This window comes from Zingiber officinale, chromosome 3B (assembly GCF_018446385.1).
Source record: "Zingiber officinale cultivar Zhangliang chromosome 3B, Zo_v1.1, whole genome shotgun sequence".
Taxonomy (NCBI): Eukaryota; Viridiplantae; Streptophyta; class Magnoliopsida; order Zingiberales; family Zingiberaceae; genus Zingiber; species Zingiber officinale.
The window spans coordinates 4,419,666-4,480,613 of NC_055991.1; the positions used below are offsets into that span (position 1 = coordinate 4,419,666).

Consider the following 60,948-nt stretch of genomic DNA (forward strand, 5'->3'; position numbering starts at 1 on the left):
CTACTGCTCGCTTCTTCCGGGCAGTAGCGCGTTTGGCATCCGCTTCGCGCTTCTTGACTTGGCCCTCTAGCCGAGCCACCTCCATAGCCAGGTCGGCAGCCTTCTTTTGTTCGGCCTCGAAGGCTTGTTTCTCTCGCTCAGCCGACGGACCCCCCGACACTTGAAGTTTTTCCAGGAGCTCCTCCAGCTCGGCTAGCCGATGGCTAGTGGCGATTTGCTCAGCCCAACGCTGTGAGGGGAATAATAACATCATAAGTCAAACGGTAGCATGGTACAGGAAGAAAAATGAACGTACCTGAGTGGCCTGCTGCATGTTGTTATCGCCGAGCTGCTTGGGCGTCATGAGGGCCACTTGAATCTGCGCGTCCTCAAAAAGCTTGGCGAGCGGACCCGTCAAGGTTATTTCGTGAACGGGGCTCGATGGCCGATCGGCGAACAGTAAATATTCCTCCGATGGGAATCGGAGGGTGGTCTTGATGGTCGGATGGCCGGACGGCGCTTCTTCAGTCGCGGCCGCCTGATGCGAGGACTCCCCTATGGTGGGAGGAGAGCCGGAGGGCTGTGCGGTAGGCGAAGCCACAGGGGTCCCGATCTATGAGGGCGTGCGAGCAGGCGAAGTTACGCCGATCGGCGCCTGTGGTTCCCCCTCTTGGGTCGGCGGAAGGCTGGAGTCTCTTCGACGTTTCCGCCGAACCTCCAATGGTGGATCTCCAACCTGGGGGACTCCCAGCTCGGCTGGAGCAGAGGAAACAGGATCCGCCTCAACCTCCGTTGAAGCGGATTGGGGAGCTTCTGTTTCCGGGGCGGACTGTGTCCCCCCCTCTCCTACATCCGCCGGGCGGCTAGGGATAAGACCCCGCTCGGCGAGTTCCTTTTTTGTGGCGGCCTCAATCTCCACGGCCTTCAACTTCAGATGATCAGTAGCCTTGGAGCGCCACATGACTTCAGCTGCAGTAAACGAAATTAAAATCAATTAGGCAAAAAAGACTAAGAGAGTAAAGAATCCTTACTCATGCGGAAGGGGAGATTTGCCCGAACGGGAGACAATCTGAAAATATACAACACCCCCTTGAGCAGCAACTGGTCGATCTTGTATCGCTGACCGGACAACCAGTTCGCCGCATGGAGATAGGCTGGATTGCTTCTGAACTTGCCAAGCTCCGGCTGAGTCGGCACAGCGGTCTGCCATTTGGTTCGGAATGCTGGCCGCTCGGGAAGTCGGATATAGAAGAAAAACTCCTTCCAGTATTTGTTGGAGGTCGACATATTATCAAAAAATTTAAAGCCTATTCTACTTTGGAAAATAAAAGTGCCCGGTTCGGATTGTTTGGGGTAGAAGAAGAAGTGGAATATTTTGGGGTCAAGAGGGATACTGTGCAGCTTGAAGAGGACGACCACCCCGCTCAGCAGCCTAAAGGAATTCGGCACAAGTTGGCCGAGCGGGATGCGAAAATAGTTACAAACCTCTAAAATAAAGGGATGGGTAGGAAATCTAAGGCCGCCCTGGAATTGGTCTAGAAAGAAATAAATGGTGCCGATCGGCGGGTCATGTGGCCGGTCAGTCGGGTCGGCTATAACTATTTCATGGTTATCGGGAATCCCATACGTCCGAACCAGGCGCCGAGCACCCTCCTCATCAAATCGGCTCTCCATGGTTAGGTACCAAGGGCCCTGAACGCCAACAGCGGGTTCGGAGGAGCTTGCCATCTCGGAGAGGCGAAAGAATAGCAAGAAATCGAAGGAAGGAAAACGAAAGGGGCGAAATGAGCAGAGAAGACCTAGTAAGTGAAGGAAGAAGACTCACTGGGAAGGAAACGGGTGGAAAGAATCACCGAGGAGATGATCGCCGCCTAAAAACAGACACTAGATCGTCGGAGGTCGCAGCAGAGGAAGAAGCAGAAGGCAATGCGCAAGCGAGTATGCGGCCAAAAAAGGGGATGGAGGCTTTATACGGCCGAGGCCGGTCAGCCTCCGCCGTCCGATCTAGGTCACGAGAAACGAGGACGCCATCGGGCCGTCCATTTCAAACGGGGGCGTCCCATCGTAAGTGACGCCGCCGCCACACAATGGTCGACACGTGGCGCCCTGTCACCGAGCGCAATTAATGCGCCCATACCGCGCACGCTTCGCCTTAATGAAAAAGATTGCACGATTTCCGAGAAGAATTAGACAAGCGAACATCCAGGTTGAACGCTAAGGCATCCAAAACTAAGAGCCGAGCGGCTGAATTTGGCAGAAGGGCCGGACGGCCCCAGGGATATTATAAGTTACGGAAAGGCGGCGACCGCCCGCTCGGACGCATATAGTCCAGTCAGTCGGACTCACTGCCTCCTTCGACTAGACTTGAAGGGAAGGCAAGTGATCCGGCGGTAAGAATGGGGGACCCACTTCCTGAAGGGTCTCAGCTTGAGGACCGATGAAGGGCTGACTAAGCGGTTAATGGCCGCGCCAAGCAGCTGGGTAGGTCCGAGTGGAGCTAGAGATAACTCATCCATGGGCTTGGATTTCTGACGCCAAGGCAGGAGGATCGAAGGGCCGAGCGGGAGTCCGCTCGGCTGGGGCCAAAGGGCCGAGCGGGTTGTCCGTTCTGCCAAAATAAGGGCGAGGGTACAAAGGTGGCCGAGCGACCTATGCGCTCGGATCGGAATATGGGATATCAGCAGAAGCATGTCTGATGATTAGGCCGTACACAAGATCGCACGATGGAGGATCTTGACGTCACATCATGGGAAGGTTGATACAGTAGCAGTATGGCCTCATGGACGTCTTCCTGATAGATCCATATCTGGGCATGACCCTTCTGACAGGCCCATACCTGGGCATGGTCAAAGGTAGGTGGTTGCTTTGACTGGCGCGCCCAGACTTCTTCGAGAGGTCTATATAAGGCCTCCATTTCTTCACCGGAGGTATGCAAAGTCTTCATCTTGAGGACACCTTTTTGTTATCCCCTGCCTGACTTGAGCGTCGGAGGGTCGTCGCCGGGACACCCCTCCCGGCTCGGTTTTGCTGCAGGTTCGCCGGAGCACTCGAGGATCCAGCAGGGAGCGCCACGTGCCCAGTGTCCGTTGACTCCTGGTTCGGACAGGATCACCCTTCTTCTTCCTCCTTGCAAGTTTCGGCCAAGCTCCTCTCCTTGAGATGAAGAGTTTCGGCCACCACCACCAAGCTTCAAGGTGTTGGGACCAAATATGGAGCTAGAGGGGGGGGTGAATAGCTCAGTGCGATTTTCGTGCTTGACGTTGCTTGTTTCTTCAAAGATGTGCAGCGAAAATACAAGAAACAACTACAACAATGTTAACAAATGGATTTTACTTGGTATCCACCTCACAAGAGGTGACTAATCCAAGGATCCACACACTCACGCACCCTCCACTATGAATAACACTCCTTTATGGTAACTACCAAAGGCGGAGAAGCCCTACAATCTCTCAATACAAGAAGAAAGCAAAGGGAAAAACAAATACAAGAAATCTTACAGGTTTTACAACCGAAAACCCTAACCCTAGCTTCTCCTTCTTGTTGTGTTCTCGCCCCTTGACTTGGATGTCTCTCCAAGATCCTTCAAGAACTGGCGATCTAAACCTCAAGAGATGCTGTGGAGTTGCTGGTGAAGATCTAAGATGAATCGGTGAAGTTCTGCCGAAGTTTTACCGATGGAATCGAACGCCTGCAGCTATAAACGACGCCAACGGTCGAATCCCGATCGATTGGATTGCTCCCAATCGATCGGGGAGGCTTTGGATCGATCGGATGATCGATCCAGAGTGCCTCTGTGCTCTGGAAAAAATGTCTGGATCGATCGGCTGATCGATCTAGGGCTTATCGCGCGAAGTCGCACATCCCAATCGATCCACTGATCGATTGGGGGCTCTGGATCGATCGGTCGATCGATCCAGAGGTATTCTGTTCGCGCGATGCTTCTCCCTAATCGATCCACTGATCGATTGGGAGGAGCTTTATCGCGGGGACTCACCCGATCGATCGGCCGATCGATTGGACATGATCCAATCGATCGTCTGATCGATCCAGATCTTGGTTTTTGCCCAAACCAAGTCCAAAGCCCCCTAAACCAACATCCAGTCAACCATGACTTGTTGGTACATAAAACCTAGCATCTGGTCACCCTTGACCAGCTAGGATTCTCTCACCAAGTGTCTGGTCAATCCCTTTGACCCACTTGGACTTTTCTCCTCTTACTAAGTATCCAGTCAATTCCTTTGACCTACTTGGACTTTCACCAGATGTCTGGTCAACCTTGATCCATCTGGATTTCCCTTGCCTGGCTTCACTTACTAGGACTTTCACCTAGCTTCACTCACTAGGACTTTCCAACTGTCTGACTTCACTCACCAAGACTTTCACCTAGCTTCACTCACTAGGATTTTCACCTGGCTTCACTCACAAGGATTTTTCAACTGTCTGACTTCACTCACCAGGACTTTCACCTAGCTTTACTCACTAGGATTTTCACCTGGCTTCACTCACCAGGATTTCCTTCTGCCTGACTTCACTCATCAGGACTTCCCTTCTGCCTAGCTTCACTCACTAGGACTTTCTTCTGCCTGGCTTCACTCACCATGACTTTCCAGTCAAATATCCGGTCAACCTTGACCTACTTGACTTTCCTTCACATCTCAACTGGTCAACCTTGACCAAGCGGGAATTGTATCAACAATCTCCCCAAATGAACAACTGCACCTGCATTGTCCATATCATCTAAGCCCAATATATTGTCAAACATCGAAACTCAAACCAAGACTCAAGCTTGGTCAACCAGGTCAACCTTGACCTAAAGGATATTGCACCAACACAAGGGATGCTAGAAACAAAGCCTCCTTTCTCTCTTTCTCCTCCAAGCAAGTTCTAGCCACCACCACAAAGCTCCAAGGGATGATGTCGCCGGCCACCAAAGAAGAAGAGAAGAGGAGAAGAGCAAGGACTAGGGCCGGCCACCACCAAGGAAGAGAGGGAGGAAAATAGAATAGAGTTGTTTCTCATGAAGGCACCCCTACCCCCTCTTTTATATTCCTTGGTCTTGGCAAATAAGGAAAAATTAAATAAAACCTTCCTTATTTTCTTTTCCCTGAAAAGAAAAATTTTAATTGATTAAAACCAATTTCTTTTTCCTAAATATCATGGCCGGCCACCTCATTGCTCCAAGCAAGGAAAGTTTTAACACAAAATTAAAACTTCCTAATTTGTTTCCGGAAATTTTAAAATAAAAATTTCTCTAATGATTTTTGAAGGTTGGTTATAAAAGGAATTATATAAATTAAAATTTCTCTATTAAAACATGTGGATGATTTCCAAAAAGGAAAGTTATCTTTTAAAATTAAAATCTTTCTCTCAATATACAAATAAGGAAAGATATCAAATCTTTTCTTAATCTTTTGTAGAAACTTATAAAAGGAAAAATTTATAATTTTAAAACTCTCTTTTAAATCATGATTATGGTTACAAAAAAGGAAAGTTTTCTCAAAATTAAAATCTTCCTTTCAATCTACAACTAAGGAAAGATATCAAATCTTTTCTTAATCTTTTGTAGAAAGCTATAAAAGGAAAGATTTATAATTTTAAAACTCTCTTTTAAAACCATAGAACCCATATAAAAAATTTTTAAAAAAATTAAGATCCTTTTAATTTGATGTGGCTAGCCACACCAAACTTGGGTTCAAGATAGGGCCGATCACACAACTTGGCTCATCCTATTTGCTTGGCCGGCCCAAGCTTGGATTCCAAGCTTGCTTGGCCGGCCACCTTAGGATGTGTATAAAGGTGGGTATAGGTGGGTATAATTCTCTATATACAAGAGGCTACGATAGGGACCGAGAGGAGGAATTGGTTTTGGTCTCCCGATGAAATTAAGCTTCCCGTGTTCGCCCCGAACACCCAACTTAATTTCATCAATAATAATTCATACCACTAAAGAATTATTATTGAACTACCGCACCAATCCCAAATTACATTTTGGGATCCTTCTTATCATGAGTGTATTAGTCTCCCTGTGTTTAAGATGTCGAATGCCCACTAATTAAATGAGTTACTGACAAATCTCTTTAATTAATATCTTAGTTCAAGAGTGTTGGTGCAATATCCCTTAGGTCAAGGTTGACTGAGTTGACCAAGCTTGAGTCTTGGTCATAGTTTCGATGTTTGACAATACATGTAGACACATGGACAATGCAGGTGCAGTTGTTCATGTGGGGAGATTATGATCAGGGACTTATCAGTGTGGATGAAGAATAGTCAAGTAGGTCAAGGGTGACCGGATACCTGATTGGGAAGTCCTAGTGAGTGAAGCTAGGCAGAAGGAAAGTCCTGGTGAGTGAAGCCAGGCAGAAGGAAAGTCCTGGTGAGTGAAGCCAGGCAGAAGAGAAGTCCTAGTGAGTGAAGCTAGGCAGATTGGAAGTCCTAGTGAGTGAAGCCAGGCACGAGGGAAAATCCAGATGGGTCAAGGTTGACCAGACATCAGGTGAAAGTCCAAGTAGGTCAAGAGAGTGACCGGATACTTGGTGAGGAGTCCTGGCAGGTCAAGGGAGTGACCAGATGCTAGGCATGATGTACCAACAGGTCAAGGTTGACTGGATGTTGGTTTGAGAGGCTTGGGACTTGGTTTTGGGTAAAAACCAAGAGCTGGATCGATCAGTGGATCGATCCAGAAGTGGATCGATCAGTGGATCGATCCAGGCTTTTCCCAGCGCACAAAAAGCCTCTGGATCGATCAGTGGATCGATCCAGAGGTACCAATCGATCAGTGGATCGATTGGGACGCTGCTGCTTCGCGCGATAAGTGCTGGATCGATCCGTGGATCGATCCAAGCGTTTTTCCAGAGCACAGAGGCGCTCTGGATCGATCCGTGGATCGATCCAAAGCCTCCCCGATCGATTGGGAGTTTTCGAATCGATTGGGATCCGACCGTTGCGTCGTATTTGAGCTGCAGGCGGGCGTCTCCTTCAGCAGTTCTTCACCGATTCATCTCAGCTCTCTCACCAGCTCCTCCACAGCGCTCTCAAAGCTCAGATCGCCAGTTCTTGAAGGATCTTGGAAGCTTTCCAAGTCAAGAGGCGGATCAAAGGCAAGGAGAAAAGTTAGGGTTAGGGTTTTCTACGCTTATTGTAAGCTTGTGCTTGTATTCTTGTATCCCTTCCCTTTCTTCTTGTATTGAGAGTCTTGTAGGGCTTCTCCGCCTTTGGTAGTTACCATAAAGGAGGTTTTTATTAGTGGAGGGTGCGTGAGTAGGTGTGGATCCTTGGACTAGTCATCTCTTGTGAGGTGGATACTAAGTAAACCAACCTTGTTAGCGTTGTGTGATTTGTTTCTGTATTTTCCGCTGCACATCTTCGAAGAAACAAGCAACGACGGGTATCTAGCACGCGACGAGCTATTCACCCCCCTCTAGCTACTTTTCGGTCCCAACAAGTGGTATCAGAGCAAGGTTGCTCTTCACCGGAATCATCGCCGGAAGGGTCAAGCATAATAAGAAAAGCTAGAGGGTGAAGAAGTTGAAGCAAAATTGTCAAAGTCAAAGAAATTCAAAAGTTCAACTTCTACAATGCAATTCCAAGATGGACTTGGATTTGACACGAGGGTGGCTCCACCATACACTTCCACGAGCTTCGATTCTTGGAAATCAAGAATCGAAAATTTCCTTATGATGGAGATAGAGCAATGGTTTGCTCTTATGGAAGGCTTCAAGACTCCAACAAACTCAAATGGCAAAGTTCTCAAGAGGAGCAAGTGGAGCCAAGAGCAAGTCCAAAGGTGCGAGGCCAATGACAAAGTGACCAAGCTTTTGGTCAATTTATTGCCAAGCATCATCCTTTGCAAAATTGGAGAATTTGAAGATACAAAGAAATTATGGAGTAAATTGGCCAAGCTTCATGAAGAGATCCCCTCCACTGTACAAGAGCAAGAAGAATCCAGAGAGGGTGACTCTTTGGAGCAAGACCAAGAGGAGGACTCCGAGGTTGAGAGATGCTCAACCTCCGAAGAAGAAGTCCAAGAAGAAGCTTCATCTTCAAGGGAGTGCAATGAAGAGAACAAGGAGGGAGCATACTCCTTGTTCCATGTACAAGATGATGAAGCCTCCACCTCTAGAATTGAGGGGGGGGAGCAATCCTTGGTGACGCCGGATAAAGAAGAAGGAGAAGCTTCCACATCCGGGTCAAGTGAAGAAGAAGAAGAAGATGGTGTCACCTCCAAAATTCAAGAAATATCAAATGGAGGAGGAAGTGTCATCCCTACACAAGAAGGTATAAATGTTTCAATTAAAAATAAAAATCATATAATATGTTTTGAGTGTAGGGAAAGTGGGCACTACAAGAGCAAGTGTCCCAACTTGGCCAAGAAGAAGGGTCAAGTGACACAAAAGGGCAAGGAGAAGCCCAAGGAGACCACCTCCGGGACAAAGAAGAGCAAGGAGCACATTGTGTGCTTCTTGTGTCAACAAAAAGGACATTACCGAAGTCAATGCTCCAAGGGGAAGAAGATGGTCAAGGCTCAAGGAGGCACCAGTCAAGGGGGAGCCTCCAAGGTAAAGAAGAAGGTAACTTTTATTGAGCCTATTTCCTTGCATAATGGTAAAAAGCATGCTAATTCAAGTTTATATCATTTTAATGCTATTTATCATGAAAATAGGAGACATGATAAAATTAAAGAAAATCATGTAGCTTATCATGCTAAGACTACCACACCTAGGATTAAGAAGATAGATAAAAATCTAGGCAATCACACTAAGGACCATAGTTATAAGCCTAGAAACAAAAATGCTCGTGGGTGTAATGAAAAATCAAAATCTAAGGATTTAATGATAGAAAATCAAGTCTTGAGGTCAAAGCTTGATAAAATGGAAAAGACCCTAAAAAGGATGGAAAATATCCTAAAAGGGCAAATGAGCATAGCCTAGGTCTAGGAGCACAAAGGTCATCCAATTGCCATAGAGGTTTGGGATACAAACCAAATGTCAAGAAGGATGTAATCTCCTATCATAGGGTTCCATATAGTTATGGAACCAATCCTAGGTCTAGTGGGCAAGCCAAAAATACTAGGGAGGTCATCCCTAAGAGTATTTTTGCAATAAATGTGACTAAGACTTCTAAGAAGTCTAAGAAAGTCACTAACAAGGTCACAAGGGAGGTTATCCCTAGAGTTGACCTAGAAAAAGTGACCAAGGCTTCCAAGAAGCCAAACAAGGTCACTAGGAAGGTATCTAGGGAAGTTATCCCTAGTGAATACCTAGAGCATCCAAGGAGCACCAATAGGTGTTGGGTTCCTAGGAGCATCTTCTCTACCCCATAGATGGGTTAGAGAGTGTCAACTCTGATTAGAAGGGTAGTTAACCCAACTTTGAGGAAATTGACACTCAAGGAGCATTTTCAAGGTTTTTGTCAACCTTTGAAAATGAAATGGAATTATCATTTACTCTTTGAAAGAGTAAAATGTGCCAAAATTTGAGAAGTCTTGATCTTATTTTAAAATGGCATAATTTAGAAAAGGCATAAAAAATACCAAGTTGGGATTTTGGTATTTGCTTAGTAATTTAAGGCAAATCTAAGCCTTAATTTAAAATGCTACTCTTGTAAAAAATGGAATACGCCAACATTTGAGGATATGCTGAATTTTTAAGTGGCATAAACAAATCAAGAGAAATAAAAATGTCAATTTAGGTTTTGGCATTTCTTTGAAGCATTTAGGGCAATTTAGGTTTAACATTTTAAGTTAAAACAAGTGGTGTATTTTGAGTTAGCTAAGTGATTAAGGATACTTAGATAAGTAATCTAGGTATATTTTAATTTATGCTAAACCTTGTCATGTTATGTTTGCCCATCACATGCCATGACACCATATTTAGTTTTATATTTTTCATTCATGACTTATTATGAAAAATACAAAAATACCATGTCATGTCATACATACATCATGTAATTATAGGATATTTTCTTTTGAAAATTATTTCCTTTTGATGTATGCCATAACATAATCATGCATTAAGTTTAATTCCTAGTAATTAAGGACAAATGGCATTTAACAACACTTATTAACAAGTAACATCCTAAGTGGATGTTCAATATCCACAAAATGCCTAGATAGATATGCATGATCCCTAGATTAGGGCAAAACCAAACTTTACATCTCACAAAGACCAATAAGATGACTTGTATGTGTTTTAGTGCACATTAGATACAAGTGAGATGTTAGGTAGATGAACAAAACTCAAGATGTTGATTTAGTGCATTCTTTTGAGTGTTAAGTTCATCAAAACACATAGTTATGTGTATTCCCATCATTGGGAAAGCTAATGTACAAGTCATGTGCATTGATCCGGTGGTAAGAACAGGGGACCCCGTTCGGTGAGGGCAACGCCACGTGGGAGTCAAAGTGGAAGGATGCCCGTCCGGAGATGGGAGGTCCGAACGTCCGACCGGACGGCCGTCCGGCCAGTGTCGGGCTGATGGTTAAAGGCGCCCTGTAGGAAGTCAGGGTTCTGGCGCTCAGGGGGAAAGATCGCAGGGACGAGCGGACTGCACGCTCGGCCAATGCCATAAGGTAACATACTGCTAATGATCTCCACAAAGCACGTGATGGAGAATCTCCCCAAGTAAATCACCGCATACGTCCGGCCGGATGTTGAAGGAGCTGGCCGACCGGACGACAGACCTGGAGCAAAGGGGAAAAGGTCAAGGGACGTCTTTTTCTGACAGCAGGTATGTTTCACACGCAAGCCATGCTCCAAATCTTATGACAGGAGATTTCGCTGTCCCATCGAGGACATGCTTGGACTGTAGCAGTATGGGTCAGGGAAGCTCATTGACAAGCCCTTACGGGGGTATGGGCCATGGACACGTGTACACCTCGGTAGGTGTACACCCACTTCTTCGCTGCCCTATATAAAGGCCCTCTTACTTCGCCGGAGGTACACACGCTACTAGTTTTTGAGCCCCTTTCTCTCTATTGAGCTTCTCCTGACTTGAGCGTCGGAGGGTCGCCGCCGGGAACCCCTTCCCGGCCCAACTTCTGTGCAGGTTCGCCAGAGCTTTGGAGGCCTACGCCATCGACTAGGAGAGCGACACGTACCCAGCGTCCTTTGGTTCGGCGATTTGGACAGAATCAATTTGGCGCCGTCTGTGGGAACGCACCTGCATCCGAGCGGAAGCAATGGACGAGGCTGGACGACCGCCCACGGTGATGCTCTCCACGAAGGAACTCGACGCTCTAATCAAGGCAAGAGCAGCTAAGCTCGTGGAGCAACAGAGAGAGAATGCGCAAGTCGAGCGGCTGAAGCAACAAACAACGTCAGCATCAGGTGGCCGAGCGGAGGCAATTATCCCCGAGCGGAGGCAATGATCCTCGAGCGGACGCCTCCCCCAAGACAATGATCCAACGGATATTCAAGGGGGAGCACCGTCGAGCGGATGAAGATGGATTGAGACTTGGATCAACCATGAAGCGCAAATCATCTCCAGCCGTATCGAGCTGGGTGAGAGGTGCGCTGATGTAATTTTATATATATTTTGGTCGCCTATGTCCTTGTAATGCAGGAAGCAGAAATAATTAAAGGATGGCAAATAGCTTCGCCGAACGGCAGTGTCAAAATTAACCTTAATGGCCGTCGAGCTCCGACGTTAAATATCGAGAGACGAGCCGACGTCTATAAACCTTCCGAGCGGAAGACCGTCGAGCTCCGACGTTAAATATCGAGAGACGAGCAGGCGTCTATAAACCTTCCGAGCGGAAGACCGTCGAGCTCCGACGTTAAATATCGAGAGACGAGCCGGCGTCTATAAACCTTCCGAGCGGAAGACCGTCGAGCTCCGACGTTAAATATCGAGAGACGAGCCGGCGTCTATAAACCTTTCGAGCGGAAGACCGTCGAGCTCCGACGTTAAATATCGAGAGACGAGCCGGCGTCTATAAACCTTCCGAGCGGAAGACCGTCGAGCTCCGACGTTAAATATCGAGGGACGAGCCAGCGTCTATAAACCCTCCGAGCGGAAGACCGTCGAGCTCCGACGTTAAATATCGAGAGACGAGCCGGCGTCTATAAACCTTCCGAGCGGAAGACCGTCGAGCTCCGACGTTAAATATCGAGGGACGAGCCGGCGTCTATAAACCCTCCGAGCGGAAGACCGTCGAGCTCCGACGTTAAATATCGAGAGACGAGCTGGCGTCTATAAACACCCGAGTGGAAGATCGTTGTGTGGGTGAGGCCAATAAGAAGGATGCAATTCCTCCGGAAACTCGCCTTCAATATCGATAAAACCGACTCCACGTCCTGCTCGGCTCAGAGCACAAAGGTACTTAAGCGGAAGGTTATGCACTCGAAATAAATAGCCGAGCGGAAAGGTAACTCCAAGTACTTCGCTACACTCCCTTTCGAATGCCAGAAGAGTGATAATAGGCGAGTGGACGACACACACACTAACTTAAAAGGACAGCGTGCAAAAGGAAAACACTGCATTCAAATTAAAACTTTAGGCCGAGCAGCCTAAGTACAAAAGGGATCATATCTAGCCGAGTGGCCGAATTACAAAAGTTACTCTATGTAATCGTAAAGGGTCTTGGGAATGCTTTCCAGGAGCGCCACTTGATCGCCGGCCGGAATGGTAGTGGACTCTGGAAGAAGACCCTTGGACTTCAGATAGTTGGTGGTCGCGGTCATGGCCAAGTCGAAGGCTGTATACATCCGCTCGCAGATTTTCTCCGAGAATTCAGGCGAGCGGATGTAGCCCTGTCTTAAGGCAGCAACTCGACTCGGCTTGGCATCTTGATATTCTTTGAAGGCCGCCTGAGAGCCAGTGAGGGCCTCATTCAGACTCTGAAGCTTTGCCGCGTCGGCCGAGCGGCCCACCTTCTCTCTATCAAGCTGCTCCATCAGCTCTTTTATCTTAAGCTCAAGGCCCCGAGCCTCCACGTTCTTTTTCTCCAAATCGGAGATGGCCGTATTTTTTCGGGTGGTGGCCAGGGTTAATTTTGTGTCGAGCGACTTGACTTGTCGCTCGGACTCGGCCAGGGCGTGGGCCTGATCGGCCGTTTTCTTCTGCTCGGCCGCCAACAGATCTTGAGCTTTCTTCAGCTTCTTTTGTAGCTCGGAGTAAGATGGGCCCTGAGAGCCGGACGGACCGCCTGCCGCCTTCAGTTGCCTCAGCTCCTCGTCCACCATAGCCAGGCGGTTGGAGACGGCTATCTCTTCCACCCATCGCTGATGCAAAAAGGCGAAATTGTCAAAGGCCGAGCGGAAAAATGCAAGTAAAGCTTCATAAAAGAAAACTTACTCCCGTGGACTCCTGCATGTGGCTATTGGCCAAGTTCCGGAGGGGGATCATTGCAATGCGCACCCGAGCGTCGGCCCACATCTCGGCCAGGGGCCCTTTCAAGGTGATGGTATGCTCGGGCACGGTTGGCCGGTCGGTTTCTGGCAGCAATTCCTCAGTAGGGAGATGAAGGGTTACCCGTACTGTGCGGCCGTGACCAGGGATCGTCCGACCGGGATCAGAAGCCGGCGCAGAAAACTGCGAATGGATAGATGAGCGCTTGACCGAGTGCCGAGCGGGTGGGCGGGTGCTGACCGGAATAGCCTCAATGGGGGCTTCCGGCTCGTCCCATTCAGAAGGAGTCCGGTCGGACGAAATGGCTTTGGCCTCTGGCGCCTTGCCTCGAGCGGCGACGGTTGCTCGCTTGGACGGTTGGACCGTTGACGTGGCCGAGCGCAGAGGAGTCTCCACTCGGCGCCTCTTTTGTAGAGGCTGCTCCTCCTCCTGAGCGGAACCTTCCTCGGGTGCAGTTCGTTCTTGGGGAGGGGTGGCTCCGCTGGCCACATTTTGTTGAGAGGCCTGAGCGGCCGACTCAGCCTGAGTCCCGCTCTCACCTTCGTGGGATCCGACCGGATGGATACCCAAAGCTTCCATTTCTCTGGTCGTCGCGGCTTCCAGAGCGGCCGCCTTTCTCTTCAAAACGCCGGCCATCACTGAATCCATGACGATGTCCGCTGCAAAAGAAAGAAAGGAAATCAGTTAGCGATCAAAGCAAATGTCCAAGTAAAGTTCTTACCGAAGCTGGCCGGAAGAGGAGTCCGTATAGGACTCAGACCGAAGATATACATCACTCCTTCATGAAGGAGCTTATTGATGCCGAGTCGCAGACCGGCTAGTATGTTTGCAGCGTGGAGGTAGTCCGGTCGAGTCTTGAACTTCTTCAGCTCGGGAGTAGGGGGCAAGCTGACTTGCCACTTTGTCGGGAAGGTGGCCTGATCGGGCATACGGATATAGAAAAAATAATCCTTCCAATGTTTATTGGAAGAAGGGAGTTTGTTGAAAAAGACCAAGCCGGGTCGAGCTTGGAACATGAAGGTGTCCGGCTCGGCTTGCTTGGGGTAATAGAAATAAAAGAAGACCTCCGGTCGGAGGGGGATGTTCTGAATCTTAAACAAAATGACAACACCGCAAAGGAGACGGAAGGTATTGGGTACTAGACTGCCGAGCGGCACACCGAAAAAATTGCAGACATCTATGATGAAAGGGTGTACAGGGAAGCGAAGACCGGCGGTAAACTGGTCTCGGAAGACACAGAAAGCTCCGCGCGGCGGCCTATGGGGCCGAGCGGAAGGACCGGCTAAACAAATTTCGAAATCCTCTGGGATTTCGAAATTGTCTGTCAAAATATCAAAGTCCCGCTGTTCGAATCGGGACTGCATGGTGGTGTACCATGGGCCGAGCGACTGGTCTTCGGGATTTGAAGAACTAGCCATTGGCCGATCGGAAGGAATCAAAAGGCAAAAAGGCAGGAGAAAAACGACAGCAAACGAAAGGAGGTTTCAAGGATCGAAACTGAGGAAAAAATGCGGAGGAAACACCGGAAAGGAGGAAGGAAAGATATAAAATCTTACTGCGAGGAAAGGGATCGCGAAAAAGGCGCCGGAGAGCGTCGGAGAGCAGAAATAGGATCGCCGGAGCTCCAAAGCACTGGAGGCAGTGGTCGAGATCGCGGAAGCAAATGAGGGAGAGAAGGAAACGAAGGCTTTATAGGGCGGAGGCCGGCCGGCCTCCACCGTTGGATTCAGGTCACGGGAATCAAAGCGTGCATCTTGCCGTCCATTTCGAATCACTTCGATCGCATCAAAACACCATGCCGCCGCCGCCGTAGGCTGATGGCATTGCACCACGTGGCATTCTACCATTCGGAGCATTTAATGAAAGCATGCTCAACCTTAATGTCGAAGATTGGCGCAAAACCCGAGGAGATCCGGTGAATGCCATTGTTGATTTGTTCAAGGTCATCTCTGCGGTAGGCCGATCGGAGGATACTAGCACGGAGGAGCTGCCCGGCTAGATTCGCAGTCCAGTCAGTCGGACAATTCGCCTCCTTCGACTAGACTTGAAGGAGAGGCAAGTGATCCGGTGGTAAGAACAGGGGACCCCGTTCGGTGAGGGCAACGCCACGTGGGAGTCAAAGTGGAAGGATGCCCGTCCGGAGATGGGAGGTCCGAACGTCCGACCGGACGGCCGTCCGACCGGTGTCGGGCTGATAGTTAAAGGCGCCCTGTAGGAAGTCACGGTTCTGGCGCTCAGGGGGAAAGATCGCAGGGACGAGCGGACTGCACGCTCGGCCAATGCCATAAGGTAACATACTGCTAATGATCTCCACAAAGCACGTGATGGAGAATCTCCCCAAGTAAATCACCGCATACGTCCGGCCGGATGTTGAAGGAGCTGGCCGACCGGACGACAGATCTGGAACAAAGGGGAAAAGGTCAAGGGACGTCTTTTTCTGACAGCAGGTATGTTTCACACGCAAGCCATGCTCTAAATCTTATGACAGGAGATTTCGCTGTCCCATCGATGACATGCTTGGACTGTAGCAGTATGGGTCAGGGAAGCTCATTGACAAGCCCTTACGGGGGTATGGGCCATGGACACGTGTACACCTCGGTAGGTGTACACCCACTTCTTCGCTGCCCTATATAAAGGCCCTCTTACTTCGCCGGAGGTACACACGCTACTAGTTTTTGAGCCCCTTTCTCTCTATTGAGCTTCGCCTGACTTGAGCGTCGGAGGGTCGCCGCCGGGAACCCCTTCCCGGCCCGACTTCTATGCAGGTTCGCCGGAGCTTTGGAGGCCTACGCCATCGACTAGGAGAGCGACACGTGCCCAGCGTCCTTTGGTTCGGCGATTCGAACAGGATCGTGCATTAAGCCCGAGGAATGTGATGAGATATTGGTTTTGAAAATTATTTTAAAATGCTTTTAGAAAACGTTGGTGAAGGCTATCTTTTGATAGTAATCACCATTGAATAGTTAGACACAAACTTGAAGAAAACGCTAAAGTTTTAGCAAGTTTTCAAGCTTGTGTCAATCTTTGAAAATATGATGTATTTTCATAGAAAACTATTTTTCCATGATAAAGTGTGTCCTAAATAATGTCCTAAAGAATTTTTGTAGAATTTTCTAGGGGTTTCTGAAGTTGGCTGAATTTGAAATTCAGCAACTATCAGAGCTCCGATCGATCCATGGATCGATTGGAGTGCCTGAATCGATCAGTGAATCGATTCAGAAGGCAATTCTCGAAAGCAAAAGCTCGCTGGATCGATCAGCCAATCGATCTACACATCCTGAATCGATCAGTGGATCGATTCAGCTAGGTTCAATCGATTGGAACCCAACTCCAATCAATCCAAGATGCTGATTTTGGCTGAGAAAGCCTAATTTCAGCATTTTGAACCTTGTTTAGTCAATGTAACCATTCCAAACCCCTGAAAATACATTTGTATACATAAAAAGAGTGTTTTCATGTTGAAAACAAGGATGGATTGGTTAAGGAAGACTAAATTGAAGTTTAGGTTGAGGTTTATTTCAAATTTTGAACATTTGAACCTCAAAACTTCTAAATTTGGGTTTCCTAAAGGTTTAGGGACTCCAAGTCATTGTTGGTGCAATGGCAGAAGTAACCACCATGTCTTTAGGGGGAGGGACTCTTTAAAGACATGAAAATTATTTTTCATAAACCTTGGAAGGTGGTTAACCTTCTTTTCAGAAAATGCTCGAGGTTGGGCATTGAAATTAATGAGGAGTGGGTATCCTCATTGTTTAAGTGGAGTTTGCTCATGGATGAGCATTTGATAAAAAATGGAGGGTATGGGACCTTCATTTGGGTTATTCAAGTGGTTAATGCTCAAGGGTGAGTGTTGATGATAATGAAGGGTATGGGATCTTCATTATCATGGTGATCACAACGAGTGAAGTTGTGAACAACGATAAGCAACTCTTCAGGGGGAGGTGTTGTTTTTGATGTGTGCCCAAATATGGGGGCATGTTTGTGATGTGTGTCAATAGGAGGAGAATGCATGGTTAAGTTAAGCCTTCAGTATCTAAAGGGGGAGTTTGTCCTCTAGAAAAGGAGAAGAATGAAGGGAACCATCATTCAGATATTGGCATGAAGGGAGTTGAGGCTATGGTATTAGCCTAATTTTCTAACTTAACATGTAGTATTGTCAAACATCAAAAAGGGGGAGATTGTTGGTGCAATATCCCTTAGGTCAAGGTTGACTGAGTTGACCAAGCTTGAGTCTTGGTCATAGTTTCGATGTTTGACAATACATGTAGACACATGGACAATGCAGGTGCAGTTGTTCATGTAGGGAGATTATGATCAGGGACTGATCAGTGTGGATGAAGAATAGTCAAGTAGGTCAAGGGTGACCGGATACCTGATTGGGAAGTCCTAGTGAGTGAAGCTAGGCAGAAGGAAAGTCCTGGTGAGTGAAGCCAGGCAGAAGGAAAGTCCTGGTGAGTGAAGCTAGGCAGATTGGAAGTCCTGGTGAGTGAAGCCAGGCACGAGGGAAAATTCAGATGGGTCAAGGTTGACCAGACATCAGGTGAAAGTTCAAGTAGGTCAAGAGAGTGACCGGATACTTGGTGAGGAGTCCTGGCAGGTCAAGGGAGTGACCAGATGCTAGGCATGATGTACCAACAGGTCAAGGTTGACTGGATGTTGGTTTGAGAGGCTTGGGACTTGGTTTTGGGTAAAAACCAAGAGCTGGATCGATCAGTGGATCGATCCAGAAGTGGATCGATCCAGGCTTTTCCCAGCGCACAAAAAGCCTCTGGATCGATCAGTGGATCGATCCAGAGGTCCCAATCGATCAGTGGATCGATTGGGACGCTGCTGCTTCGCGCGATAAGCGCTGGATCGATCCGTGGATCGATCCAGGCATTTTTCCAGAGCACAGAGGCGCTCTGGATCGATCCGTGGATCGATCCAAAGCCTCCCCGATCGATTGGGAGTTTTCGAATCGATTGGGATCCGACCGTTGCGTCGTATTTGAGCTGCAGGCGGGCGTCTCTTTCAGCAGTTCTTCACCGATTCATCTCAGCTCTCTCGCCAGCTCCTCCACAGCGCTCTCAAAGCTCAGATCGCCAGTTCTTGAAGGATCTTGGAAGCTTTCCAAGCCAAGAGGCGGATCAAAGGCAAGGAGAAAAGTTAGGGTTAGGGTTTTTACGCTTATTGTAAGCTTGTGCTTGTATTCTTGTATCCCTTCCCTTTCTTCTTGTATTGAGAGTCTTGTAGGGCTTCTCCGCCTTTGGTAGTTACCATAAAGGAGGTTTTTATTAGTGGAGGGTGCGTGAGTAGGTGTGGATCCTTGGACTAGTCACCTCTTGTGAGGTGGATACCAAGTAAACCAACCTTGTTAGCGTTGTGTGATTTGTTTCTGTATTTTCCGCTGCACATCTTCGAAGAAACAAGCAACGACGAGTATCTAGCACGCGACGAGCTATTCACCCCCCCTCTAGCTACTTTTCGGTCCCAACAAAGAGTAATACCACTCAACCTTATCGTCATGTCGGACTAAGTCCACCTGCAGAGTTTAACATGACAATCTTTATGAGCTCCTCTTAGAGACATTATCAACCTAGATTACTAGGACACAGTTTCCTTCTATAATCAACAACACACACTATAAGTAACATCATTTCCCAACTTATTGGGCATATTGATTTATCGAGCTAAATCTTATCCTCTAATAAATCAAAGAAATAAATACTAAATATATGTGTTTGTTATTATATTAGGATTAAGAGCACACACTTCCATAATAACAAAGATTTTGTTCTTTTATTAAGTCAGTATAAAAAAATCTTACCTTAAATGCTCCTGCTCAATACACTCAGAGTGTACTAATGTAATTTATTAGTCAAGATAAACTAATACTTAATTACACTACGACTATTCCAATGGTTTGTTTCTTTCCATCTTAGTCGTGAGCTACTGTTTAAAATTTATAAAGAACTGATAACATTATCTTTTGTGTGTGACACCACACACCATGTTATTTAAAATATAAATTAATTGAGCAACTACACTTAGCATATAAATGTAGACATTTGACCAATGCGATTCTTATTTCTAAGTAAATGTTTATACAAAAAACTAGACTTTTAATATACATTCCAACATAGTATCACCCAAACAAGAGTGAAGAAAAGTTAACCAGTTTTGAAGGATAATTGGTGGAGTTGGCTGGAGAAGGCACTCTCAAGGTGATGAAAGGCGTCCTCACGCTTTTTCATGAAAGACACCCTCAAGGTAATGGAAGACACCCTCAATCTGGTTGGTGGTGCCTCTAGTAGCCATTAAGCTACCGTTTAAAGAGGATAAAACTCTATCGCTATGAGGATAAACTCTATCCTCCCGGAGGCATCTTGGACCTCTTTGGAGGTACCTCCAATCGATACAAACCGATGATAACTTCTGTCTAAGAGACTATAAAAAGTCCCCTGAAGTTAGAAATTAATGAACAACTCTTATATTTAATTCCTAACTGTTTTTGAGTGTTCAACGACTGTAAGAGGCTTATCTGCCTTTAACGAAGGAGATTTTTACTAATCTTTTTCATTACCTTGGATTAATAATCACCTAGGTTGTAACTAGTAATTGATGTGTCTCTTACCTTTATTTCTATTTATTGTTGTTATGTTAATTGCTTAATTAATTTGATTATCCTTGCTAAGCAAAAGGAAGAGATTTGACTAACTTTCTTTTAAGGCTATTCACCCCCCCCCTCTAGGCAGCCTAACGTGAACCTAGAATTAGTTTCAGAGGAAGGTTGCTTCAGAAGGACTTGTTAGGTTTGCAAGATTGTAAACATAGCCTCACATTGAAACACACATGGGAAAGATCATGGATTTATAAGAAAAAGATATCTCTAATTATATGAGGTCTTTTGGGTAGAGCTCAAGAGCAAAATCATGAGGGTTTAGGCCCAAAGTGAATAATATCATGTAATTATGGAGATATCTAAAATCTTTTGATTCTAACAATTGGTATCAGAGGTCGTCTTCGTTGGACTAACCGTCGAAAGAAGCATGAGCCATAGCTATGATCCAAGATCGAACCATGTGGGTGAAACCTTGGACGAAGTAGGGAAGACCTTGAGCAGGTCAGTGACTTGATGCTTTAGGGGAGGCTCTGAGCAGGTCAAGAGTGACCTGATGCTTAAGTATGAGGCTTTTTGGGTAGAGTCCAAGAGAAAAATCATGAGAACTTAGGACCAAAGTGGACAATATCATATCATTATGGAGATATCTGAAATCTTTTGGTCCTAACAGGACTAATTGCCATCTAGAACACAAATGACCGGAGCAAACATTCATCCACCGAAATTCGAAGGAGACTTTGCTACATGGAAGAAGTAAATGGAGGTATTTTTTTAAAATGGATTTGACATATTACTTGAAATTAAATATGATTTTGCAGCATCCAGAGATCAGTAAGGAGCTAAAAAATAATAATAATTTTGGAGCAAGAAGGAGCAAACCAACTCTGTGGAAAACGATAGAGAATAATTTCATCTGCTAAACATTTTGCCACTGTAAGAAGTCAACCAAATCGATACTTACAACTTTGCCAAAGAACTTTGGGAGAAATTTCTATAACTATACGAAGGGACATTGGAGGCCAAGCTAGCAAGATAGGACTTGCTTAGAAATCAGTTGACAAACCTTCAGATGCAAGAAAGAGAAACAGTAGCCTAATTGCACGGAAAGATCAAGGAACCTATCATCGGACTAACTCGGAGAATTGGTAACAAACTGAGACTCAATTCGATATACTCTCAACGCCTTTCTGAGAACACCCAAATGGACTTCGATAGTAGATGCCTATGACACTTCTAAGGACCTCAACGCAAGTAGTTTAGAAAATATATTTTCTACCTTTCAATTACATGAATCTAGATGTATAGTTATAAGAAAGGACAAGGAGCCAAATAACAACATTGCACTAAACACAAAAAGGTCGATCGCTTGACAAAGATGAAAAAGTTTACTTGGTAAGAAATTTTTTAAAGTTTTTTAAAACTAACAAATTCAACAAGTTTCAGGCTAAGAAGCTTCCATGAAATAAAATAAAAGTACGATACTACAACTGCAATGAGGAAAGACACATAAAAAAGAACTGTCTGAAATTAAAAGTCAAATACAAAGGTCAAGAAAGCCCAAACAAAAGAACCTCAAAGTAACATGAGACTAGTCATCATCAGAAGAGTCAGAATTGGAGGAGTATGTCGAACTATCACTAATGGTGAGTCACTAAGTGGAGACAATCGATGAAGGAGGAGCTACTTCAGAGGAAAACAGTAATAAAGGGGGAGAGTCAAACTTCGAGACCGACATGGTAAGTGAGGTATGCCTTCTTCTTACTAACCAACTTTATGAAGGTATAAAATTAATGTCTAAATCTTTATGTAAGCTTAAAGCTAAGAATATCAAATTGAAAAAGAGAAATATGAATTTGAAAACTATCTTAGCTAAAGCATATCCACGTGGAGAATTTGATAAAGTTAAAAATGAAAATTAAAAACTTAAAGAAAAAAAGAAATTATGAAAAAGTCCATGTTTGCTCCAAAAAGAAATTTCAAACATTATAGCAGACTTAATTGGTATATTAGGAACCATAGGGGCAAATTATAAAAGTATCTAGAAGTAAAATTTATAAAAAATACTTGATAAATTCAGTAGGTAGAAATTTATTTTAGGTTCCCAAAACATGCCTAGTTTGATTAAAATTAATTTTCATGCATATCCTAAATTGAATTTATTTTAATTTTTAATATTATTTATAAAATTAATTATTTCACATCCTTCCTTTTCATGTTTTATATTAAATTTTTTTCTAAAAAAAAATTATTATCCGTTAATAGAAAAATTTTCAAAATTTTTAACCCTAATATTGTTTTTTATAAATTTTCTAACAAAAATCATATTTTTAAAATTAAAATTATTTTGGAAATAGATTTTTTGAAAAATTTGATTTTTATGTGACAATGAGTTAGGTTTTCTATTTCAATAAAAAATTTATAGATTTTTTTAGTAATTATCTGATTTTTTTTATGAATTTTTAATAAAAATGTTATTTTAAATTTAAATTTTCTTTTGAAGATAAATTTGAAAACCCTCATTTTTAAGATAAGGAACGCTATATTTTAACGTTGTGAAAATCAGAAAGATTTTTTGAATTAAAAAATTATTTTTAAATATTTAAATTTGAAAATAATCATTTCTAATTTAAAAATTTATTATGGTTTAAATAATAATACTTTATTCGTGAAATTTTGATCATATTTATAACACTTATGCTTATCATTTACAAAAATTTTAAGCATTTTTTAAACTTAAAAATAATTTTTAAATTACTTTTACCTAAACTGAGATTTAATTGATAAAAATTATTACTTTCAAAAATTAATTTCAATAAAAAATAATATTCCTGAAAAGCCTATTTTAAACCCCAAGAAAATTTTCTAAAATTTTTTTTTATAAGTTTTTGTACTTTTCCCCCTTATTTTTTGATGTGATCGAAGGAGGAGAAAACGTAGGGTGTTAAGAGGGAGATATTGAAAATATTTTTTGCATTATTGCAATTATTTTTCTGTACTTATTTGAAAATCTTTTTTGTACTTAATATTTTATATGTTATTTTATTATTTGTTACCTTAACTTAACTTGGATTGATATGGAAATTGTAAGTTTCCTGGGTTGATTTTGATGTGGTCAACCAACTCAAGTTAAGTCATGTTGTGTTTGATGCTTTTGTTGGTGTAATTCCTTAGGTCAAAGTTGATCAGTTTGACTAAGGTTGAGTCTTGATATTTGAGTTTTGATGTTTGACAACATATGACGATTATAGGTGCAATTGTCCATTATGGGAAGATTGGTTAAAGTTTGACCAGTTTGATGTGAACAAGAGTTAAGTAGGCCAAGGTTGACCGGATACTTGATTGAAAAACCCTAGTGAGTGAAGTTAGACAGTTGTAAAATCCTGGTGAGTAAAGCTAGATGAAAAGCCCTAGTGAGTGAAGCTAGACATTGAGAAAGTCTTGGTGAGTAAGTTTTCTATTAAAACCTAGGTTTCTTATTCTCCCCTATTCTCTCTGCGCCGAATTCCTTTCCCTTCCCCATGCCCTAAGCCTGACGCCGATTCTCCCCTCTCGCCGCGACGCCGCTTCTTCCCTCAAGCCCTCACCTCGCGACGCCGCCCTCTCCATCCATCCTGCCCTCTCGCGAGTTCCCGAACGCCGCCGGCCTCTCCTCCTCACGCCAGCACCAGAGCCGAGCCCCAGTCGCCAGTTTCCTCTTTTACCTCACGCGAAGCCGCCGGATCTTGCTCCCTCACGCGAGCACCACAATCTCCGGAAGGAAGGATCACCACCAGCCTCACGTCTCTGCCCTAGAGCGACGACCGCCTCCTCTTTGCCCCGATTCAAGTCATATTCCCTTCCTCCTCAGCATCGATCCGCCGCCACTCCCTCTGTCGTCTTCGTCTTTGCTGCGGTCGACCTCGCCTAGGGGTGAGCAGTCAACCCGTCAAACTGACCAACCCGCTTATACCGATCCGAACCGAACCGAAAAAAAATAATCCGTCGGATATAGGGCCGGATGTAGGGTCCTGATATTACATTATCTGATCTAGTAGGGCCGGATAGTTTTTTATACCAATAACCGAACCAACCCGATCCGCGATCACCCCTACTTATAGCAACTACTGTTGATAAGCTGCTATACGTTATAGCAACTACTGTCGATAAACTGCTACATATTATAGTAGCTATTTTTTATTAGCTGCTACAACATATAATGAGTAATGTCTATTATCATTTTAAAATATTTTATTTTTTTGTTGTACTTATATTTATATTTTATATTTCATTGGATATAGGGTCGTATATCCAAATAACTGACAACCCGTCGGATATCTAATACATAAGAACTGCCGGATATAGGGTCGGATGTAGGTCCTGATATTGCATTATCTGATCTAGTAGGGTCGGATAGTTTTTTACTCCAATAACTGAACCAATCCGATCCATGATCACCCCTAACCTCGCCTAGTGCCGTCGTCGCCGATAGGAAGGATCAAAGCCAAGCCCTTTGTCATATCTGTTTCAGTGTTGCTATTGCTTCTAGCCCGTGACACCATCTTCTTTTCCCTTGCGCCACCGCTGGATGTGTGCTGTCGGAAGTCCACCGTCAGAGAGGGGGCAGCTAGGGAGCAGCTGATCAAGGTAAGATTGTAGTTTAGGGAAATTATTGTTTGGTAATGAGGTTTGATTTCAGATATAAGGTTTATCATGGAATTGGGTTTAATGCTCAATTGTGGCTAAGATGGTTGTGTTATAGGGTACTGATTTGGAAATCAACAACTCTATTTGGCTACGTTTGGTTTCGGCAGCAAGTTCTCCGGCTGAATTGACGACGAAGTCTTTGGATTTGGGTAAGTTTGAGTGATGATTTATGCATTGATCTAATGCAATTTAATTTTGGAAGAGTTATGGATATCTATTCTAATGTTGTTGTGAAGGATTATGAATGAGGTTAATTAATTTTTATTGAAATGAATTTAGTATGGTTGATTCATGAGAGGTTAGATTTAATCATTGAATTAATTAGAGATGATAAGATGATTAAGCCTAAGTTGATCAATAGGAGATTAATTAATGCATGGTTGATTTAAGACATGGATTAAATGATTTATTTATTTGGGTGAGTTTTGGAGATAAATCATGTATAAACCTAATCTAATTAGGTTGTAGTATGATTAAGGTTAATTGAGGGATTAATCCATAGTCATGTTATATTCGAATTACTCGAGTTAGGTAGAGAGTTATTTACTTTATATGTGATTAGCTAAATACATTATGTGACTGTAAGACTTGGATTCGAGACGGACGTCTCGACGTAGGATTTCTGGATACGATATTCTTTTAAGGAGGATATTTCTTACTTTGACTCTTTAGTTCTTTGAACTTAGTGCATGAGCTATCTTTGGATATAAACTACTTTTACCTTGACTCCACTCTTATTTTTTCTGCGTTTGATACTTTCACTCGATCTTTGAGAGATTCGTTTCCATATCTATACATCTCTCATTGTTATCCATGATACGTAGCAGATACTAGATACCGTGTTTGTATGTTTTGATTGTTGTTTATTTATGTTCCATATTGAGCATGTTGGCTTCATGTAGCATACCTGATTTATGCTTATATTGTATGATGATTGTTGTATTTTGCGCATCATAGCATTGCATACATGTTAACAATAAATTCTCCCTTACGGTCGAGAGAGTCGTTAACCAGGGCCGCACGCTCGGCCACTCGAGAGAGTGGTAGCTGGAGCAAATGTCGCTTGTCCTGTTGTATCGCACTCGGCCACTCATGGGTAGTGGTAGCTGGAGTTACGAGCAGCAGGGGCCCCCTTTGCTTGGTAGCTAGTTATCTACTCAGCATCTGTCCACTCGGTCACTCGAGAGTAGTGGCGACCTTTGAATGGTACAGTTGTCATCGATCCGACCTCTCGACCATGCAGGGGTCGTGGTGCAGATAGGTGGGCAAGGTATCCATCCGTGTATACGCTGTTATTATTATACCGGCTGATGTTGTTGCTTACTTATGCTGCTATTGTTAGCTTATATTGCTGTTGCTTACTTTTGTTGATATACTTACATATGTTGAGATATATATCTGTTGTGTGTGTTTAAACTGACTTACCTATTTGTAATATGTATATACCTCACATGTTACCCTTGTAGTTATTAGTATCTCTGTAGCAGAGTTGTTCTACTCCTGATTTTACTAGCCTAGAATATGGTTACAGGTACGAACATTTATTGTGATTTTATTTTAGTATCTGCTATTTTCTTTATGAGACTGTACACTGTTGGCACTCTCTATTTGCATATTATGTTCAAGCACTATCTTTCCTATACCCGCTGAGTTCCAATACTCATCACCTCACAAAATGATTTTTCTTTCGTCAGGTAGCAGGTACATGAATCAAGGATGCTTGGGATAGATGTTGTCTGCCAATCCTGTGTCATATTCGAGGAATGATTTTGGTTTTTGTTTCTCTTTACTTGCATTTCGTATTCGTTGGATTTGGTGCTGAGAGAAGTAACTATGTTTTGATACTGGTTTTGTGGACTTTGTATCTGCGATGTTTTTGTGGACTTTGCATTTGTGGGTTTTCTTTCCATTATTTCGTTGTGTTTTTAGAGCAGTCGTGTGGGATGTTAGTGTTTTAAACTGCGTGGGTGTTGTAGTTTTGTTCCAGCAGAGTAGGATGTATTATATAAATTGCGTGGTTATGTGTGTTCCAGCCGTGTGGGCTGATGAATATGTTATTATATTGTTTGTGTATGTATATTGCTTCATATTGTCACCGATACAAGGGAGATATTGTTGAAATTTTATCGATAGGGACTCCTCTAGGGGCGTGACACCAAGTGGGTCAAGGTTGACCGAACACTAGGTGATTGGAAGTCCAAGTAGGTCAAAGGATTGATCGGGCATTTGGTGAAGAAGTCCAAGTAGGTCAAAGGATTGATCGGACACTTGGTGAAGAAATCCAAGTAGGTCAAAGGATTGATCGGACACTTGGTGAAGAAATCCTAGCAGGTCAAGGTTGACCAGATGCTAGGCAATGAGAATCTCAACAGGTCACGGTTGATCAGATGTCGGGGAAGGGAGCCTTAGACTTTGTTTAGAAGTTAGGAGTTGATAATCGATCGAGCTAATCGATTACCATAGCTTAAGCGATTAGGATAATCGCTTAAGCTCATTTTTGCGAGTGCACAGAGAGGCGCCTAATCAATTAGGCTAATCGATTAGACACATCTTAAGTGATTAGGGTAATCTCTTAAGAAGACCTCTGTGTGAAATAGAAGCTGCGGTAAGCAATTAAGCAGGGAAGCTTAATCGCTTATGGTCTGTTCTCGTGCGAATAGAAAGGCTCTTAATCGACTCAGCTAATCGATTAAGAACCCTTAAGCGATTAGAGTAATTGCTTAAAGTTGAAAACTAGCCATTGTGTGTCCAATAAAAGGTTTCGCGTGTACTGTTCAACTAATCTTCTCTCCCACTCTCTTCGTCAAGCTTAGAGGTCATCACTGTCGATTCTTGAAGCTTCTTGGAGATAAGTGTTGCTATACTTCTAAAGTCAAGAGGTGTTCTCAAATAAGAAGAAGAAGTAAGCTAGGGTTTCATGAGTGTAATCTTGTAAGATTTCATTCTGTACTAGCTTGTATTTTCATCTTCTTGTATTTCTTTGTGTGTGAGCTTGTATGAGACTTCTCCGCTTCCGGATTGTTTCCAAGAAAGAGTGTTTCATAGTAGAGAGTGTGCATGAGGGTCGGATCCTTGGATTAATTACCTCTACTTGAGGTGGATACCAAGTAAATTCATCTTGTTAGCATTGGGGGAGCTTTGTGTCGAGTTTATCCGTTGCACATCATCATCGACAAAGCGTGAGAAGTTATTCACCCCCCCTCTAGCTCTGAAGTGTACCAGCAAGTGGTATCAGAGCAAGACTCCTCTTCACCGAGCTCATTGCCGGAAAGGGCAACGAGTTAGAGGAACAAGCACAAAAGTCAACAAGTCAAAGATTTCAAAAGCTCAACTTCAAGATGGAATTCCGAGATAGACTCGGATTTGACACGAGGGTGCCTCCACCATTTACAATGACAAGCTTTGATTCTTAGAAATCAAGAATAAAAAACTCTTCATGATGGAGATAGAGAAATTGTTTGCTCTAATGGAAGGATTTGAGGCCCCGAGGGATGGCAAAGGCAAAATCATCAAAAGGAGCAAATGGAGCGAGGAACAAGTCAAAAGGTGTGAGGCAAATGACAAGGTAACCAAATTATTCGTTAGCTTATTGCCTAGCACTATTATGTGTAAAATTGGAAAAATATCAAGATGTCAAGGAGCTATAGAGCAAGTTGGCAAAGATTCATGAAGAACCCTCCGCTATACCAAGTCAAGAAAAATCCAAAGAAGACAACGCATTGATTAATAAGAAGAGGAATCTAAAGTTGAGAGGTGCTCTACATTGAAAGAAGAAATTCAAGAAGAGCCATCCTCGGGAGAGTGCAACGTTAAAGGCAAAGAGAGAGCATATCTTTGTTCTATGTACATGAGGATTAAAATGAACAGGCCTCCACCTCTAAGATTGAGAGGGAGCGTCATTTGGTGACACCGGAGGAAAAAGAGGCTTCCTCCTCTGGATCAAATGAAGAAGAAGATGGTGTCACCTCCAAAAATCAAGGAAAATCAAATGGAGAATCAAATACCATCCCTATAAGCAAAGGTATAACAAGTTCATTTGTTAATAATAAAGGTCATATCATTATTTTGAGTGTAGGGGAAAAGGGCACTACAAGAGTAAGTGTCACAAATTAGCCAAGAAGAAAGGCCAAGTGGCATCAAAGGACAAGGAGAAGTCCAAGGAGATCAACCCTATGGTACGCAAGGGCAAGGAGCACATTGTGTGCTTTTCTTGCAATCAAAAAGAGCATTATCGGAGTCAATATCCTAAGGGGAGGAATCCAACCAAGAAGAATAAAGGAGGAAATTCAAATCAAGGGAGAGCCCTCAAGAGCAAACCCAAGGTATCTTTTATTGAACCAATTCCTCTAAATCATGATAAAATGCATGCTAAGTCTAGTTTAGATCACTTCAATGCAATTTATCATGAAAATAGAAAGCATAATAAGGTTAAAGAAAAATATGTAGCATATCATGCAAAGACCGCCTCACCTAAGGTTAGAAAGGTAGATAACAAATTAGGCAAGAATTCGAAGAATTTTAGATATATGCCTAAAAATAAAAATACTCACAGGAATCAAGAAAATTTCAAATCTATGGATTTATGGAAGGAAAATCAAGTCTTGAGGTCAAGACTTGATAAATTAGAAAAGACCCTAAAAAAATGGAAAATATCTTTAAGGGGCAAAATGAGTATAACCTAAGTGTAGAAAGGCAAGAGTCATTCAATGACCATAGAGATTTGGGTTACAAACCTAAAGCCAAAAATAATGTGGCTTCGTATCGTAGGGTTCCATATAGTTATGGAACTAAACCTAGGTCAAATGGTCAAGCTAAGGTTATAAGGGAGGTCATCCTTAGAGTTAACCTTGAGAAGATCAACGTGACTAAGTCTTCTAAAATGCTTAAGAAAGTCATTAAGAAGGTCACAAGGGAAGCTATTCCTAGAGTTGACCTAGAGGAGTCTAGCATAATCAAGGCTTCTAAGAAACCTAAGAAGGTCATTAGGAAGGTAACTAGGAAAGTTATCCCTAATGAGTACCTTGAACACCCAAGGAGCACCAATTGATTTTGTGTTCCTAAGAGTATGTTCTCTATACCCTAGATAAGTTTAGAGAGTGTCAACTCTAATTGGAAGGGTAGTTAACCTAACCTTGAAAAAGTTGACACTTGGAGGACATTTTCAAGATAGTTGTACTCCTTGAAAATGAAAAGGATTGAATGTTTACTCCTTTGAAGAGTAAACTGTGTCAAAATTTAAGGAGTTGGACTTAATTTAAATGGACACAAATAAGAAAAAGACAAAAGAAATGCCAAGTTGGTTTTGATATTTTCTTAAGCAGATGAGGGTAATCTAGGATTATTTTTAAAATTTAGCAAATAATTAGGGATATTTAGATAGATAATTTAGGTATATTGCTTATATTAAATTACTATGATTGTTTGCTCATCATATGTCATGACATTATATTTTGCATTCATTTCTATTATAAAAAATATAAAAAAATAGCATGTCATGTCATACATACATCATATAGCTAAACGGACAATGACATTCTCTTGAAAAATATTTATTTTAATGTATGTCATAAATCATCATGTATTATTTTAAATTCATTATAATTAAGGACAATGACATTTATCAACAAGTGGCATCTTAGGTGGATGATCAAATTCTACAATACCTAGATAGATATGCACGATCCCTTATATTAGGGTAAAATTAAAATCTACATCTCATAAAAATCATAAGGTGACTTGTATGTGTTTAGTACACATTAGAGACAAGTGAGATGTTAGAAGGATGATCAAAAGTCAAGATGTTGATTTAGTGCATCTTTTTGAGTTTTATTTTTATCAAAGCATATAGTTATGTGTTATCCAATCATTGGGAAAGCTAATGTACAAGTGATATGCATTTAGCCCAAAGAACATGGTTGGAAATTGGTTTTGAAAACCATTTCAAAATATTTTTGGAAAACCTTGATGAAATCTATCTTTTGATAGCAATCACCATTGAAGAGTTGAATATAAACTTGAAAAAAACATTGAAGTTTTCAAGAGTTTCTAATTTTGTGTCAAATCTTTAAAAAAAGATATGTATGTTATTAGAAAATTATTTTTCCCATGATAAGATATGCCTTAGATAATGCATACATAAATTTTCATGATTTTTAGAATTTTATAGAATTTTTAGGATATTTCTGAAATTCTGCTAAAATTAATTTCAGAAATCAAAATGGTAATCGACTAGACTAGTCGATTACCACATCCTAGTCGATTAGGTCAATCAATTATAGCTGGTCTTAAGCGATTAAGAGCTTTGTTTAAGCGCTTAAGATCCTGATTTCAATTAAATAAGTTTATTTAAGTTGAATAAGCCATGTTTAGTCGTGTTAACCTTCCTTAACCCTAAGAAATTCATTTGTGAATATTTAAGGACAATTTTCATGATGAAAACAAGATTGGAATGGCTAAGAAAGACTAAATTGAAGTTTAGAATGAGGTTTGCATTCAATTTGATTATTGAACCTTGACATTTCAAAATTTTAGTTTTTCTAAAGGTTTAGGAACTCTAAGTCATTGTTGGTGCAATAACAAAACTTTGGAGCATGTTTTGAGGGGGAGCTACTCCCTAAAGACATGATTTTTTTAATAACCAAATGGAAGGTTTTAAACCTTCATTGTTATGTATGCTCTAGGATGAGCATTTATGCATAATGAAGGGTATGAGACCTTCATTGTGATACTGTGAATAATAAGTGAGGTTGTGAACAACATGTACGTAACTCTTCAGGGGGAAATTTTTTGATATGTGTCAAAAGAAGAAAATGTAGAGTTTAAGTTAGGAAACCTTCATTACCTAAAGGGGGAGGCTACCCTCTTGAAAAGGGGGAGAATGAAGGAAACCCTCATTCATGCTTTGACATGAAGAAGAAGTTGAGGCTATGGGATTAAACTAACTTAAACATATTATCAAAAATAAAAAAAGGGGAGATTGTTGGTGCAATTTCCCTAGGTCAAGGTTGACCAGTTTGACTAAGCTTGAGTTGGCTCAAGCTTGAGTCTTGATATTTGAGTTTTGATGTTTGACAACATATGAAGATTGCATGTGCAATTGTCCGTTATGGGAAGATTGGTTAAGGTTTGACCAGTTTGATGTGAACAAGAGTCCAGTAGGTCAAGGTTGACCGGATACTTGATTGAAAAGTCCTAGTGAGTGAAGCTAAGCACTGAGAAATTCTTGTTGAGTGAAGACAGGCATGTGAAAATCTAGGTGGGTCAATAGTTGACCGGACACCTGGTAATTGGTAAGTCCAAGTGGGTCAAGACTGATCGTACACTTGACATGAGATGGTATGTCCAAGTGGGTCAAGGTTGACCGAACACTTGATAATTGGAAGTCTAAGTAGGTCAAAGGATCGACCGGATTCTTGGGACAAGGAGAAAAGTCAAAGTGAGTCAAAGGATTGACCGGACACTTAGTGGAAAAGTCCTAGCAGGTCAAGGTTGACTAGATGTTAGGCAATGAAAAGTTTCAACATGTCACGGTTGACCGAATGTTGGGTAAGGGAACCTTAGACTTTGTTTTGGAAGTTAGAGTTTGATAATTGATTGGGCTAATCGATTATCATAGCTTAAGTGATTAGGGTAATTGCTTAAGCTCATTTTTGCGAGTGCATAGAGAGGTGCTTAATTGATTAGGCACATCTTAAGCGATTAGGGCAATCGCTTAAGAAGTCCTTTGTGTAAAACAGAAGCTATGATAAGCGATTAAGTAGGGAAGCTTAATCGCTTACGGTCTGTTCTCGCACGAACAGAAAGGCTCTTAATCGACTCAGCTAATCAATTAAGAACTCTTAAGCGATTAGAGTAATCGATTAAATTTGAAAACTAGCTGTTGTGCGCCCTATAAAAGGTTTTACATGTACTGTTCAACTGATCTTCTCTCCCACTCTCTTCGCTAAGCTCAGAGGTCATCATCGTCGATTCTTGAACCTTCTTGGAGACAAGTATTGCTTCACTTCCAAGGTCAAGAGATGTTCTCAAATAAGAAGTAAGATAGAGTTTCATTAGTGTAATCTTGTAAGATTTCATTTTGTATTAGCTTGTATTTTTCTCTTTTTGTATTTCTTTATGTGTGAGCTTGTACGAGACTTCTCCGCCTTCGAATTGTTTCCGAGAAGGTCAGAAGGAATGTTTTATAGTGGAGAGTGTGCATGAGGGCCATATCCTTGAATTTGTCACCTCTACTTGAGGTGAATACCAAGTAAATCCATCTTGTTAGCATTGGGGAGCTTTGCATCGAGTTTATCCGTTTCACATCATCAACGACAAAGCGCGAGAAGTTATTCATCCCCTCCCCCCTCTAGCTCCAAAGTGTCCCAACAACTTTGTGTCTAAGTGTGTAAGAACTTAAGAACATAAGAAGTCAAACTGAAGACGTAGCGGATGAGAAAGATGGTACAGGAAGCGAGTCGAAGGGCTCAATGCATCGGAGGGACGTGAAATTGCAGAAGTGTACACTTGTGAACGAGAAGGACGCACACAACATATTCAAGGAAGTCGAGGGGGAAGCCGGAGAGGAAACCTGGTCCAGAAGAAGGTCAGAATTGAGTTTAGGTGAGCTCAATTTTGGATTGCCGAAGCATATCACCCCAAATAAGAGCGAAGAAGAGTTAGCCAAGTTTGAAGGTTAACTGGTCAAGCTGGCTTGTGGAAGGCGCTCTCAAGGTGATGGAAGGTGCCTTCGCGCATTTTCATAGAAGGCGTCCCTTAAGGTGATGGAAAGTGCTCTCAATCTGGTTGGAGGTACCTCTAGTAGCCGTTAAGCTACCGTTTGAAGAGGAGGATAAACTCTATCCTCTCAAAGGCGTCTTGGATCTCTTTGGAGATGCCTCAAATCAACGAAAATATACGGTAACTTCTGTCCAAGAGACTATAAAAAATTTCCTGTTGTGAGAAATTATTGAACAACTCCTATATTTAATTCCTAACTATTTCTTAACGTTCAACGATTGTAAAAAGTTTCTTCATAATTTTTATTGAATTTTTTTATTATCTTAAATTAATAATCACTTAAATTATAACCAAATAACTATTGTGCATGTTTATTATTGTTATGTTACTTGCTTAATTAACTTGAGGACCCTTGTTAAATACCGGATAATTTTTATAATCTGGCTGAATGGAGGGGTATTTTTAAAATAAAATTACCGGAGAGGCATTATTTGAATTATACGCCTTTTTAAAATTTGGAACGTCCTTGCGATTTTTTGACCATATTATTTTATAATACCTCTATGCCGCCGTTCCGGTATGCATGTCAACGATTCCTTCTGGCGTAACGGAAGGAGCCGAATCACGAGCTGCTACAGACCAAGTGGCGGAGAAGCGCCGGTAAGGAGATAAAGCGGGGACTGAAACAAGATCGCTGGCAACGAAAGTAGGCTTCCCAACTTTGCGCCTCTATCTTCCTTCTATGGCCGCGGTCGGTGCTCAAGCTCTTCCTTTCGCCGCCTCTCACCATATCGGCTCATCCCCACGTCTCTCTCTCTCTCATGCTTAACTATCCAGGCGTCCTACTATTTGTGACATTCTTCGCCTTTGATTCGCAGGTGCTTCGATCTCAAAATCCCGCGGCTTGACTCGCTTTCCCCTATCCAGAGGTTCGCCGCTCACTTCGTCCTTCACGCCTGGCTTAACTACAGGTAATCGACCCTTGTCTTACAAAGATTTGATCTTTTTGTCTTCCGTCTGTGGTTTTGGGAGTGGCACAAACGTGCTTTGTTTGTTTTGTTTTGGGCGATGATGAGGGAGAAATAGTCCATCCAAGTTGAGGACTACGCAAAAGGATCTCAGTAACTCAAATTCAGTTGCAGATAAAGGGGGAAGACAATCTAAAAGGTTAAGGACATTGTTCTGGAGTCTCCATTGATGAGTCTGCAACTTTGACCATGTGACTTTTGTCAAAACCGAAGGTTGCAGTGTTGTTTGTCGTCCACATACACCAACCCAGACGACCTCAAGTGGGAGTTTCAAAAGCATTTCTTTATCCCTTCCTTATCCCTTTTTGCAAGAGGAATGCGATTTCAGGCCACAGGATTGTTTCTTATCTTGTATAGTATTTCTAGAATTTGGATGCGAATTATGCTCTTGTGTCTCACCATGGAAACAATTTTAAAAATTTTCTAGAGCTTGCTTCTGTAATGGCCTCCAGTTTAGGTTTAGTAGTTCCATTCAAGGAGCATACTAAAATCCACTTTATTCTGTTATTGTAGTTTCCTATTTTGTGTAAAAGGTTGTGTTTCTGTCTTTAGCTCCTTGTTGTCAAAATTTATTTGCCTATCAAGTTAAATTCTTAGTTAACTTCAGATATGTCACATGGTATATTTTCCACTGTACTTAGTCAAATCTTGTAATTGATCTTTAATTTTACTAAATTTGCCTCTTCACATTTCCTCTGTTTTTCACTTAAATGGAACATTTCCTTGTCCAACTTTTCAAATTGTCTGCCATAAACCTGTCAAATTGGCATAACTAAATCCAATGTAATACTGGATAAAGTATACGGTTCTTGTTAGAATTGTTTTGATAATGATTCTAGTGACAATGAAGTACATGCCAAATAGGAGGACATATGCTAACTTATTTGTACCTGAATAAAGGTTGATTGATGTTCGTTGGTGACTCTAAGAAATCATTAAGCTTCATTGTCAATTATATTGGGGCTCTCTATAATGCATTCATGTTATAGATTTAGTATGCATCCCGCATTCATTTTGCATTCGACTTGTGTGTCCATGTAACTTACTTGATTTCATCTATAGTTTTAACAGAATCAGATCCTTTAGCTAAGCCTACCCATTGATAAGATTCAACATTTAGAGGTACCCAATGTGAGCTTTTGTCAAGTAGTTAATCACTTTTGAGTGGAATAGTGAAAAATATTTGTTTTAATGTAGTCCCTCGCAAGCTAAGTTTATTAATAGATCGTTCCATGTTTGAAGAGCTAAGTTTCCTAGCCTCACTAGTTGCTAAATTGAAAGAAAGGAAACTTTTTTAGTAAATTCTTTTTGGGGAACGCTGCCTTGTGGTTGGGCTTAATCACGTTGTTTTAGTATGTTAGTGATATGGTATAAGTTAAGTCTTCTCTTTGGTTTTGATATGTACATCAAGTGTGCAACAACTTGGATTAGTGCACATAGTGATTGTGGAGATCAACAAGGAGCTCATTGCTCAATAGCTTAGCTTGGATTCAGTTGTTCATGAGATCAAGGAGAAGCTTGGTGGACTTGAGAGAGGGAGACTTGGATTGAATGTTGGTACTGGAGCTCATTGCCTTGGGATGGATTGAATTAAATTGGTGCATTGCAGCTGGGGAGGGAACTCAGTGAACTCGAGCACTAACACTTGGATCGAGATGTTACACATCGTTGTGTTAGTGTCAATGTCACACATGAGCACGTCCGTCCTGCTGACAACTATATTAATAATTTGACGACACTGTCTATGGCCTTTTGTGATCCTAAAAATATTTCTTTTTAGGCTCATGGAGCAAATTTATATTCACCAGGTCTATTTGAGTTAGATTCTGGACGGTTATGGTTCTTTGCTAAGTGAACTTCTATGTGCTTATTCGAAGGCCATTTCTTGGAAAAGAACATGGTAGATTATCATCTAACTTCTTGTTTTGTTCTTCTCTTTTTACATCATATGTGTTAACATAGTGCTGCTTCTTTCATCTCCTGAATCTAAAGATTTCTGTCTGAATGATCACATCCTTGCCTTTCAACATTTCATGAGATTTTCTATCAGATATAGTACCATAATTTTCTATCATTTGTGACCCTAGTGAACAACAATACAGCTATATTTTACAAGAGTGGTGCACTCAATTATGATCCTAATATGTGAAATAATTTTACGCGCAGCATTCTGGATTACATCAAACAGGAGGAAAGTTAATCAGCAAGAAACATCTGTTTCCATAAGGTGTGAGCAGGGAACCAAGGATAATAATGGACTAGATGTATGGCTGGGTCGGCTTGCGATGGTTGGTTTTACCACTGCAATAACTGTCGAAATATCAACAGGGAAAGGACTTCTAGAGGTTTGAAATGAGTCATTTCTTCACGTTTATACTTAAATCCAGTGAAATCTATAGTTCCAAGCTGATAGTTAAACCCTTTGGATGATTTTCTTATGCTGCCATGGAACCTTTTTTCAATTCTTTTACCCATAAACATCTCTCGTTGCCCAGTGTCATGAAATGCTAACAACTAGCTTTGCTTTGTAGAATTTCGGGTTTACGACACCAATTCCAACTCTAGCATTGGTTGTTACAGCATTAGTGGGACTTCTTACTGTATTCTTCATCTTTCAGTCAGCTTCTCGAGATTAATATCGCTTGTTTCTTGTTTAGAATTCATTGCTGTTTATTCAAGCTGTATGAATGATATTACTGGATATGTTATACAATGAGTACATGTAGTCGAGTTCCCCTTGGTGCACTTGTGCTCCGATTTCGATCAATTTGGTTTTGACAGCATATGTGGAGGCTTAGCACGATGAAACCCCTAGTATTACGGGATTCCATCAATGGAGATAGAGGATACCGTCCCTTGTTTCGTGTAAAAATCACTCCTCCATGTTTAAATTCTTGGATCCGTCATTGGAGGTGTTGTATTGTGAAGTTCTAGTATGATAGTCGTCATGTATGGCTCAGGCTGCCCACAGGAACGAAGCGGTAATGTTGGTAAAAGCCAAGTCTTTGGGTTCTAGCCCGAGCTCAAATTATAAGATCATTACAAACACATCAATTGGTTTGTGATAAAATTGATTGAAGTCATTAGTCCTTTGTGATCTAACTTGTTTATCACTAATTTAACTATCAGCTTAAAATCTAACAAAGCGAAAAATCATAATAAATCAAACAAATGGATCTGAAATTGGCTTCTGTGGCTTGAAAGCACAATGCATTGGCGAAAGAACAAGATGAGGACGGATCAAGGAAAACTAGCCGTGCGATTAAGCATGGACGGTGATTGATGAAGTAAAGCCGAGGGTAACGGGAGATCAAGTGGAACGGTAATGATGCTGCCTGGGTGAGAAAAATGGACGGCTGGGATGGTAGGAAAAGCCCTCGACGTCCTATCGCTTCTCGCAATTTTATAAGGCCAGGGGTCAACCGGAAAGTAAAGGGAGAGGCGGAGCGAAATCGAGAGGAGAGGAAGCGAGGGCAAGATTTGGGGTTTGTCTTCTCTTCTCTTCACTTCTTACTCCTTTTTGTTCTTCTTCGATTTCCGAAATGGGGCTCCTTCATATGGCGGCGCCTGCAGTCAGCGTGGGATCGCGCAGGTTTTAAGACTAGCTAGTGGAGTCCTCCTCCGAGTTAGAGGCAGCTTGAGGGCAGGCGAATCCGAGGAGGTTCCTTGGCTCTCAAAGGAGGAAAAAAAAAATAGAAGCTTGCTTGTTTTTCACCATTTTCTTTTCGTTTTGCTTGATGGATCGGTTCCCAGCCATATATCCCCTCATCGATCTCAGGAAAGGTGGGGTCTTTTCTGAATCTGTTCTTGGCCCCCTTCTTGTTTCTTATTGTCCTTGGTTACAGACGTTTTTTTTTTTTTTTTTTTTTGCGTGGATCTGCTTTTTGGTTGATGGCTTCTTCGAGTAAGGAGAATCTCACGGAAGGTTGATTTGTTTCGCCTTTGATTCAAAATTTATATTTTTGTATTCAATTTCCTGTTGATTGAGGATTTTAGTGACGTTTTGATTTAGGGTTCGGCTTTTAGCTTCTGCTTGTGTTTGGATGTCTGTTGCTTTGCTTTTGGACGCTCTCTGGTTGTTTGCTGAGATCTGCTTGGAGTGCAAGATGTAAATTGTCTCCATTTAATGCCCAGTGTTATGGCTTAGATTCTTCTTCATTGCATATATTTTTTGCCTTCTATGATGTTGCATTGTAGCATACAATTTTTTTTAATTTTTGTTGGTACTGAGTTTTTAGGTTGAAACTACATATGAGATTGTCAAAAAGAATAATTTTTTTATTACGTGTCGGAGATGATGATCTTTATTACTGATCTTTCCTTGTTTTTCTTGTTCAGATTATATTTGTGTCTGATTTTATTTCATTTACAAATTTCATTTGCAGGTCTCGGATAAACCTTCCTGAAACTTTCTCCTTGTAACAAAAATTGTATATAGTCAAGAGTTACTAGTGCTTCAGATAAAGATGAACTCTTCGAACAAAGGTCTTGCAGACACCTCGGTTGCGAAGTCTTGTTCATTGAACAAAGCTACTGCTTTAAATCCCAATGCAGCTGAATTTGTTCCTTCGTCTCTTAAATGTACTTATGAAACCACCAAAATTTCAGATGCCACAAAGGTTGATCTTACAGGATCTTCTAGAAAAACAGTCTTAGATAGATCAGATTCTAACACTTCAAATAACTCAGATGATGAGGTACACCAGTACTGGCGCCAACGGCTTCCCGATGATATCACTCCTGACTTCCAAGTCATAGGAGAAGAACTGCATGAGCCTGGAAACCTCTCACTTGCTGGTTTGTCGATCAATGATAGTGCTGAACAATCCAAATTTCCAGGATCAATGACCAGAGAGATGTTAGATATGCAGCAAGATCTATCTCCTACCATTGAAAATGCTAGCTTGAGTGCAAAGGTGGGATACCTTGGATCTATATATGCTAAAGAACAATTGTCAGTTGCTCGCAGGACATCAATGGCTAATGTGTGGGGTAAGTCACTTGAAAATGAACTGCAAGATGCACCCTTTTATGATGGTGATCTTACTCCTAGTTCAATGGGCGATAATACTTTCCTCGAAAATTTGGTCACCGATCCTATTGAGTTCCTGTCATCACAATTTCCTGGATTTGCTGCTCAGAGCCTTGCAGATATTTATTATGGAAATGGATGTGATTTGAACTTAACAGTTGAGATCCTAGCTCAGCTTGAGGTATTGTGGTCATTCAGGATTCTTATGGATAAATTATAATATGGTGGTTGCCATTGAATCTATGGATTAGTGGTTAGACTCTGAGAAAGTAATGATAGGGTTCCCTAGTTAGATAATTTATCTGATATTGCAAGGATGTAAACTTAAATGGTAATTTGACAAAATTTTACCATCTAAACTTTGTGGGAAAATTAAATTAATTTCTGGTTGGGATTGTCAATATGCAACCTCAGTAGGTTTACAATCTTCGTAACAATTTGTCAAATGTTAAATAAGCAGAATTATTTTTTTGAATTTCAGAGAATTTATTTGTTGTTGTTTTTTGTTAAAATGGTCTGGATGCTTTATGATACTACTTTCCAATTACAAAACTGTTCATTTTTTTTTTTATCAAAATGTGTATCATTAACACTAAATCATTGCTCTAGATTTAGAAATATTGAAAAGTAAAAAAAAAAAGAGAATTCCTTAATCTTTTGAAGTAGAGTAAAAAGATTCGAGCATTGTTTGGCTCATAAGCGTATCTCTTCTATAGCCCATATGTACAGATGAGAGGTTGTAGCATCTTTCTGTCTCTCTTTTGGGAAAGGTGGTGTTATACATGTGAATGCACTTAGCAATAGTATTGTAGGATTCTTTTAGGACCACTTTATCCCAACCTAAGTAGATTGATATTCAGAAGAAAAGGAGGAACATATTAGCAAATTATGATTCAGGATTTCCAAAAACATTCTGTTTGGTTGGTTGTGGTTAAAAGCAAAGGCACACTTTTTCTCCTTAACTTTTAGTTTATGGGCTGACATTTTTACAACTTATCAGCTGTTGTAAATTGGAAGACATTTTGATGATTGTTAGGACAACTTTGACCTTTGGAAGGTATCTGCTTAAATATAGCCATTCCACAGCCAACATTATGATTATGAAGGCAATATTGAGGTTTGTGAACATCCTTCTATCCTATTACTTTTCCTGTCAGAAAACAATTTTGTCACAGATAGCGACAGGAGAAACACTTCTTCTCTTATGGCTTGTTTCTGACAAGCTCTTATCCCTCGTTCTAATTTGACAATTTCTGACATAATTAGGTGGATGCTAGCTATCAATGCTTATTTGGTTTGTTTTTTTTTTTTTGACGTTTAACCATGAATTAGTACGAAGGGGAGCCTTGGCGTAATGGTAAAGTTGTTGCCATGTGATCAAAAGGTCACGGGTTCAAATCCTGGAAACAACTTCTTGCAAAAAGTAGGGTAAAACTGCGTACAATGGATCCTTCCCTGGACCCCGCATGGCGGGAGCTTCGTGCACCGGGCTGCCCTTTTCTTTTTTTTTTAACCATGAATTAGTATGGATTGTTCTGCTTAGTTTTTGCCTTAATGTAGTATAGTGACTGGGCTGTGATTTATTAAACTGTGGTCTAACTAAATGGGTGTTAAGGGCTCCTGACAATTTACTTTTTGTTGCAGCTTCAAGTTGATAGCAGTTTTGATTCAAACTCTGATTCAAATTCATTGGCTGCCCCAAACTTTAGTCCACTGGACTTTCCTGCCCTTCCAGTAGCTCATTCTCAGAATGGGTTGTCAAAATATGGAGATAATCAATATGTGTCTGATTCATATAGATCTCCTGTCATATCAAAAGGCCAAATTGATTTTGCCACTACTGTTAGGAAACTAGCAGCCCGGGATTCTGGTCACTGGAAATTTGAAATAAATGGTTCTGATGGTAATGCTGGTTCCAGTAGAAGTTCCCAAGTTTTAGGTAGCGCATATAATGGTAGCACTAAAATTGCATATGGAGATAGATGGAATAGTTCAGGTGCAGTTCCATCATCTCCTGTTTGGCTTGAGACTGGGGATGCAGTGGGTAATAAATATTCTCAAGATGACCTCTCTCTAACTTGTGCACTTTGTTTTATAAATCCCCTCTTAGTGTAGGTAAATGTTTTGCTTATATGTTTCCTAGTTTTTCTTTACAGCAAATATTTATTCGGAGACAAGAGAGGAAGCTCGTGATTTGGCACGCCTTCGAAATGCATTCTTTGATCAGGTAGATATTCTCTAATTGGTGCCTATTAATGAATAGGCTAATTATTTGCAATCATAAAGTATGTTTTGGAGAATGATTGTTTGATAGTTCCACTACTCTCAACATATTCTTGAGTACTTTATAGCTGGTAATATGTAAGAGCAGTATAGATAACTAGATCTTAGCAAACAGATAAAGAATTATGGTGCATAAGGACTGCATAGGAAACTAGGCTAAATGATAAAGCTTCGTGGTTATTAGTCTTTCTACAATTATCTATTATTTATATATATTGAAAGTAATCCTGCATGCTGATTTATTTATTTTCCTCCTAATACAGCAAAATTTCATTAACATACAATGGATTAATAAGAATTTAATGCAGTTGGTAACATCTTGACATTTGTGTTATAAATCAATGTTAATCTTTTTTTTAGCAATTTAAAATTAGAATCAATTACATATAATACAAAGAGCTCCAGTAACATATAAGAAAAATATCCGAGGCTTTTGGGATGGATTTTAAATAATCTTAATGTTTTTAAAGAAATTTTAAATTTATTACTTTACATTAAGTTATAATTTTGGAATTATGAATGCTTTTTTTAAACAATTTGGGATTATTAGAGTTTCAAGTTTATTTCAAAAAATATTTATTTTCAAATATTTTAATTATTTCATTAAAATTCTTCCAAATATTAATTTTATAGTTGCAGTATTTCAATATTGCAATTGTGTTTGAGAAAACTTCATTACTTAATAGTCTTTGGATATTGGAGTGATTTTAGTCTATAGTTTTTTTTTATCTATCTAAGTAGGTTCTGGCTCCTATATTATAGGTAATTAGATTCATAAGTTTGCACTACAAATATAAATCTTCTAGAATAAAATACTTTAAACAAAAAGATCCTCATAAATGTATGGTTCTGGATATTTTAGACTGGAAATATTTTTTTTTTAGAGGGGGAAAAAATAAGCCCATAACAACAACTTTGTGAACCAAATTGTGACATTTATTGGGTTATGGAGACCAAATTGTCAATAAATGAAATCTTTGTTTTTTTTCAGTCTTTGTAGGCCCAGTTATTTTTTTTCTTGGAGTGTTGATTGGTTATTGAGTTTTGCTTTGCAATGGAGACTTGCATCAATTTATTTTAATTTCTTTCTAATTTACTATAATATAGGAATATGAGAATTTTGGTAATGATATTTATCAAATCAAATGATTATATAATATTTAAAGAAAATTAAATACTATTATAGTATTAGATATTTTGGTGCATGTTAGATTTATTAGTTATGGATGTCTCTATCTTGAAGGTAATCCAACTGCTCTTGTTTAATGTTTTCTTGGTTACCTTGCTCTTCAATACAAACAACTAATTTCCTTTTATCTAAATATCCTCATGATAATATTTCCAAAATTAAGCTTCAAGTTGCATTGGCTATTCACATTTTTTCTAAAGATTAGATTAACAAAGAAATTACTGCCAAGTTTCTTGAAGAAAAAAAGGATATGCTAGCTTTGTTCTTATTCTCTCATTAATATGTGCCAAAATCTGCAAATCAACTAGATACTTGGTGTAAATGTGCTTGAGTCCAGAAAGGTCTCTTATACATGAATTTTCTTCCCTCTTGTATATCCCATGGACATAGTTAACAGCATTTTTTAGTTTTTGGGCTCCTGGATTTTCATTTGCTCAATGTCTCTCTCTCTCTCTCTCTCTTTTCATTTGCTCAATTTTCTTCCCTCTTATAACTGTTCTTCTGGAGAATTGTTAACAAAGCATACTAAGCAGTTAACACACAAGAAAGGCCCATAGCATTATGTGGTAATGGCCGAGAAGAATTCACTTATCACTGTAGTAAATGAATTCCCTATTATGTTATAGCCATCACCTTTGTTTTTTTGGGGGCTTGTTTCAACTGTTATCCCTATGAGCTAATATGTTGTTGATTATTTAGAACATCCGCATCAACTTCCCTAAACATAGAATTTACCTTAAATTTTATATGTTATGTAAAAAAAAAACCTTTGCATTAGCTACCCTATTTATTTCTAAAATTTAGATTTCATGAATAGTTCTTTAAATTTAGGACATGAAATCCATGTCTTAAATTTTAAAATATCATTTAATTTGGGAGAGAAAAAAAATAAAGGGTATGGATTGGGTATTGAAAAGTAGATATTACATAGGGAGAGAGAAAATATAATAAAAAAGTGAAAGAGAGAGAAGAAAATAATAAAAAAATAAAAATAATGGAAATTTTAGAACAGTTGATGTAGTGTAGTGTGTAGTGAAAAGTGATTGTCTAAATTTAATAAAGTGGACAGTTTATATTAAATTTTAGAGATATTATAGTGAAACGGTCGTGGATGCTCTAAGTGTGGCTTCTTAACATGTACTTAAAGAAATTAGTCATCTTCATGGAATATATTTGCAGGCAAGACAAGCCTATCTAATTGGAAACAAGGCTTTAGCTAAGGAGTTGAGCTTCAAGGGACAGTTGTACAACATGCATATGAAAGCAGCTCATGAAAAAGCCAAAGAAGAGATTTACCGAAAAAGGTTGGACATTCATAGCTAAAAGCTTATATATCCCAGTATTTTTTTCATTTAGTATTTTATTTATTCTCTTACGGAGGAATCCACTGTTGCTACATTTATTACATGGCCATGCAATACATAGACAAAGGATCAACAATTCAATATCCTTCATTTTGGTGAATTGACAATGGATAGAAATTTTGTTAATTTTTGCACTTTAAGATGCAGACATGAACGAGTTCTTAGTCCAATTCTAGCTATTACCTTAAAAAAAATTAAGTGCTTTATTGTTTTTTTTTTCTTTCAACTCATGCTATTGTACTGTCACAATCTATCGAAGAAACTTATTAATTCTTTACTCTTATCCGGCAACAAGTAATAGCCTACATCCCAACCTTTTGGCCGTCACATTATTTATTTACAATTTTTTAATCTGATTTTAATTAGCATGCAATTATGCTGAACTTCTCCTTGTGATGAGTCTTGTGAGCCTATGTTAGGTTCTCTTAGATTGCAGCTATTTGATTACTCAATAAGTGGAGTCTTTGTTCCTCGTGTATTTTATCAGGAACCCAGTATCTGCCAAGACACAGGGCTATGGCGGGGAACAAGACCGCCTGATTGATCTTCATGGCCTTCATGTGAATGAAGCTCTACAAGTTCTGAATCATGAGCTAAGAATCTTGAGGAGCACGGCGAGGGCCACCTGCCAGCGACTGCACGTAATGATTTGTGTTGGGACTGGCCACCACACCAAGGGTGTCCGAACTCCCGCGAGGCTTCCGGTGGCAGTCGAACAGTACTTGCTGGACGAAGGCATCCGCTTCAGCCAGCCTCAGCCTGGCTTGCTGAGTGTTGTGATATACTGATGTAATGTCGGTATAATATACAACATGGATGCTAAAAGGTCAGAAAAGAAGGGGAAATGAGGACAGACAAAAACAAAAAAAAAAAACAGAGAGGAAGTAGATGAAAAAACTGCAAAAAAAATATTCTTGCATTGTATATTTTGAGGTAAGAAGAGGCAGTGATACAAAGTTTCTCAATACACTAATGTAACATTATGAAACTAGCTATCATGTCTTGTCTTTTCTCTCCCTGTAGGTCAATTCTGCGGAATTCCGCATTCCTTTGATCAACTCAAACTAGTTCTTGTGTTCTTTCTTTTTATATTTTATGTTTTGGTTTCCTTCTTTGCAGAAGGTAAAAAAATGGTAGGATTATCTTTGTTCTGATAATTCATATTTGTAATGTTTGATCATGAAGTAGAGTTTTATTATTATTATTATTATTATTATTATTATTATTATTATTATTATTATTATACTTGCATTTTTATTTGATTTGTTTCCTTGAAATTGTGTTTTGGCCTATTTAGTATGACTCTTTTACTAATCAGTATAATTTTGTATGACTGTTGTTCACCAACATACTACAGGTTTAGTTAATTGCAGGAACGTCCGTCATCTTCTTCTCCAAGAAGTTAATTACAGTTCGAGTATGTAAAGATTGCATCTATATTTATAAGAAAAACCATAGTTCAAAAAATTTCTTTTTTCTTCTTTAATTTCTTGAACATAACTGCAATAATCCAGTTCAGATAAACTAACATGTTTGTTCAGAATAACTGATTATTAATATTCAGTCAAATGCAGGAACTGATCGACAAACACCGCCAAGAACAGGGGGGTTGGTAGGTGACCCAACTCTCTTTAGAGTCAAAGGCATTGATCTTATCCACCACTCGCTTCTGATTGATTCAAGTGTCTTGCACTTAATTGTTTTGTTTTTTATTATCTAATTTTGTTTTGATTAATTTTGGATATAGATGATCTTGATTCGTGTTTCAAATAAATTTATAATATAACTGGTATATATTGGGAGGTGGACTTCTAAAATATTTGTTTCTATTAAAATTTTAATTGTAAGTTGTTAAGAGTTTTTTTTTTAGAATGTAGGTATCTATTTTTAGGATCCAATTAATCTTGAATATGATCGATTATGTCTTAAAATTTTTTCTATTAACTACTAAGATATAGTTTTAATACATTGTACATTTGGAATATCCGTAAGTGATCTGGACATTCAGAATTCCACTTAGTTGCCTACAAATAGTGATGACAATTTTTTTTGAACTCAATCGAGGATTTAATATTCAATCTAAATGGAGGAGGGTATGGATGGACTATCAATATTTAATATCTGACTTGAATATCCTATAAAAATAAAATTTACTATTCTCTCTCCTTAAATTACATGGAACAATCACTGTAATGTTGATTTTTATTGTTGATTTTTAAAAAATAACACCACCATTGTGATGTATTTTAAAAAAATATCTTGGTGCCTTGGTGTTAGACTTTTAAAAATCAACAATGAGCACTAAGATAAGGTTAAAATTAGTACCACCTGATTTTAGTGTTGGTCATGGTGCCATCTTTGTGCTAGTGGTGCTGGTTAATCATCACTACATTAGTTGTTATATGATTTTAATTTTAAAAAAATGAGAGAAAAAATGTCACATATAAATGAGAGATTAAAAAAATTAAATGATTAAAAAAATTAAATTTTGATCATGTTAAGTATCCACATAGGATGTCGTCTACACTAGCTCATATAAAGATGTACAAAATATTATTTCTCTATATATTTATTAAAGATTTTTTACTAAAATTTAATTTATTAACTATTTTTTTGATATTAAAGTAGGATATAGATATTTAATTTATTATATATATATATATATATTAGTCTCCATGTGTACAAATATCCGGATGACTCAATCATCAAGATACTCGGATAAAATTCTAATTTATACTAAGTCGTTAATGAATATATATATAGAATAAGGGTTTGCAGCTCAAATTGATATATACTGGTAATTTTAATATATTTTTTAATGTAAAAAAATTATTAGTAAACCTAAAAAGGCTAAAAGTTCTGATAATCACGCGACGCTCCCGACCCGGCGCCAGCTTCACGCACAGCTGAATTTCCCTGCACGTCACCTCTCTCGACACCACCCATTAATTCTTCAAAATTGAAAATTTCCAACCCCACTCCGCTTCCTCTGCCTTCTAATTTCCCCACGTTTTACTCGCCTCCGTACGATCGACCCACCGATCGACCGACTCGGCGACTCCCATTTAATTATTCTCAATCCTCCCTCGAATAATTCGTTATTTCTATATTGCTCCCTGGTAGACTCTTCCGTTTCCACCCCCGATGGTTCTCGTGACTCGCGTGCTAAAATTAATTTCACTTCCTTCCCCTAGTTAAATTGTTAATTTCATTTCAGTCCCAGCTCTAAATCAGTATGGTTTGATTAATTTTGAAGATTTTTTAAAATAAACCAGGAAAAAAACGACTCTCACGGACCAAATTGAAAAGCTCGAATTAAAAAGAATATTCATCGTTGATTAATTCTTCGTCAGCTTTACTCCTCGAGAATCACGTGTATTAAATGGAAGCCGGCTGGAAATATAAATAAAGGTCTTGGAAGGCGGAGGAAGCAAGACCATCAGACGCCTTCGAGCTTAACGCCGTTCCCGGTCGGCGAACCTCGCCGGATTCTCTCCTGCTTGCTTTGCTTGAAATTGGGGGTTAGAGATGGCGGATGCGGCGCGGAAGCAGGGGTCGAGCAACTTCACGGTGGCCTGCAGTCTCCTCAGCCAGTACATCAAGGAGAAGGGCAGCGCAGCCGATTTAGGGTTCGGGATAGCCCAGGTAGCGCCTAAAGGTGAGACCCCCTTGATCTTGATCGTACCATCATTTGATGTTGATTCAACCTTGTTCGATCCCTTTTCTTGGCAAATCTCGATTTTTTCCTTATTAATTGGTGTGGGATCCGGAGGATCTGTCGGGTGCTTGAAAATTTTTGCTCTTGATGTTGTTGCTGGTTGCTTTCCTACCTTGTTTTCCTCGTTATTTCTTTCGAATTTTTTTCTTCTCTTCCGGGAATCTTCGTTTGTTGATCGTTGCGTCGGATTTTTCAGGCAAATCGGAGTCGTTTCAGCCGCCGATCACTATGAGCTTCCTGCCAGGGGCGGACGTCTCCGGCGGACAGGACAGCGAGAGGGAAAGCGAAGGGGAGGTCGTTTCCCAAGAGAACCCCCTGGATCTCTTTCCCCAGCGTACCGGCTTCCTCACCTCAGCGTCGCCGGATTCGAGGTCTCAGCTCTCATCCCTTCATTCTATTTGCCGAAGGAAGAAAAAAAAGAACGCAAAATCCCATGTTATTTTAAGGCAGAAATCACTATAAGATCCATTCTAAGGCAGAAATTTGAAGGCGATCTCAGCGTTTCTCTGGCTACTTTTATTGCAGGGAAGCACAGAAATCACAACTTACAATCTTCTACGGGGGAAAGGTGCTGGTGTTCGACAATTTCCCAGCCGAGAAAGCTAAGGATCTGATGCAGCTAGCAAGCAACGGGAGCTCCACTGCTGATAACTTGACCTGTGCACCCCCTTCCCTCCTTACTGAAGCCGTGACAAGCTCAGGATCATTCTCCTATCAAAAAAACTCAACCTTGGTTCCTAAATCTGCTAGCAATCCTGTGGTTCCCCAACTTAAACCAGCACAGCCTAATCTCTCTGGTAGTGACACCAAACCAAGATTTTGTTGGAATCTCATGCAAGATGATAGTATACTTAATATGATTAGTTACTGATCTCTATGTTCTATTATTGAATTGCAGATCTTCCTATTGCTAGAAAGGCTTCGCTCCAACGATTCCTTGAGAAAAGAAAGGATCGGTAAGAAATCCTTGTCTGCAAATGCACAAGAAGTGGTTGATTGTTTCAGCTAGTTTAATCAGTTAAACCCAAAATTTTCAGGATCTATGCAAGAGCACCATACCAAATGACTCGATCTCCTCAAGTGGCCACTTCCATAAACCAGGAGGACATCAAATCATGGCTCGGGTTGGGTCATCACTTTGCCACTCCTGATCTCAGTCTAAGCTCCGAGTATAGCAGATAAAGATTGTTCAAGTTGGATGCAGATACTTCTTCCTTGGAAACAATTTACTCGAAGACCTTGATTGCTTCTTTTTTTTTTTAAAGGAAATTGTCTTCCTTTTGCAAGAAGCGATATCAATGTTTTTACTGATGAATTAGATTCCAGGATTCTTGTTTGTAAAGTTGCAGTACACGTGCTGCAATATAGAAATTAAAAAGCATGAGATTAAATGTCTGATTTATGGAGATTGGCTACTCTTGGCAGTTGAATCTAACTAGCAAAATGGTGGTGGCTGAACACCCTAAGCATTCTTTTGAACAGAAAATAAGACTGTTGATGTTGTAATTCAGTATCGAGTTTGATGAGGATGCCCTGATGATGGAATTATAATAAAAATTCACGATATGGAATAATAAATCATATCTCGTTGTCTTAAAATTTAAGGAGAAAAATGTTGGATGAAGGAAGTTGTTTCTTGCCGTCTTAAAAAGGGTTATAGTGACGAACGTTTTTCGATGATTTTACAGTCTCTTTTTTTTCGATGGTTTTACAAATCAAATCCTTTATTTCTCGGAATGAGTCTCTCCTTTTCCTTGGATTTGCTTGGATGCCTTAAGGAGAAGGGTGAACACTACTTGCCTACTCTCTCGATGTGTGTCATTCATTTGGTAACGTGTGTAGTAACTACACATGTCTAATATCTCACTCGTCTAAGTCAGGCCCCAAAGGTCATCAAATGACAAAGACTATAGAATAATTAAGTCACAAAGACTATACAAGAACATCGATTTCATACATTAGGAAAATAGTTCGTGCGATAGTAAACAGAGCAATAGTTACTAAGAAGATTATTACACCTTACATAGCGCTCTATGAGCAATCAATGCTAAAAAAGTTGTTATAATTTACTTAACCGCTTTTCCAAATGAATTAGAAACACTCTCATAATGACACATAGCCTCTCTCCTAGCGGTAGATATCCATTATCCAAAAAACATCTAATCTCTCAGTTGCACACAACCATTATCTTGGAGATATTCATGTCTTGGAAACATCCAATCTCCTATTTACATTAATATGAACACCTCTAATCCCTCATAATAACTATTATGTCAAGACAATATTTCATATTCAATATCCACAATCATTTCTATACATAACAGAAATAGGTCTATCAATGAATAATGATCCGGTAGTAAGAGCAGGGGGCCCCGCCATGGGAAGTCAACGCCACGTGGAAGCCATAGTGGTAGTCGTCCGTCCGGAGAGGGCAGGGTCCGACCGGACGTCCGACCGGCCGATGGAATCGAACGCCCGGAGAGGGATGGGTCCGATCGGCTTGCCGACCGGACGATATACAGCTGATGGTTAAAGGCGCCCTGTCGAAAGCAGGGTTCCGGCGCTCAGGGGAAAAGGTCGTGGGCCGAGCGGACCCCACGCTCGGCCAAAGCCATAAGGTAACACTGCTAATAGTCCCCATAAAGCATGTGATGGAGAATCTCCCCAAGTAAACCACCGCATATGTCCGGCCGGATGTTGAGGGAATTGTCCGCCCGGACGCTAGATCTGGAGCAAAGGGGAAAAGGACAAGGGAGGTCTTTTTCTGACAGCAGGTATGTTTCACGTGTAGGCCATGCTCCAAATCTTGTGACAGGGGATTCTGCTGTCCCATCGAGGACATGCTTTGACTGTAGCGGTATGGGTCAGGTGAGCTTTCTGACAACCGCATACCGAGGAAAGGACAGAGGACACATATGCACCTCGGTATGCGTGCCCTAACCCTTCACAACTCTATATAAAGAGCCTCAGATTTCGCCGGAGGTACGCATTCTGAGACTTTGGGAGCCACCTTTTTCATCGTTGCTTACCTGACTTGAGCGTCGGAGGGTCGCCGCCGGGAACCCCCTTCCCGGCTCGACTTCTGTGCAGGTTCGCCGGAGCTTCGTTCTAGCAGTTGAAGAGCCACGTCAGTAGTCGAAGAGCGCTCCGTGCCCAGCGTCCATTGATTCAGCCTTCGGACAGGATCAATTTGGCGCCGTCTGTGGGAACGCTCCTGCATCCGACCGGAAACAATGGATGAGGCTGGACGACAACACACGGTGACGCTTTCGACGGAAGAACTCTATGCTCTGGTCGAGATAAGGGCCGCCAAACTTGTGGAGCAAAAACAGAAAGCATCTGCCGAGCGGCCGGAGCAACAAGCAGCATCTGCGTCGGGTGGCCGAGCGGAAGCACCTCAAGCCACTCCTGCATTCCATCGGGCCTTATTTCGCACCCCTGAAGCCGTACCAGCTCGAAGAGATAGAGGATCTTCTTCAGATGAAATGCCTAAGCGAGATGATAGAAAGGGGAAAGCCCCAGTTGGGTAGATGAAGTGTCGGGCGTTTTATGGGCCATCCGAACGACTCCTAAGGAAGGAACTGGCGTCACACCTTTCCATCTGGTGTACGGCGGCGAAGCGGTCATTCCGGTTGAAGTCGGCGTCGAGTCCGTCCGGGTCCTAAGTTACGATGAAGGCAACGCCGAGCGGAGGAACATGGAGCTGGATTTGGTTGACGAGGAGCGAGCCAAGGCATCCGTTCGGCTGATGGCGTACCGGCAACGGATGAAGCAAAACTACAACCGGCGCGTCATTCCCAGATCATTCCAGGTCGGCGATCTGGTCTGGAAGAAAGTCAAGCCGGTCGGCGACGTCGGCAAGCTTGAAGCTCCGTGGGCAGGTCCCTTCAAAGTCATCGAAAAACTCCGCTCGGGCGCGTATTATCTGGAGGATGAAGACGGTCGGCAGCTAGATAGGCCGTGGAGCGCGAACCACCTCCAGCCTTACCGGGCGGGGTGAAAGGTGTGCCAATGTAAATCATCCTGTGCACTTTTTTCAACTGAATACTTGAAATGCAGAAATGAAAAATCAAGAGAACAAATATAAGGCATCGTCGACGAGAAAACGAAGGCCCCGAGCTGCTCAGCCGGAGGTATAGTATCTAAAGGCCCCGTGCCGCTCGGCCGGAGGTAAATTATCTGAGCCAAGCGCTCGACAACGAAGGCCCCGAGCTGCTCAGCCGGAGGTATAGTATCTGAAGGCCCCGTGCCGCTCGGCCGGAGGTAAATTATCTGAGCCAAGCGCTCGACAACGAAGGCCCCGAGCTGCTCAGCCGGAGGTATAGTATCTGAAGGCCCCGTGCCGCTCGGCCGGAGGTAAATTATCTTAGCCAAGCGCTCGACAACGAAGGCCCCGAGCTGCTCAGCCGGAGGTATAGTATCTGAAGGCCCCGTGCCGCTCGGCCGGAGGTAAATTATCTGAGCCAAGCGCTCGACAACGAAGGCCCCGAGCTGCTCAGCCGGAGGTATAGTATCTGAAGGCCCCGTGCCGCTCGGCCGGAGGTAAATTATCTGAGCCAAACGCTCGACAACGAAGGCCCTGAGCTGCTAAGCCGGAGGTATATTGTACGAGCCAAAGGCTCAATTCCGAAGATCCTGTGCCGTTCGGCCAGGTAAACGTTGTCCAAAATTAGGCTTAGAAGACCGACGAGCTCCGTCGTTAAAGATCGAGAGCCGCGCCGACCGGCTATAAATATCCGCGCCGACGAGCTCCGTCGTTAAAGATCGAGAGCCGCGCCGACCGGCTATAAATATCCGCGCCGTCGAGCTCCGACGTTAAATATCGAGAGACGAGCCGGCGTCTATAAATAATCCGAACGGAAGACCGTCGAGCTCCGACGTTAAATATCGAGAGACGAGCCGGCGTCTATAAATAATCCGAGCGGAAGACCGACGAGCTCCGTCGTTAAAGATCGAGAGCCGCGCCGACCGGCTATAAATATCCGCGCCGTCGAGCTCCGACGTTAAATATCGAGAGACGAGCCGGCGTCTATAAATAATCGGAACGGAAGACCGTCGAGCTCCGACGTTAAATATCGAGAGACGAGCCGGCGTCTATAAATAATCCGAGCGGAAGACCGACAAGCTCTGTCGTTAAAGATCGAGAGCCGCGCCGACCGGCTATAAATATCCGTGCCGTCGAGCTCCGACGTTAAATATCGAGAGACGAGCCGGCGTCTATAAATAATCCGAGCGGAAGACCGTCGAGCTCCGACGTTAAATATCGAGAGACGGGCCGGCGTCTATAAATAATCCGAACGGAAGACCGTCGAGCTCCGACGTTAAATATCGAGAGACGGGCCGGCGTCTATAAATAATCCGAACGGAAGACCGTCGAGCTCCGACGTTAAATATCGAGAGACAAGCCGGCGTCTATAAATAATCCGAGCGGAATATCGTCGAAACTGCGATTATCCGTATTCTCCGCCGATATCGTTCGACCGATTCAAAGTTCCGCTTGGACTCAAGGCACAAAGGTTCTGGTCGGTCTATAGCGAGCGACTCTTGATAGCAACACAGAATGATAGTTGTCCGATCGAAAGGGCTTGGCATATGCCGAAGGTAGGATAATAGGCGAGCGGGTAACACACATATTAGCAAAGGGACAAAGTGCAAGAAGATAGAGTGCACGAAAGGAAAGCATTTCATTGAAATTAAAACCTTGGGCCGAGTGGCCTAAGTACAAAAAGGTTCATATTCAGACGAGCGGTCAAATTACAAGAATTACTCAATATAGTCGTAGAGGTCCCTCGGAATATTGCTCAGGAGCTCCACCTGATCGCCGGCTGGAATATTGGTGGACTCCGGAAGAAGGCCCTTCGACTTCAGATAGGTCATGGTGGCCGTAATGGCCAAGTCGAAAGCTGAGTACATCCGCTCGCAAATTTTCTCCGAGAATTCAGGCGATCGGATGTGGTTTTGTCGAAGAGCAGCCACTCGGCTCGGCTCGGCATCCTGGTATTCTTTGAAGGCCGCCTGGGAGCTTGTGAGGGCCTCATTCAGATGCTCAATCTTCTCCGTGTCGGCCGAGCGGCCCACCTTCTCCCGGTCGAGCTGCTCCGTCAGCTCCTTTATCTTCAACTCCAGGCCTCTGGCCTCAACATTCTTTTTCTCCAGGTCGGAGATAGCAGTATTCTTCCGAGTGGTGGCCAGAGTTATTTTTGTGTCAAGCGACTTGACTTGTCGCTCGGACTCGGCCAGGGCGTGGGCCTGATCAGCTGTTTTCTTCTGCTCGGCCGCCAGCAGAGTTTGAGTTTTCTTCAGTTCCTTTTGTAACTCGGCGTACGAGGGGCCTTGAGAGCCGCTCGGACCGCCTGCAGTCCGCAGTTGCCTTATCTCCTCGTCCGCCATAGCCAGGCGGCTGGAAACCGCTATCTCTTCCACCCATCTCTGAAGCAAGAAGGTGCAGTTGTTAAAAGCCGAGCGGAAAAATTACAAGCGAAACAACGAACTTACCCCCGTAGCCTCCCGCATGTGGCTGTTGGCTAAGTTCCGGAGGGGGATCATTGCAACTCGCACCCGAGCGTCGGCCCACATCTCGACTAGGGGCCCTTTCAAAGTAATGGTGTGCTCGGGCACGGTTGGTCGATCGGCTTCTGGTAGCAACTCTTCAGTCGGGAGATGAAGAGTGACCCGTATTGTGCGGCCGTGACCAGGGATCGCTCGACCAGGATCAGAAGCCGGCGCGGAAAACCGCGAATGGATGGTCGAGGTTGGACTGAATGGCGAGCAGGGGGAGAGTGTTGACCGGAGTGACCTCAACCGTCGGATCCAGGTCACGGGAATCAAAGCATTCATCTAGCCGTCCATTTCGAATTGCTTCGATCACGTCAAAATATCATGCTACCGCCGCCGTACACCGATGACAGTGCTCCACGTGGCATTCAATCATTCGGAGCATTTAATGAAAGCGTGCTCAACCTTAATGTCGAAGATTGGCGCAGAATACGAGGAGATCCGGTGAAGACCATTGTTGATTCGCTTAGGCTACCTCTATGGTTGGCCGAGCGGATGATACAAGCACGGAGGAACCGCTCGGCCGGATTCTTAGTCCAGTCAGTCGGACTATTCGCCTCCTTCGACTAGACTTGAAGGGGAGGCAAGTGATCCGGTAGTAAGAGCAGGGGGCCCCGCCATGGGAAGTCAACGCCACGTGGAAGTCATAGTGGTAGTCGTCCGTCCGGAGAGGGCAGGGTCCGACCGGACGTCCGACCGGCCGATGGAATCGAACGCCCGGAGAGGGATGGGTCTGATCGGCTTGCCGACCGGACGATATACAGCTGATGGTTAAAGGCGCCCTGTCGAAAACAGGGTTCCGGCGCTCAGGGGAAAAGGTCATGGGCCGAGCGGACCCCACGCTCGGCCAAAGCCATAAGGTAACACTGCTAATAGTCCCCATAAAGCATGTGATGGAGAATCTCCCCAAGTAAACCACCGCATATGTCCGGCCGGATGTTGAGGGAGTTGTCCGCCCGGACGCTAGATCTGGAGCAAAGGGAAAAAGGACAAGGGAGGTCTTTTTCTGACAGCAGGTATGTTTCACGTGTAGGCCATGCTCCAAATCTTGTGACAGGGGATTCTGCTGTCCCATCGAGGACATGCTTTGACTGTAGCGGTATGGGTCAGGTGAGCTTTCTGACAACCGCATACCGAGGAAAGGACAGAGGACACATATGCACCTCGGTATGCGTGCCCTAACCCTTCACAACTCTATATAAAGAGCCTCAGACTTCGCCGGAGGTACGCATTCTGAGACTTTGGGAGCCACCTTTTTCATCGTTGCTTACCTGACTTGAGCGTCGGAGGGTCGCCGCCGGGAACCCCCTTCCCGGCTCGACTTCTGTGCAGGTTCGCCGGAGCTTCGTTCTAGCAGTTGAAGAGCCACGTCAGTGGTCGAAGAGCGCTCCGTGCCCAACGTCCATTGATTCAGCCTTCGGACAGGATCAAATAATATCAAAAAATACAATTCTATTTAATTTTTTTAGGTAGAATATATTTATTCTAATTAGTTATTTTCCTAGTTATTATCCATAAACCAAATCATCCATAGTCATAGGATACATGCTAAAGTAGCAGACACTGATTAAAGCTTCAAGTAAATAGTTAAATAGGCACTAAGGGCAAAAACTGATATTAACTTATAATCTTAAAGGTCTCACATAGTAGAGAAATAAAGATCCATTCTCTTACTACCCTAATTATCGCAATAGTACATGTGGTATGAATCACATGCTACGATGTTATTCTATTTACTAAAAAAAAATGCATGTTTTTCTCAAAGTTTACATCGTACATATTTTATATTTTGATCTAGACATACCTAATGTCTAATTATGAATTCAACATATGAATTCCAATCTGACCTTCAACAGGTTCAATAAATGATGGATTCATTTACTTCGATCATTATTAACACATAAATAATCTCATCTTGATATAATTATCAAGGCGACTTTAACTTATAGATATGTCTCTACTCACAGTTATGTAAGTTGTCCTATAAGTAACAGTTTTACCTCTATTTGTACCTAACAAATAGAGATGATTGTCCATGTGAGTGGACTAATCTCAACCTGCCAACATGCTCATCGAGATTTTATATGAATATAACAAAAACAACATATACATTGAATAAATTATGACAAATGACACAATCAAATCACAAAATCTGATTATTATTATAATATTGTTACATTCTACGAAGTTCCAAAGACTTTACATATTCTTTAAATGACTCTTTAGTCATTGACTTAGTAAAAGGATCTGCAAGTATAGCACGTGTAGGGACATACTCAAGAATTACTTTTCTTGTAATTATTGTAGTCATATATCCTTCACAAAGTTATATTTTATGGCTATATGATTGCCTTTGATGTGATATTTGAGATTTTTGGAAAAAGCTACTGAAGCTTGACTATCACAGTAGACACTTATTAGACTCCCATTGTCCTCAATAATCTTCAAATGCTTCAGGAATCTTCTCAATTAGACTATTTTTTGCACAGCCACTGAACATGCCACATATTTAGCTTCCATAATTGACAAAGCTACACAAGCTTGTTTCTTGTTGTTCCATGAGATGGCACCACCATTCGTCAAGAATGTTGGTGCAACCTTAGGTCAAGGTTGACCTGGTTGACCTGACTCGAGTTGACCTGACTCGAGTTGTATTTTGATGTTTGACGAGAATAGAAAAGTTCTATTCTGATGTTTGACGAGAATAGGAAAGTTCTATTCTGATGTTTGACGAGAATAGAAAAGTTGTATTCTGATGTTTGACAGAATACAAACTTGGGAGATTGTGGGTGCAATCTTTGGTCAATGTTGACCTGGTTGACCCGAGGTGAGTCGACCTGATTCGGGAAATCCTGGTAAGTGAAGCCAGGTGAAAGTCCTGGTGAGTGAAGCAAGGCAAGTGAAAGTCCTGGTGAGTGAAGCCAGGCAAGGGAAAGTCCTGGTGAGTGAAGCCAGGTAGTTGGAAAGTCCTGGTGAGTGAAGCCAGGCAAGGGAAAGTCCTGGTGAGTGAAGCCAGGTGAAAGTCCTGGTGAGTGAAGCCAGGCAAGGGAAAGTCCTGGTGAGTGAAGTCAGGCAGTTGGAAAGTTCTGGTAAGTGAAGTCAGGCAAGGGAAATCCAGATAGGTCAAGGTTGACCAGACATCTGGTGAAAAGTCCAAGCAGGGAGCTTGGCACGAGAAAAGTCCAAGTATGGAGACTTGGCACGGAAAAGTCCAAGCAGGGAGCTTGGCACGGGAAAAGTCCAAGTATGGAGACTTGGCACGGAAAAGTCCAAGTATGGAGACTTGGCACGGAAAAGTCCAAGCAGGGAGCTTGGCACGGGAAAAGTCCAAGTATGGAAACTTGGCATGGGAAGTCGGAGAGAGCTCGGTAGCTCGTTCTCCAGACTAAGTCAGAGAGGGCTCGGTAGCTCGTTCTTCGGACTAAGTCGGAGAGGGCTCGGTAGCTCGTTCTCCGGACTAGGTCAGAGAGGGCTCGGGAGCTCGTTCTCTGGACCGGATGAAGTCGGAGAGGGCTCGGTAGCTCGTTCTCCGGACTAGGTCAGAGAGGGCTCGGGAGCTCGTTCTCTGGACCGGATGAAGTCGGAGAGGGCTCGGTAGCTCGTTCTCCGGACTAAGTCAGAGAGGGCTCGGTAGCTCGTTCTCTGGACCGGACGAAGTCGGAGAGGGCTCGGCAGCTCGTTCTCCGGACTAGGTCAGAGAGGGCTCGGTAGCTCGTTCTCAGGACCAGGTAGGGTTTAGGGCTGGGAGCTCTAAACCTGGATCGGTCTGGTGACCGATCCAGTGATACGCTGGTTGACTGATCGGTCTGGTGACCGATCAGTAACCAAACAGTGTGTTTCTGTGAATTACCTGATCGGTCTGGTGACCGATCAGTAATCATACAGAAGCGAAGAAGATCAGGAGAAGAAAGAGGGGGATCGGTCTGTGGACCGATCCACCTGAGTCCTGATCGGTCCACAGACCGATCAGAGAGTTGGGCAGCTCTCTGTGAAGCGTGCTGATCGGTCTGGGGACCGATCAGCATAGGTCCTGATCGGTCTGGGGACCGATCAGCATAGGTCCGGGGACCGATCAGCATAGGTCCTGATCGGTCCCAAGACCGATCAGAGAAGGTCTGGACCGATCAGGGTGGAGCCTGATCGGTCCAGGCCCTAGCCGTTGCGACACAACGGCTAGTTTATGTGTCTTCTTCTTCGCAGGTTATATAACAGGTCGAGGGTTACAGGAGCTGCATTCACTCTCTTTTCCTTCTGATCTTACTGCAATCAGAGCTTTGCTGAGCTCTCATTTTCCTGAAGCTTCGTGGAAGCTTCCTTCAGTTGGTTCCTGCTGTTGTAGGTGTTTCGTGAAGTTGCTGCTTCTTCCAATCGACGAGAAGGCAAGCTGTGTTTTTACATTCTTACTGCCTTTGTATTGTGCTGTATCTTTGTACTCCTATCTTGTTGTTGCAAGAACTTTGTGGCGAGGTTTCTCCACCCAGAAGGAGTGTTTATTAGCCGGTTTTCCGGGGTCTCATCCACCGACGGATTGAGAGGATTCATCCACCTTACGGACACGCCGAGGAGTAGGAGTTTCATCTCCGAACCTCGTTACATCGCTGTGCTTGAGGTTTGATTTCTCCATTTACATTTCTGTTGTTATTTTTCCGCTGCGCTAACTTGATTTGTAGAAAGAAATGCGAATTTGGGGTCGGCTATTCACACCCCCCTCTCTAGCCGCTATCCGAAGGTCCTAACAAAGAACACATAGCCTAATCTGCATCTGAATAACCTTTCAGACTCATATCTGATCCTTGAAAATAGAGACAATAATCTATTGTCGCCTTCAGATACTTGAATATTCTTTTTACCGCATTCCAGTGTCTCGGTCCTAGGTTTGACTAGAAGCGACTAAACTAAGCTAATGGCCTAGCTGATATCGAGATGTGTACACAACATAGTGTACATCAAACTACCAATAGCACTAATATATAATTTTTTATTAATCTCAACTATTTCCTTTAGAGTTTTAGGACACTTACTCTTGCTCAAAATAATATCTTTCACAAAAGGTGTATGTTTTACGTTGCAATTAGACATGCTGAAATGATGTAACATCTTATTTAGTATAAGACTCTTGTGACATACCCAAAAGTCTTTTAGGACGATCTCTAATGATCTTCACCCCTAAGATGTACTCGGCTTCTCCCATATCCGTTGTATCGAATTGTGATGACAGCCACTTCTTGACTTCATTCACATATCCAATGTCATTTCCAGCTATCAACATATCATTAACATATAATGATAAAATGACATAGTTTCCTTTTTCTCTTTTCAAGAAAACATAATGATCGTCATTGATCATCTCAAAACCATAAGATAAAACGACTTCGTTAAATCTTATGTTCCATTGTCTTGAGGCTTATTTTAGCCCATATATAGATTTTTTAAGTCTACATACTTTTTCCTTTTAGCCTTTAAAAATGAAACCTTCCGACTGAACCATATAGATTTCCTCGTCAAACTCACCATTAAAAAAAGTGATTTTTACATCCATCTGATGTAATTCCAAGTTGTAATGTGCCACAAAGGCTAAAATAAATCGTATTGACACCAATTTCACTACAGGAGAAAATATCTCTTCAAAGTCAATACCCTCCATTTGGATATATCTTTTTACAACCAAACGAGCTTTGTATCTGTTAATCGATCCATCAGCTTTCCTCTTTATCTTGAGAACTCACTTATTCCCAATAGCCTTTCGGCTCGAAGGAAGATTGACTGAGTCCCAAACATGATTTTGATTCATAGACTCCATCTCTTCAACCATTGCAGCTTTTCATTTTTCTCTAACTTTATATCCCAATACTTCCTCAATAGATTGAGGTTCATCATCGTCAATTAGAAGTTTTATCAATGTTTCATTCTCAATATCAAACCCCTTCTTAGGTTGATTTTATGAACACTTCTTCGTAAGTTGGACTGTTGAGAAGTCAACTCATGACTTGACATATCACTCTCACTCGGTTGACTAGACTCAAGCATCCCTTTTGACACCTCTTTTGTTAATAATATCTCCTCCTCAAATAGAGGAATACTCTCATCAACATCACCTCCGGTTGAGAACTCTGTTTTAAGAAAAATCACATCTCTCGAATATGTTTCAAAGATGGTTTAATTTAGTTGCTCACTTGTGAAAACATAACCTTTGGATGTCTCATGATATCTAATAAAGATACATTTTTTACCCCTAGGGCCCTTGTGAGAACTATCATGAACATAAACAACTGACCCCTAGGGTCTCAAATTACTCAAATATGATTTTCTGTCTATCCAACGTTCATATGGGGTATATGAAACTGCCTTTGAAGGCACCTTGTTAAGTATATAGGTCACAGTTAATAATACATCTCTCTAATAGGCCAAGTTAACAAAAATTGTAAAAATTTGAACAAAAATAGTAAAAATG

At 42.0% G+C, this 60,948-nt stretch overlaps 3 protein-coding genes across 5 annotated transcripts; all 3 read left to right on the forward strand.

Annotated features, from left to right (window-relative positions):
• Positions 1-33,918: 33,918 nt before the first annotated feature.
• LOC122055588 (stress enhanced protein 1, chloroplastic-like) lies at positions 33,919-37,089 on the forward strand. Its single transcript, XM_042617091.1, has 4 exons — positions 33,919-34,134; positions 34,207-34,299; positions 36,523-36,701; positions 36,888-37,089. The coding sequence occupies exons 1-4, from the start codon at positions 34,071-34,073 to the stop codon at positions 36,990-36,992; spliced, it is 441 nt and encodes a 146-aa protein (XP_042473025.1). The 5' UTR covers positions 33,919-34,070; the 3' UTR covers positions 36,993-37,089.
• A 643-nt stretch (positions 37,090-37,732) lies between these two features.
• On the forward strand, positions 37,733-45,282 carry LOC122055587 (polyadenylate-binding protein-interacting protein 7-like). Of its 3 annotated transcripts, XM_042617089.1 has the most exons (7): positions 37,777-37,841; positions 37,930-38,139; positions 38,742-39,569; positions 41,033-41,432; positions 41,545-41,615; positions 44,040-44,164; positions 44,712-45,282. In XM_042617089.1, the coding sequence occupies exons 3-7, from the start codon at positions 38,823-38,825 to the stop codon at positions 45,010-45,012; spliced, it is 1,644 nt and encodes a 547-aa protein (XP_042473023.1). In that variant the 5' UTR covers positions 37,777-37,841; positions 37,930-38,139; positions 38,742-38,822; the 3' UTR covers positions 45,013-45,282. The 3 variants fall into 3 exon arrangements, with proteins under 3 accessions (XP_042473024.1, XP_042473022.1, XP_042473023.1); XM_042617090.1 differs by lacking the exon at positions 37,930-38,139 and having other exon boundaries at positions 37,733-37,841; XM_042617088.1 differs by having other exon boundaries at positions 37,769-38,139.
• A 2,362-nt stretch (positions 45,283-47,644) lies between these two features.
• On the forward strand, positions 47,645-49,344 carry LOC122055589 (protein TIFY 10a-like). Its single transcript, XM_042617092.1, has 5 exons — positions 47,645-47,882; positions 48,139-48,313; positions 48,468-48,739; positions 48,841-48,898; positions 48,980-49,344. The coding sequence occupies exons 1-5, from the start codon at positions 47,753-47,755 to the stop codon at positions 49,122-49,124; spliced, it is 780 nt and encodes a 259-aa protein (XP_042473026.1). The 5' UTR covers positions 47,645-47,752; the 3' UTR covers positions 49,125-49,344.
• Positions 49,345-60,948: the final 11,604 nt, after the last annotated feature.

Bases quoted from the DNA above. Each gene is read 5' to 3' on its own strand.
- LOC122055588 (XM_042617091.1), top strand. From the start codon at position 34,071: ATGGCCGCGGTCGGTGCTCAAGCTCTTCCTTTCGCCGCCTCTCACCAT. The intron at 34,300-36,522 runs GTAATCGACCCT...TTTTACGCGCAG, and splicing joins CACGCCTGGCTTAACTACAG to CATTCTGGATTACATCAAAC. The intron at 36,702-36,887 runs GTTTGAAATGAG...TTTGCTTTGTAG, and splicing joins CAGGGAAAGGACTTCTAGAG to AATTTCGGGTTTACGACACC.
- LOC122055587 (XM_042617090.1), top strand. From the start codon at position 38,823: ATGAACTCTTCGAACAAAGGTCTTGCAGACACCTCGGTTGCGAAGTCT. The intron at 39,570-41,032 runs GTATTGTGGTCA...TTTTTGTTGCAG, and splicing joins AGATCCTAGCTCAGCTTGAG to CTTCAAGTTGATAGCAGTTT. The intron at 41,433-41,544 runs GTAATAAATATT...TTTTCTTTACAG, and splicing joins TGAGACTGGGGATGCAGTGG to CAAATATTTATTCGGAGACA.
- LOC122055589 (XM_042617092.1), top strand. From the start codon at position 47,753: ATGGCGGATGCGGCGCGGAAGCAGGGGTCGAGCAACTTCACGGTGGCC. The intron at 48,314-48,467 runs GTCTCAGCTCTC...CTTTTATTGCAG, and splicing joins TCAGCGTCGCCGGATTCGAG to GGAAGCACAGAAATCACAAC. The intron at 48,899-48,979 runs GTAAGAAATCCT...CAAAATTTTCAG, and splicing joins CTTGAGAAAAGAAAGGATCG to GATCTATGCAAGAGCACCAT.